The sequence below is a fragment of the Hippoglossus hippoglossus genome, chromosome 16, assembly GCF_009819705.1.
Source record: "Hippoglossus hippoglossus isolate fHipHip1 chromosome 16, fHipHip1.pri, whole genome shotgun sequence".
Taxonomy (NCBI): Eukaryota; Metazoa; Chordata; class Actinopteri; order Pleuronectiformes; family Pleuronectidae; genus Hippoglossus; species Hippoglossus hippoglossus.
Window position 1 is genome coordinate 11,017,482 of NC_047166.1, and position 56,328 is coordinate 11,073,809.

At 43.4% G+C, this 56,328-nt stretch overlaps 1 protein-coding gene across 1 annotated transcript; it reads left to right on the forward strand.

Annotated features, from left to right (window-relative positions):
- The first annotated feature begins 16,053 nt into the window (after positions 1 to 16,053).
- On the forward strand, positions 16,054 to 48,630 carry si:dkey-246i14.3 (ephrin-A4). The gene is made up of 5 exons (XM_034611815.1): positions 16,054 to 16,627; positions 35,940 to 36,238; positions 40,415 to 40,483; positions 46,132 to 46,158; positions 46,856 to 48,630. Exons 1-5 carry the CDS (start codon positions 16,509 to 16,511, stop codon positions 46,936 to 46,938), a joined length of 597 nt encoding a protein of 198 aa, XP_034467706.1. The 5' UTR covers positions 16,054 to 16,508; the 3' UTR covers positions 46,939 to 48,630.
- Positions 48,631 to 56,328: the final 7,698 nt, after the last annotated feature.

The window sequence follows — 56,328 nt, forward strand, 5'->3', positions numbered from 1 at the left end:
TGCCACTTGGCTTGGATGTATGACTCACTCAGAGTCGCCATGTATTTCTGGCGATGTCGCTGCCACTTCTGGAGCCCGCTGATGAAATTAATGAGCAGGGCGGCTAAATGGGGCGTCACAATACACAGCGCTGGAGACTCACAGGGGTGGGCGAGCCTTTGCACCGGCCGAGGAGCTGCAAGAGAGACAGAGAAGAAGAAGAGAAAACAAGAGGACTGCCGAGTTTTCTCAAGGTGAGTCAGGAAGGGAGGGAGCAGATGGAGAGATGCATCAGATAGCAGGAGAAAGCACTGAGAAGAAAAGGATGGAGAGAAAGGAAGGGGGAGTAAAGGCGAGTGGAAGGGAGGGAAGGAGAGATAGTGAGTGAGTAAAAGCAGGTCTGGTCCAGGTGGGGTTCACACAGTCAGTATGTTATTTTAGGAGGGAGAGAGAGAGGGAGGGAAGGAGGGTGAGAGAAAGCGATGGATGGAGGGAGGGGAAGATGAATGTAGTTAATTAAGATGAGCAGGCGGAGGAGACAGTGTGGAATTACACAAACACTAATTAGAGTCTTCGTTAGGGGGCACAAAATGAGAGCAGCGCATCCATCATCTCAACCCTCCATCCCTCTTTTCTTCCTCCTTCTACACCTCTATTCTGTGCCGCCCTTACGTTCACGTGGCAACCATATTTCCTCTCGTGGTCCTCCTCGCTGCCCCCGCCACCTCCAACTCCTCCTCTGCCACTCTTCTTCTTCCCACACCTTCTCTCCACCTGCTTCATTTTCTCCATTGATCATATATCAGCAGTTAGGTGCAATTTAACATCTGGAATCATAATCGCCCTGGACATTCTTCCTCTCTTTCTCTCCTTTCACTTTGATGTCTCTTCTTTGTTTTCACATCATTCCTTCTTTTTTTTTTAATCACTGCTCCAGGAAGTATTTTTATTTCCCTCTCCCACTTCCCCCTGTTACATGCTGACAAACACACACACTCACACACATATTAAATGTACTATGTCAGCACTATTTTTATTGTCAGTCCTGCCGCTCCTCTTTTACTTCTCCTACATACAGTAAACACAGCACTGCAAAGCACTTACCTCTTCCCATCACACTTTCCCTCCCTTTGTCTCTCTTTTTAGCACCACTCTCTTTATCATTTCACTGTCCTCCTCTGGCTCATCCCTCATTCTCGGCTCAAACCGAGGAGCAGCTCTGCCTCTCATTGTAGTCGCCTGCGTCCCTCTCACCTCACGAGGCCGCGGGGAATAATGAGGGATAAGGTTGGATGGAGCTCAGGGTGGTCCGTGCCAGTTCTCCTATTCTAGCACTTGATTACACAATATAACACCATGTAGTCACAATACAACTGATTGCAATTATGTACTTAAATGAGTTGAGTATTTACAGACTTTACATGTCCTAGCCGATTATCTGCACATTTGTTTTGATCACGTACGTGCTCACACCGAGTTGCTTCCTCTCACGGAGCTGTGGGTTCCAGTATTTAGTAAACAATTTCCATATGGTATAAATAAATCAACATATAGACATTAAACTTGCAGGAAGCAATCACAATGATCATTTATTGAACTTATTTCTATGTTATCAAAACACGTTTCACATTTTCACCTCATCAGTTTTTCAGTTGAGGTGTCTGATTATATTAAACCTATTTTTATCATAATTTATTCTCACACTTTTTTTTGCCATATAATGAATTTTGGAGTTGAGAAACAGTCGAGGAATAAAATGCAAAAAAAAAGGTTCCAGGCCAGATGTTGCATATCAAAATGTATTTCTTTTAAAAAATGTTTTTCTTTCTTTTCTCTCTATGATCTTGTCACAGACGATCGATTTCAAAGATCCTATCCAGGCACAATTTAAGACATAAAAATACTAATTGCACGTCTGATGCAAGTCCAATCCTTAAAGGATAAGCAGTATAGATAATGGATGGAAATATTAAAGTCCATTCTCAATGTTTAATATGTGCACTGAAGGGTTCAAGTTTCCATAATAAACATGTAAGTTGCAGACGAGACCATGACTGACCTTCTAAAGTTGTGACATTGCGACCTCCTTCAGCTGACCTATAGGAAAACCGCCTTGTATTGTCAAACTCTGCGCACGCACGCACACACACACACACACACACACACACAGATGAAATAACAACAAGCAAAACCAAATATTTGTGTGATTTTGCTGCATTGTCCCATAGAGCAGAGTCCACAGTGACAAGCTGCTGCTGGTGATTTGTATGTATGAAGATCTCATTATATCGAGTAGAGGGACAGACACAAACACACACTCACATTATTCAGCACAATGCTGTCATGACTCAACAAGGGATCTGAATTGGAGCCAGAGAAGCTTTTTGGTGTTTTACTAAAGTTATTGTCTGCATTTGTTTAGCGAATAGCAGTGGTGAGCTAATACCAGTCAACACAGCACGACCAAATATAAATATTGTAAAATGTTGTTCAGCAACCTTGTTTCTTCTCTTCGGGGCTCCCTGAGTGAACATTTATTATTTACTTCTCGCTCCCTGACCTCTGACCCAGACCTGGACTTGGACCTGGAGCGTCTTGCTTCAGGGTCACAGACAGACAGGGGGAGACAGACAGGAGGACTGCCAACCGTCTCGTGTCAAAGGTCACAGCACGCTCGCTGCTTGAGCCTACTAACAAGCTGCTGTCCACCTGGCCATCATGTCCAGGCGACTCCCATGAACACCCAGGGCATGGCAATGCAGCAGGTACACCTTTAACACAAAACACCTACACACAGATTATCCATGTAGACTGGTGCGAAACCTGTGGCACTGTGACGTAATACAAGCCAAATGTAAATTCATGATATGGCAAGATGAACTTTATTGATCCCACGCTGGGGAAATTCACTGCATCATCATGCATAATAGTTTTCTAGCCATGTTAGTGCTATGGAAGACTGCTGATCCACCACGTTAAATATCTCAACAACTTTTGGATGGATTGTCATCAAATTCTGTGTTGACATCCATGGTCCCCAGAGGATGAAGCCTACTTACTCTGGTGAACCCCACTTTTCCTCTAGCGCCACCACAGGGTCACCATTTTAGTTTTTTGACGGATGGATTACTCTAAAATTTGCTGCAGACATAAACAGTTCCCAGATGATGATTTGTAATAACTTGAATCCTCTGACCTTACAGATAACTAGCGCCATCATCGGGTTTATGAACAAAACTAAGAATGCAAATAAGAGCATTCCCATCAGCCTTGGTTGTACTTATTAGTGCTAATTAGCGGGTGTTAGCATGCTAATAGTGAACATGTTAAACAAACCCGCTAAACACGAGTAGGGTAACATTGTTATTTGCATTCTGCTGTGAGATTTTAGCTCAAAGCACCACTGTGCCTAATTACAAAGCCACTAGCATAGCGGCAGATCCTTAGTCTTGTTTCTAAAAGGCTTATAACATATTTGCATTAGTGTGATGATAAATGTGAATTACAGTGTTAGGCCATCTGAAGGCCCAGTCACTGCAACAGATCATGTTGTAAAACTAAAACCTTGTTTCTATGCCCTTCAAGGCTATTTACTTTATGATTCCATCTTGGCTCCATCTTGGAGTCAAAACATTTCTCCAACTGTCCACAGTCAGCAAGGCCTCTTTTGCAATAGCACATCACCCAGTAAGACCTGCACCCTGAGCATCACCTTGTCATCAGTAACCACTGTGGTACATTGATAATTCCTCCTGGCCAGCACAACGGCAGCATGCAAATTTACTGTGAAACGCACCGTGGTGTGTCCCATCCCTGCACCTCCTGTAATCCCTGCAGGTGAGAGGGAGAGAGGCAGAAATGGATTCTTGAGTATTTGATTGAGCAGCGCACAAGATGAATAATTGATATGTAGGTTCTCCATGCCAATGAATAAATACGCACAGATGCACAAACACCAACTGTCTTACAGACCATGCTTTCACCACTCTCTCAGGCTAAACTAATCCTCCAGGAAATGTAATACGTGATTCAATTAGTAGCAGCGTATCGTGGCAGCTACCTTCTGTGTGTGACATGGCAGCGTGTGTGTGTGTGTTGAAGTACAGAGCAGAACTAAGTCCGTACTTAATGTAAATCCATTTATTTATATATGGTGCTTCCCCACATCTGTTTCAGATCCTTGACCGTGAAGACTCAAATATGTTTATGATGAGGACAGTAGAACGGATATACATGTGGTAAAATGTAACTTTGGAGGCAAACAAGTTAATAGAGATTCTGAAAATATTGAATCAAACTGTGTGATTTTGCTTTGGAATAGGCAGAAAGTACAAGCTCACGAATCGACAGTACGGCAAACAAGAGCCTAAGCGCGCAGTCTCGAGCTAATGTTCCCTCCAAATGATCTCTGTTTGCTTCTCCATTATTCATCATCTTGTTTTCATGCACTCAGTTTCTTTCTCTCCTCCCTCTTACAACAGCAGGATGATGCCACTGTCTTTTAAATCCATTTCGAAAGGGTCAACTCCCGCCTCAGACCCTGGAGTTGAAACCAAGGGCAAGAAACGTTCACAGAAAAAAAAACTGAAAATAAGCAATAGACGTTTCCTTTAGATTTGAATTGCTCTGTATTTCAAAAATACTGATTACTCCTTTTTACTGACTGAAAAAGATTCATAATAACATTTCTCTTTGAGTTTACAATCGTTTATAGGTACAGGTGGTATACTTTTTACTGATATACCTTTGATTAGTCACCGAATTGAGTGTTTCGTTCTACTTAAGACAGTATTTCAGATCATTTAATCATCACTATAATCATATATCAGGTACAAGTTGGGAGCAGGAATCATTTTTTTGTTATTAAATAAGACAAACTGTCAAATCTGTGAGTCTTGGATCCATCCATGATACACTGTTTGGATCACTTGCTTTCTCACAACCGTGCCTTAAATTAGCTCTCAGCTGGGTGATTCCTAAACTCTATTTTTTTATATTATCAAGTCAGATCTTCACTGTAAAAACAAATAAAAGACTTTTAAAACACGGCCCTCCGTGGACGCTTGTTAAATATTACATAATTACTCTCCGATTTGGCAAATAACAATTGCTTTCTTCTTTAAATGCACATGGTGAAACTGAGCCCATCTCATGGTCCAGTGGGGGAAAAGATGGAGGAGAGAAATCAACGGTGTTATTGCTCCATCTCTCTTTCACGCTCCCCGAATCTCTCTATTACCCTGCAAGTCTCCTGAATCGCTAAAAGTGCACACACAAGCACAGTGTCCATATGTGAAAACTACAGAATATACAGCACGTGGAAGGGAATAATGAGTATGTGTGTGTGCATTTCACTGTGTATTTGTGTGTCTCTGAGTTATGATTGATGTCTCTCTTCTCACATTAGGCATTTAAAGACGAATGGGGTAGAGGAAGGGAGCCTGGGATGAAGGAGGGAAGAAAAAACAGCCACTTAAGAGGGTCTGAACCATTTAACCACTTAACCTCGGAGCCCTCTCAATGTCACGCTCAAACTGCCTCCCCTGTCTGCTCTGCACTGCCCCTGTCTCAAACCCAGAGTCTCTTTATGGCCACGATCGTCATTGATTAAGTCAATTATTGCCACAAAGTGTCGTACAAGGTTAAGAATGTGCACTGAGGAGAATTTGATTTGAAATGTATGTAAAGACAACCCTTGTACACTAGGTGGTATATTAATCACTGTATACTCCTTAAAATTGAGATGTAACTAATATTATTAATTAATTTCAATGCCAACTTTATCTATATAGCACATTTAAAACAACTTGGTCGACCAAAGTGCTTTACAAATATTTTTTGACCTATTTTTTAGATTAAACAATAGATCCCCAAAAATATATACATATCATGTTTGTTATGTGCGCATAACAATTGTTGATCCAGAATAATCCAGAATAAGAGGCAGATTTTTATATATATAGAGTAGCATCCCATCAAGTCCATGTTTTCAGCCCTGGTGCATGAATGTCTTGTTCCAGTAGTTCACTTCTCATGAGGTTGCCATGGTTCCCCAACACCTCACACACACCTTGTTGACTGGGCGATGTCTGAGCTGGTGAGTAGCCACACCCTGACCAGGAGTCAAACCCAAGCCTTCTGTACCAAAGTCAGTGATGTGATGAGCGAAGTTGTGCATCAAATTTGTTGATGAAAGTTTAAAAATCAGAAAGAAGTGGCAGTTTTTTATTTATTTTTTTGCTGATTCAATGACAAGGTCACTCTCTCCCTCGAGTCAATATTGGATTTTGTTGTGGGTTGAGAATGAGTCAGACCCTTTGCATTTGAGTTTTATTTTGGTGAAGAAGGTTTCTCTCACCTCTCCATGCAGGCTGCAGTGGAGAACCCTGCACCAAGAACCTGCATTTCTACCAGTTGTTGCTGCAAATCCCAGGATTATAATAAATAAATATAATTCTGACGGGGTTCTGAGTTTGTACGTCAGCAAGTGACAAATGTAGGTGTACAAAGAACTGTGAGCATGGATACTGGAAACACCAGATTGGAGGGTTATGCAGAGTCTGTGTAATAATAATCTCATCATCATCATCATCATCATCATCATCATCATCATCATCACATCTGACACCTCCCACAGTTTTTTAACATCCACTCTTTCATCAACTCTTCGACTCCACCCTTCACATTATTTGGAGCTGAAGTCCTATTGGCCACAACCTGTAAAAATATTTACCTTGGCCTTGACAGTGAGTCACTCAGTGACTGACTGGTGAGTGACGGTGAATTAACCCTGATTGGCCGGCCTGTCTGCCTGTAATCAAAGTGGATGAGTTGAGGTCAGGCTTCAGACCCCCGGATGAGACTCATTACTTTACTCTCTACTTTCCTCTCATCCCTTACATCAATTTATTATATTGCGTCTCCTCTCCCTTTCTCCCAAGCCTTCTGCTCGTCAAATCCCACTCCTCGACTTGTACATTTTCTATTTTTCATTTCCACGTTCTCTCTCTCTCTCTCTCTCTCTCCTTTTCTGTCTCTCTCCTCTCTTTCTCCCTCTCTCTCCCCTGGATATTTAGTTTGATTTATTGCCTCTAGTTGGAAAGGTTGGCGTTTTAATAACTCAGCTCCTCCTCACGCCGAACGCAGAGAGAGGGAGAATGTGCGAGAAGAAGAACTTTCGTAAGCACAAAATAAACGTGCGGACAGACAGTGAGGCTTTTCTCTAGTGCTTGTCTCCGCCGTACTCTCCTGCTCTTTCATGTCTTTGGGTTCCTCTCACCGTTCAGGATAGCGAGGATATAAAAGCTAAATGTGCAGCCAAAATGGATTTCAATTTAAGCTCCTCTCTGATCTGTGGAGAGAAAAATATACATATCCACATGCACCCGGCAGCTTGTAATGGACCGAGGATGAGAAACCCGACAAGCACATACAAAACAGCCAGATGGTCTGTTTGAGGAAGAGGGAATCGTGGGAGAAAAAAGACTTTACCTACTTTAACTAGACGTTCAGTGATGAAAGAGGGATGCACAGTGATAAAAAAAAGCAGAGTTAGAGATGTGGAAATCAACAGAGAGAGAGAGAGGAAGACGAGGCTGGAAAAGTAGCTAATGGGCCGGTGGAGAGTAAAAGAGAGGATGAGTGAGGCAGAGAGAGTGAGAGACGGACTGGGAGGTTTCTAGCACCAAACGGGGCCTTTATTTAGATGGCGATTATTCACATTGGTCATTAGAGAACCATATCACTTTCCCTCATTTACTGAAAGACAGCGAGGGAGAGGGGGGGGGGGGGGAACGAGAGGGTAATCATTAGAAGATATCACTTTCACCCATCTTCTGATGAGGGGAAGAGCGGCACAGCAGACACAGTCTGAGAATCCACATCCTCAAGCAATAAAACAATAACTAGCGATTAATAATTCAAATCACAAAGCAGCAGCAGCCGTATCGACACGTGGGCGCTGGGAAACCTGTCAACAGAATCTTGATCCCCTCCTTCATTTAGCTTTCTGCGTGTGTGCATCAGAGGTGAATCTATGTGATCAGGGTAATTATATAGTCTTAGCTATAGGCTGGGAACATTGTTTGTTCTTTTACAAGATAAATTAAGTTAAAGTGTGTGTAGAGTTAATTACAGGGCATAAAGTGGGATTATTGGAAAACACGTGTGCGTTTCCCCATCTAATTAAATGTTTGCAGGTATTCATTGTACAGCTGTCAAATGTTGTGATGTAAGAACAGCAGAGAGGAGGCGTTTTAATGACACACTGATCCACAGTCGCACATTAAACACACACACACACACACTCGATTCCGCAGTAATAATTTAAAGGAAAAATTGTTGATGGGAAAAAATTCATTGACAGGGGGAGAGAGAAAAAAACCCTGCATTTTTATCTACAGCCTATAATTTGAAGTGGTCCGGCCTGTTTCAATGTTTCCTAAGGGAACAATTAACTTGCTTTTAGTTCCTACCACATGAGCTTGTCTGCCAAATCCCCCATCAGATCACTGCCCACAAAAACACACACTGACAGTCAGAGATTACAGACACAAAGACACAAACACTGCTCTCAGTGAATAAAGCTACGAGCACGAAATGAGTGACTGCACAGAGGTTGAAAGAAAAACACAAATGTAGGTTTGTTTGTGTGGCTCTCGCGTCTGACAGCTTTGATTCTCCTACAAGCTTGGAACCGCTTAAATGTAGATATTATGACTTTACATCAAGGTGTCACTGTCACCATTTTGGCTTCTCTGTATTGATATCTAAAGCACGCATTTATAAAACACACAAAAAGACCCGTCTGGGCTTGTATCTGTTGGCCTCTCCTGTCTAAAGGACACATGCAGCTAAAAAAAGACGGATATTCTTCTACTTTCTGTTCTCTTTCATTCGGAGCCACATGACTGAGCAGGAACTTTGATGGGGTTCAAACCGGAATGTGTTGTAACGGGACAGACCCTTAGTTTTTGACACTACTCCTCTTTGACTATATTTAAATGGAAATTTGTTGTTGGCACTGAACAGAATTGTTCTGAGACGCCGGAGCATGAACTGAAGACGCTGCGAGTCACAACAGCGAAGTGTCTTGGCAGTAAATACATCAAGACATAACCTTCAGTGCACTTTTTGGCAGAACATCACGCTGCATGTGCAGAAACCCATAGCCTCGTTCATCTCAAAGTTAATTTTGCTACAGAGAGTTCACTTGGTCCATCTGGGGCGGAGAGGGGGAGTGGAGGGAGAAGCGACGCAGCAGTTGGGACAGAGAGGGAGAGGGGAGGATAAATTGTGGAGGTGTTCGGGGCAGAGGATGACTGTTGGCTGGCACGCAGACAGGATGGAGAGAACGCGGACAGAGAGGCAGAGGGAAAGTGACTGCAGCGAGCGGGCCCTGGTGAATGGAGGGAACAGAAGGAGAGATGAATATGCAGAGCGGGCCGCGTGTCCTCATCTTGCTTCCATCTGACTCTACTAATCATCCACAAACGCCGTGAGAGGACAGGAGGGGGAGGACAGGGGAGACAGAAAGTAGGTGACTGGGAGGAAAGTGGAACTATATAGAAACAGAGCATGAGAGGGATATATGATGAAGAGGAGAAGTGGAGACCACTTGACATTTTGTGATACAAGTTGAAAGATAACAGTTGAGTTAAGGTACAAATATTTAAATATACTTTTTGATACTTCCCATTGATACTTTTTGATACTTCCCATACCCCCATATGAAAAGTTTCTCTATTTATATTAGCATAAGAGTCAACAGTGCAATAATATCCTTTTCCAACATGCTGGTATCGTGCATGCTGACTCACTTGCTCTCCGTCAACAGTTTATATTGAACACTTGATTAGAACCATAGACAGTGTCTAAAGATGGACGACACGTTTCCACGACCATCATCCTGTGCATTTGGAGCCAGAGTCTGCGCACGACCAATCGTGAGTCAGTCTCAGCTGTCAATCATAACATTTGAACCAATTTGTACAGCAAATCAAATTATTAATAACAAAATAAAAAAGGAAAACACTTGAACACACATCAGTGGCATAAGATCTACCTAAAATGACCGAAACAAAAATAAGTTTGGTTTTGGTTTGGTTCTTGTCTCATCCACTAACATGGAGGAGGCCCGGGTGGTGATCCAGACACTTTGGGCTTCGCTTTTGTGGCGCTGTCATGTCGTCCATCTTTATATACAGTGTATGATTAGGACTGAGCCATAGTTATTTGTAATACTATAGTGAATTTCATACTGATGGTGTGAAGATAGTATCTTAAGGCCTTATTGTGTATGATGAACATATTCTGTCAATAAAAGTACATCTACAACTCTATGTATCAAACCCTGACCTATATGCATTGGTGCATCACTTGTCAACCAGACTGCAAACCTGTGTAAACTCAGATGTAAAATATTACTCTTTGGGTTAGTTGTTTGCTTTGCTTTTATATTTTTATCCTGCTATATGAATTTGTTCTGCACAGTGAATGAATATGCTGAGGGTCAAGTTCTTTTTATGTCACAATATTCTTGGGCTGTAAAAGTTGATTCTGATTCTGGTCCTTGATTACATCCCAAAATGACAGAATTAGGATTTAAAGTGAGACTAAGTCATTTTAGAAAGATGTTATTGCCCAATCTTTCTCTTCACCTGGTCTGGTATATGACCAGTAGCTAATGGTGACGAATGTAGGAGCCCTGTAGTAGAATATTATTAGTATTACTAAGTCATTCCACTTAAGACCCATTTCTACTCGTGCTACTCCCCCACCCATTTTTAACCTTTACCTTTATCCTGACAGTTAAATATTCTGACTTAAGGTAGCTGTCAGACTGCCAAGAACAGAAACTGTGCAAGCATTTGACGTCAGCCTCTGGTACAGCTTGCTGGCAGTTTAATGGACATATTTCCATTAGACAAACAGCTGGATTTCCGCCTGTATTGAACATATATTGCAAGAGAACATCGAGAGAATGAGCTGCTTTGAAAAGGGGAACGAACAAGCAGTGAAAAGAAAATTACCTGTGGAGAAATAAAAAAAAGCACATTGGAGACTGTATCTGTGATGATGAGGAGTAAGAGGAGACGCAATCTGACTGCTCGCATCACTGATTGTTGTATTCAGTCGGGGCCACTTGCACAGTCAATAATAATGGAAAGCACATGACATACGAGTACAATAAGACACCATGCCTTGTTTATCTGCTCAGATGCAGTACATGGCAACAATAGCCCCAACTACTGCATTGAAAATCTATCCAACATACTCAATCTTCATCTCTTTCTTTGCAAGGAGCAACTATTATTCACCAAAAGAAGGGGAAGTGACGCTGCCAACGACAAAAGAGAGAAATGAAATGAAGGAAGATGACCATCGATACACAAGGGTGTGAGAGAAGAGTAAACAACGAAAGACAGGTGGAGCTGAGGAAAAAAAAAAAGAGCGCGGGGAAGGCAAAGGGGGCTTCAGGGGGAAGCATGAAAGAGTGGCAAAAAGCATTCAATAAACACGTCTCTATAGTAACCAAGATGTAATTTGCTTGGTGAGAAAGAGAGAGCGATGGAGATTGCGGGAGAGTGATGGAGAGAGGGGAATAGAAAAGCATTTACCATCACTGCTTGAGTCCAGAGCTGTAATTACGGAAGTGAGACGCAGCGAGAGAGAGGGGGAGGGAAAAAAGAGCGGAGGTACACACACAAGAAAGGAGCTGCACACAGTGTACTTTTACAAAAGGGAAAAGGTGAGAATGAGAAACTCATACAAGTAAAGTGACGACCTCATGTAGTGGGCATGCAGAAGCAAAGCAGGGGAGGAGAGCGGCTCCAGAAAGAGCACAATGACAAACATAAAGTGGAGGAGAAAGTTGTGAATAGGGGCTAATTTTGTAAATGTCTGTTCATAAAAATCATTGTGGATGGAAAAAACAAGTAAATCCTGACTGGTCTGATTAGGTCCAGATGGATCTTAATGTTGCAGAGAGAGAAACGGACGGATGTGAACAGATGAACGAGAGCATGTGGAACGGAGTAAAAGTGAGTGAGAGGAATGAGTGACACGCAAAGACGAGATGTGTTATGGGAGGAAGCAGCGCTCAGATGACGAGTGATAGACAGGCCAAGATGTGTGTGTGTGTGTGTGTGTGTGTGTGTGTGTGTGTGTGTGTGTGTGTTTGTGAAACATGCAGGCATATGGCCGATCAAAATAGTAAGAGACCACAAATAGCAGGATTACAGAGTAGATGGAGAACGGGGCCAGTCCCAGTGTGTGTGTGTGTGTGTGTGTGTGTGTGTGTGTGTGTGTGTGTGTGTGTGTGTGTGTGTGTGTGTGTGTGTGTGTGTGTGTGTGTGTGTGTGTGTACAAGAGTTGATTACAGCTCTGGCGAGTGGCTCGGTGTCAGCCTGTATATGTGGAGATAACAGGATTAAGAGGCTACTGACACTACTGTACAAAAGCAATGGAGAGGAGAAGAAGTGATGAGAAGTGATGAGAGGAGAGGAGAGGCGAGGAGAGGAGGGGAGAGGAGGAAACAGCAGGAAAACAACAGTAAGGAAAACATTCCGTTGGTTCCCAATATTAAATAATGGGTCAGACACTGATGCAATAGAACCTACATGTTAGAGATACTGGGTATATGTGCCAGGGATTATTGTTTTGGTGGCCCTTACACCTCATATTGCCCGTTCCCTTAATTTGTAACCCGTGCACGTGCCGACCAGATACTTCCTTCATCCCATAACACAAACAATAGATATAAAATATAGATTAGTGACAGAAATCAATTCTTCCTTTCAACATGTTACCGAAAACTGGATTGAATCAATACAGAGTTGTTTTTAATGGATCTAAAAATCCTTCTTTTTCCCAGTCAGGCTCTTACAGTATGAGGCTCTCTCATGAACATGCAATCATCTGCGAAAGTTACAACAGTTTGGGTCATTTCAGGAGAGATTATACCCACACAGCCTCAACGAAGGAAGGAAAAATAGTTGTTGTATTATAATTTATTCAATTTATAAACTGGAAGATTTCATACCTCCACCGAGCCGCTGCAGTCCCCTCATGAAACCACATTTAAATTCACAGGATTCAGATTTTTATTTGGATCAACTTGCACACACTCATCGATATCAGTCCCCCACATCTGCTTGATTTTCCATCCATGAATTATTCTCTGAGAAATCAAGGAAAATTTTGGTTAAAGAAAGTTGAAAAAAAAAGTCCTGGATGCACTCCCTGATCCAGATCCACGCTGAAATTTAATGACTTCTTTCCTGACCCATTCTGCGTCTTCCAAGTTTCGTGGTGATCCATTTCGTAGTTTTTGCATCATCTTGTTTACAAACAAACAAACAAACAAACAAACAAACAAACAGACATTATGTGAAAACATAACATCTTAATACTTTCAGATCCTTTCCCACCAGACCTAAAACTACCTGCACATTTAGTCGCAAAGCTATAGAGGAACAGTTTATGTAAATCGTGATGTAATTTAGTGCAGATTTCCTCTGATGTGACTATAACAGAGAATGTTTACTGAGATAAAATGTGCCAGGAGACGGTGGAGGGGGAAAAAAAACATATTCGACCAGTAATGAGAGGATCAATGAGAGCAAAGATTAGCACGGATGATGGATAGAGAGTGAGGAACAAAGAGGGAAAAGATTCTGGAACGAGGGCTGATGATGATGAATAGCTGACACGCGGGAGCTGAAACTAATATTAAGGAGAAAACAGGAAGGAAAGAGAGATAGAGAGAGAGAGAGAGGAGGTTTCGAGGCAGAGGAAGACAAGGAGAGGAAAGTTGTTGCTGGGATTTCTTTTTCTGCCTGTTTAGTTTAAAACGACCATTAGTACGTGCAGAATTCATCAGCTGCGCAATAAACCGGGCTTTTAAATTAGTGCATCTTAACTGTAGCGCTCAGTGGGGGCTTCCAGGAGGCAAATGAAAACACTTTTCTCTGCAGTTTTCTCCAAGTCAGGGGGGGGGGAAGTGGTCAATCTCAAATAGCGTGCGACAGAACAGTTAGCTCCGGGGCCACTGAATATTTAAACTGTTCTCAACACATTGCCAAATTGAAAGTTAGAATAAAATGAATTTTCACAAAGCTTTATTAACCTCTGGCTCTCCAACAAACTTTGTTAGCGACTGTCTGGTCCCGTTGATCAATCAAAATGAGAGAGCGAGCGAGTCCCCCCGCAGAGGGAGTTACTCCACGTTTGCTGAGGGAGCGCTAGCACACCAGGGACAAATTAGCCACACAGGAGCACCGCGGCATCATGGGAAATTAATGATCGGGACCTCCAGGAAGTGAGCTAATGAGTCCTAGTACCGCACACATGTGTGGACTGTGAACCGCACATACACACTCATGCATTAGGCAGGATAAAAGATGGGGCAAGCAAGAGGAAGAGGAGGAGGAAGAGGAGGGTGGGGGTCCTTCAGAGAGGAAATAACCAGATGTGCATGTTGCAGCAGTTAATAACACAAAGCTATCAGTGTGACTTTGTCTGAATGAGCGATAGTGCTGGTGCAACAGCGGAGTTAGTTATCTCACACACACACATACACACACACACACACACTTAAGAGAATAAGATAATTAGAGAGGACCACCAGTGGCTTTCTCTCATGGAGGCGTAGTGATTACTGTCACTACACCCTCCCCTGGGGCCGCTGACAACAACCACTGAATTAATACTTATCAACACACACACGCACACACACACACACACACAGACATACACAAGTGTGGCTGAACTAAATGTGGATCTTTCAGACTACAGTCAGAGGTGCTGTGTTTCCCTGTTTGATTATCTTGTGTGTTGGTGTAACCGATGGTGTCTAGCGTTGTGTGTGTTGTGTTATGATGAAAGGAGTTGCACCATGAATGCCGTGTTCAGGCAGTCAACTCTAGCTGCACCGCTCTAATCATGTGACATCACACACGCCATTTCAATTTGGCGGTCTATTTAAACTACTCTCATCCCTCCCTTTGTTTGTGTACATAAGTTGACTCCCTACACAAATTAAACAACAAACTACACAATAACTTAAAGATAGTAAGTAAACAATTAGAGTGAGGCAAAAATGTGGACATATATAAACAAAAAGTCACGTACCTCTCCTGTAGAGTACAACAGCAAAAATTGGAGAGGTGAAGTCACACTTTTAGAAGTGAGCAGAGGGGTACAGAAACTTCTCAAACGATCCACGTGTTGACTACGGAGGCTTAGACATGTCAGGTAATAGGTTAAACTGATGTTTGTGGGAGTATAACATTAAATATTACAAATGTATGGTGGCCCTAAAGTGCAAAACACAACAGCAAATAAGAAAAAAACACAAGGGCAAATAAGAAAAACAACAAAACTCAACAAATTACAAAACACGACGACATTAACTTCTAATGGAAAAATGTGGCTGCTATTGACAAGACTCGTCGCTGATTGGATGGACTCGCTGTCCATGTGTTTTGTGATTTGCTGTTGTGTTTTCTTATTTGCCCTTGTGTTTTGTGACTTGTTGTGATTTGCACTTGCAGGGCCAGCGCACTGATGTATAATGGACTCTGTTATCATGTTGTTAACATATTCCTTCTGTATAACTGTCATTAATAATTAACAATTTGGCCATATAATAATTCTCGGAGCTACACTGTAAGTATGACGTGTAGGGGCAGGAGGTGGGTGTAGGAGGTGATGAAGTGGGAATATTCTCTGTCCCTGACGGGGCTCTGTAAGTTGTGTGTTGGAGCCTGTTGCATGGAATCACTTTACAGCCCTCAGCTCCAGACCAGTGATCTAAGAGGGGCAGAGAGAGGGTCTTTCCTGACCTTTCCTGAATAACTGGATCAGTGACAGACTTGTCTCCTCACACCAGTCGGCGCACCTCCCAAACATTTAACCGTGCACTACAATAACACACACGTACACACACACGTACACACACACACATATCACCACACCCATGTCAAGGGATTGGTCCAAAGTTCCCCCTGGCACCGCCCTCAGCCCAGAGGACCCGCCCTCCTGGCGCTGTGCAATCTGTCGCTGCCAGTTTCCATTTACAATCTGACCCACTGCTGCAGTGCGCGGCTCAGCCTCACCTTTAAACTCACCTTTAAACCTCAGTTTACAGTGTGGGACTTTGCAGGGGGAACATCAGCTCATGGGCATCATGCAGAACAATGGATAAACTCTGGAGAACTTCTCCCAGTGGAGGTGCACACCTTCAACTCTGCAGCCTGTGACTGTTTAAACCTTTTAAAAAGCTACTGCACTCACTTGTATTCATGATGCGAGGCTGCAGCAGCAGATGACAGAAGTTTGGAGCCGGTTCCCGAGTTAGTGAAGCCGCTGAGAGGAAGTTGTTCACCGGGTGTCTCCTCCTCCTCCTCCTGCTGCTCCTGCTCGGTTCTTCTCCTCACCTGAGGCGCGCACCACTCCCAGCCAGGCAGCCAGGCCCCGGCAGACACCGCTTCTCTCCGCGGGCCCCCCCTCCCTCAGCGGCGGTCAGGATGGCCCCCGTGACACCGGGAGCTCTGGCCACCTGGAAAGCCACGGTTTTACTCCTCCACCTCCTCTCAGCCGCGGTGGCCAAACGACATGTCGTGTACTGGAACTCCACCAACACCAGGTGAGGAAGCCCTCCCCAGAAAGGAGCAGTTTCTCTGAGCTCCTGCTCGCTTCGGGCCACGAATCAAGGATTAGTAGTGAAATAGAGAAAAGTGGTTCAGTGTCACGACTTTGCATGAAACTGAAACTGGTCCGAACTTGTGCTGTTGCACAATAATTGCTAATGGCTCAGGCTCCTGTGAAGAATCTGTGCTATGCAGCAGATCACGTCCTTGTGTGCAGGAGCAGGTTTGATCACCTAAAACCTGCCCTGAGCCAAAAGTGATCCCACATGTTTCTCCTTTTAGATAAAGAAGCTTGATCTCTGGGGCCTCCTCGTCTCATTTGAGGAGAGAGAGGCCTCCTGCAGGTGATCCTCTTGGCTCATAATAGCCACACTCTAACCACTGTCTTTTGGCGTTTAGTGATTATGCTACTTAAGGGAAAGCAGAAGTATGGGCTTCTTCTTAAGTGTACTGAATGGTGCCCTAGATAACATTCTGAGGACACAGGTGTATATTAAAGTGAGTATGTTGGTGTGTGTGTGTTTGTGTTTTTGTGTGTAGTGTGTTTATTGGGACCATTAGCAGGCCAGAGCCAGGCTCACCTGCTGATCCAGGTGTTCCAGTCTGGCTAATTGAGGGGTTGAGGTGGGAGGCCTGCAGGGCGAGTCGGGCCTGATGCCCAGAATAACACGTCCCCAGACCACCTCTCTCTTGACCTGCACATTTACAAACTCCCGCCACAAGGCCTGATTTCCCCCAAACTCCTTCACATGAGTGTGCCCATTACTTGATAGCCACCGAGACCCCTTTGTCAGTCACAGCGTTGTCTTTTTTTCTACATTTCTGGTTGCGCGAAATGTGACAGAAGTATGAAGCCCAGGATTTATAATTTCCCAAAGGGCTTTTTTGTCGGATCTGCAGGACTTTCCTGTACTAGAGTCAGCTGAGGTTATATCCAGTGTGTCCAGCTGGGTAAAACCCAGTCTTGTAATTGGGATCCTACAGAAATGCGGTGTGGCGAGGATTAGGAAGCATCTTCTTGTTCCCCAGAGATTCAGGGATGAATGGTCGCACAGCCTGTGGCAGGGCCACACAGTCGAGTGCAACACCACACAATCACAATGCCATCAGCATCACGGTGGAGGGTAACCCACTGTGGCAGAGAATCACTCTCATCAGCAACACCACCCAATCACAAAGCTATCAGTGGAGCCGTGATGCTGCAGCCGCTCCAGAATCCCCTGGGTTTACCACCAGGACTCACTTTTTCCTCCTCTCCTCTCCTCACCTCTCTTCTCCTCTCTCATTCATTACCTCCCTTGTTACATCCCACTCACCTTTTCATTTTTTATTTTTGCTCTGCACTCCTCCTTCACCCGTTTATCTCTCACGACTCCCTCCTGCCCAGTGATGGATATTGGCGGTGGGATTAGTTGAGCTTCATTCATTTTCCCATACCATATTTTCTATTAGCTGCCTGCCAGCCAGCCAGGTTGTCCTGAGGCCTGTAAATGTAGCCTGGCGAGGGTGAAGGAGCACAGGGACAGGAGAGAGAGAGCTGTGCCTCTGTTGGCATGAGGCTGCAAGGCCTGGTCCAGGGCTGGAGTCCAGGCTCTGGGCGCAGAAGGCACATTATTCAACCAAATAACCACTTTTGGCTTTTTGGTTATTTGTCCACAATGTTGTAGTTGAAATCAAACCATTATTATTTACGATATAACTCCCTTCTTTAAGCAGCTTTCGTCATTAGTTCTATACAAACGAAGGATCAGCTGAATCCCTCAGCTTCACTGAGCACTTTATCATCTTTCAGCGCATTGTTTTGATTTAACAGCCAACGCAACTGTTCCGACTCAGTTTCACTTTTTACATCAGCAAAATAGCTCTGACTAACTAGGGCTGGGTGATTATAGCCAAAAATGTATCAGTAGAAAAATGTCAATATTAGTCGATATCGATAATTTTCACAATAAATGTCAGTTCTTTTAGGTTTAAAGACAGAATTTTACTTCTGAGTGAAGGTTGTGGTTTCAACTGTTCTTATGGGCAGAGAATGACAAAATATTTTATAAATCTGAAGTAGAACATAAAAACCGCTATACATCCACTCTGCGTGAGCAAAGCATGAGCCATATATGGTTATATATTGAACTTTTGTGATATTGCTATTTTTTTAATTATATTGTGATAATTATTGATATCCTTTTATCGCTCAGCTCTTTGACTAACCTGGCCAGCATCAAGCTGCAGACATTAAAACTGAATAAGTATTAGATATATATATATTTTTTGAACCAGCTTAAGAACCAGATATTTCCTTCAGGCATTGATGGAGTAAACTAAATAATTCGAATATAATAAGTATCAGTGCTGTGTTCCTAAAAATCAATTAATTTAAGTAAGTTTAAAGAAATCACATCGTAGATTTAATGGAACACGTTGAAAGGATGTTGTTGTTGTTCTGGCCTTTGTGCCCCTTCTCATTGGTTCAACCCTCGTTGTAAATGTTGCCGATAAAGCTTTCAACACCTAGAAGCTAAAGAACCGTGCAGAACAGTTTAATCCTGCCTAAATGATTCCTGCCATCAGGTGAAGAGAAGCAACGACCGCCGCTGCATGAAAGCCTGAGCTCGTTTATATACAGTATAGATCGAACACAACTGTAGCTGGTGAGCAAACAGGCTCTTATTTAATACGGGTGACAGGAGACATTCTCTGGCCGTCACCTTTCCTTCGACATCTAGATTTATGGTTTTAATGAAGCAGGGGCAGTGAAGTGGAGACTGAAGGGTCTCGTTGCTCTGGTCTTTGATGGCTAATATGGCTGTAACAAAGGCTCAGTGAAACACTTTAACTGGCGCACATTTAGCACCCTCCAGATTGAAAAATGGAGCTCTGAAATGGATGTGATAGACCTGACTGCAGGGTCAGCGTCGGGCGCCGTGGAATCAGATGCCCCGGCCTCTCTCATTGTGGGGCTCAAGTGGTTCGACTGCCCTCTTTTATGATTTTATGGAAGGAGTTTATGATCGCTTTCATTTTACAACCGCGCCTCTCCCTCCCCCTCTCTCTCTCTCTGAGCAATAGATCCTTATTAGATGAGAAATTCTTTTTTACTTCCTAGAGCAGTTAAAGGTTAGTAAAATATCATAACCTCAGCTTGGTTTACTGGTGTATTCAGCCCCCTCGCGTGTGCTTTGAAACCTATTGGAGCGAGTAGGTCGAGCAGCCGTCTCGCTGATTCAACAGTGTCTGCGCCCTGTGCCACATCCATCCTCATAGATTTACTCAGAATGTGTCAGGAAGTTTACTCAGAGAAACTTTGCATACGAGCTGCCTTTTAGCTTTAACAAGAATAAATATCACTCATACCTGAACCTTCAATAAGCTTCTCCATTTCTCTGTCCTCTGATGGACCCTTGTTCTTGGCTCCTCGACACCTTTACCTTTTTGTTTTTATCCGTCATGGCAGGAGTTGAGCTTGTTGCAACAGTTTCCCTGGATCGCTGCTCAAACTTGAATCTCCAAATCTTTGTGTTCTCTTCTCCCAATGTCTTTCTTTCCAGAGCAGTGGATTTGTGGGGTTTTAACTGGAGATAACAGTATTTTACCATATGTGCACAGTAGGAATATTATAACCAATGTTTCTTAACATGTATCCCCTGTTGCTTGTACTTGAACTCACTCTTCAAGTCTGGACACGGACCTTAAAGCATTTTAAAACAACATCAGACCCCCTCCTCTGCGTCTCTCACTCTCTATTCTTGCACTCTGTCTTTATCTCGCTCTCCCGCTCCGACAGAGGTCGAGCTCAGGAGCCAGTGGAGCATGTTTAAACGGTGCGTGCAGCAGATGAATATTTGTATTGGTTTTCTGTATCTTTATTGAAAGCAGCCCTCATAAGTCTTCCGTGTAATCTCCGCTCTGTTTATGCACCATTTCTCTCCGTGCGTGCTCACCGATGATCCCGTTTAAATACCAGAGTAAATCACATTCTGCATACCATACCTTCACACATGCAGACACATGCACGCACACATCCGGCTTGTGCAAGCAGACACCCCCAGTATACAGTAAAGTGAAATCAGACACTGCCCATAATTGTGTCTTGTCAGGGGAGATGATGGCACATTAAGACTGATTTCTGTTTTAATTTTTTTTTTCTTTTTTCTTAATTCTGCACCCACAGGTCTGACTGTCTATTTCTGCTCCGTCGTGTGTGTGCATGCAAATGAGTGCGTTTCTCGCAGTGGCTGCTATCTCTTCTCTCTGTGTCTGTTTCTATACTAATCTCTGTCTTCCCCTGGTAAATGATTAACATGGAGAACCTGGCTGAACTATAATCAACAAACCCACAGTGAGGTAATTACCACTTTATTCCCTGTCCTGCTAACAAAGCAGCCCCCCCCCCCCCTCACTCTCTATCTCTCACAGGTTCCCTCTCTACTCATCTGTCATCAGGCTGTATCAGTGTCTCTCTCTCTCTCTCCCCTCGTCTGTCTTTCTGTGTCAATGCTTATTGTCTCTGCCGTGGTCCGTGTTAGAGAGATGTGTTTGTGAGTGTGTTTGTGAGTGTGTTTGCGCACCTTATCGCTCTTTGTAAATGTGCTTTCTCTGTTTGTCGGTGGTATTGAGCATATTATCTGGAGGTAAACTGCGGATGAGTTAAGTTTGTGTACACTTCAGCTTCTTCATCTCTGTCAGAAAACAATGCGGGGCAGTGATTTTAGTGATTTGTATGCCTGTGAATTGACATTCGGTGGCATTGTTGTCTGCTGAAGTTTGCTTCAGTGGAACAATGGCTGTTTCAGAAGAGTGTGTGCTTGCGTGTGTGTGTGTGTGTGTGTGTGCACCTTAGGTTTATATTTTGCATAAAAGGAAAGTCTTTGTTTCCGTGAGAAAAGATGGTGTGATAAATTTCAGTTCTGGAAAAACAAAGCATAAAAAAGTAGCAGGTTACCAGGCTCTATTCAAATACTTTATTTATTGTTTCTACTACTTTCTTTCAACTTGCAGAAAGTAATGCAAGTCCTCACTTCCGGCCAGCGGTGTGCGGCTGTGGGAATATTTACCAACCGCTGTGCCGTCCTCTCGACTAAATAGGTCATTGTTTTGTTTCCACTTGCTAGTTGAATTTAGGTGTGACTGAAGTGTTGGAGAGAACAGGCATGTTATTGCCTTTGGATGCTTGGTTTTTTTGAAGGTGCGGCGTGCTGATAGAGTATTGTGCAACTGTTCCTTTTGCTCTAAAGTGTCACATGGCCTCATTTTAAGAATAATTTCCAGAGAAACTACACAGAAATGGGTTACGAGTAACTGACACTGCTTCCTGCTTTTTTTTATATGTATACATGTGTTTATTGCAATATTAAAACAACATAGAAAAGCTTTGCAATTGAAGTGAAAGCCAAATACATTCACACACACACAGGAAGACATAAGCGCACGGTCTAGAAAATGAGGTTTGGGCAGAGGCCTGGACGTCTGTATTAAAATGGATCAGATAGTCACAGTGCAGCTTGGAGCCGTCGCAGTAGACATGGTGTACAGGCATGAAAGGACGGCCACTCTCTCCTCCTGGTCAGGATATTTAGTAAATCGATACCAATTTAACACCCAGATATTATCGCCGGCTTCTCGCATTATCGCCAGACTGCATATGGGCCCATCTCTTTCCCAATTTCTCACCCCACGCTGCGCTGTCTCTCTGTGTACACACATACATCAATATTAGGCTGCATTAAGCTGTAATAAGTTGCATTGTATGAATGTCTCCAAGTGAGGTGGAACAGCTGTGGAATGAAATGAGGTTCGACATCGTCTGCAGCTCTGGCTGGCACGGCACAGGCATGGCTTTGGCACAAAATGGCTGCTGTGCTGCCGTACGTGTGGGAAGAGGTTATGGTGGTTAAGGGCCGTTGGTGAGCGCCGGCTGGGAGCGCATTCATTCATCCATCCATTCATGCGTCCGTCCATGGCACAACAATGAGCTGGCATTGTTGTAGGTGTCAGGCCAACTGTGTATTTCTCTGACACACAAAACAGCAATTAAACTGTGTGTGCGTGAGAAGATATGAACGGAAAATGTGGGAAACGCTGTCAACGCGAGCTTGACCAAAACACCGTCTGCTTGTTGTTGAGCCAACATGTGCATTTTAGCCACAGACAGACAGACACTCTCACGTACATAAAGAGCTCACACAATGCTCTTCCTCTCGGCTCAGAAATCTTGCCAAGAGGCGACCAGGGAATTTCCTGTGACAGAAATTGAATTAGTATTGACCCAGACAGAGCAAAAGGACGTATAGCAGGAACCTGGATTATTGTACCGTACAAGGTCCTCGCTGCCAGGAGGACACTGAGACGTGTTTGCCATCATAGCTCAAAGTCCTCAAAGGTGCTTAAGGACAGTCACCTCAAAGTTCTTTTCTTGAATTGCCTCTGTCTTCTCACGAATAATGTTCGCTGTAAAACAGTTTCTGCAGTTTTATTTCCTGATGTTATATATATATATATATATATATATATATATATATATATATATATATATATATATATATATATATATATATATATATATATATATATATATATATATATAGAACTTCAGCAGAATTTTGTGCAATGATTGTTTTCCTCTGACATGATGACTCTTGTTGTCGTCACCTGTCGAGAGGGCGCTCTTGGGAATGCTGTTTGTGTTCATCTAGGTGTTGGTGCTCGATTTGAACAACTATTTTGTTTTTATTAAAGAAAACCCTCTTAGCCATAAATCTTTTAAAAATCTAGAAAGCGTCAGACCTTGGTATAGTGCATCTCGTGTGCAGTAGATGGACCCAGTTAGATCAGTAGGTTGAGAGCGATACAAACCTACATGTCCATGTTTGTCAAGTGTTTAATTTCCACTTCAAGTGAGTGCAGTTTGTCTCTGGATCAAACTTAAGACTCAGTAGGCTCCACTGTTCTTTTTGGGTAATTGTTCATGTCACAAAGCGTCCTGTATAAAACTAAAGAGATGTGATTTTAGGTGACATTTCTTAAAACCTGAAGAAATATTATAAATGTGCATGACGTACCTTCATAATCCTGCCATGGAAAGACATGATGGAGGATACGCAGGTACTCAAGCTTTTAAATTATATTACTCAAATCCACTCACAGAAGGAAATGGAGCAATTCTCTAGAGTTAAGGGAATACGCTGCATTTTTACTAATGTTTGACATTTGTAAGTCACTCTTTTATTTACCAATGCCTAAAGATGTCTCCTGTTGTCTCCATTTTAAATGGATCTATACTGTCCATGCCATGTACAAGCTGCAGTACAGTTGGTCTGAAGTGTGTGAATCCAGAAGCCATATGTCCGAACTTGATGTTCTTACAAACCGGAGAGAAAAGTGCAGCTCCTCTACACTTAATCTCCAAGAAACATTTTGATAAAAAATACTTAACGGGGTGTGGGCATGTGTGTTTAGAGGGAGTTTACCTCAGTGTATTGCACCTTTTCTTTTTTCTTTTTTTTTGTATAAACAATTCTGCTTATCAGTATGACCTTCTCATTGCTGTAACATACAGAGCTTCTAGTTCTCAGTTTCCTGTTCCTAAAAACACCTTTTATCCCATACTTTGTGATTCCCAGACATGACAAATGTTTCACCATGTAGATCTTTTGAATCCGCTGTATGATTTCTGGAGTCTTGGTGGAACAAAAAAAACTAATATTATTTTGGCAATTGCCTCCCAGATGTATGGCAGCACATCCCCCAATGATGTGAAACACACTCTTCTCAGCTTTTTTTTTTAGCACACACACGCACCACATATGAATACACACACACTCCATGCCTGCTTCTTTTTCTAGTCGGCCCCCAGAGATGGTAAAAACATTAGACCTGCAGTGGAGGGAGTGAGGGATGGAGAATGCATTGAGGAGCGGCTGGTAGGGAAAGAGTCAACAGATTTCAACTCCCAAAACAGCTCGGAAAGACCCCTGGGGATGGAGGGATGAGGTGAGAGGGAGAGAGGGATAGGGGGAAGAAAGGATGTCAGCAGGTATTACTATCACTGTCACAAGCAGGCGTGATGAGTAGACCCTCCCCTTAGCCCCTCCCTTTGTACCCCCACACACACACACACACACACACACACACACCCACACTCTGTGACGCATGATCTTACACAGGTGTGGTACAGATATCCACACACATACTACTAATAGTACCATTGCCCTGGCTGCATACATTACACACACACAGCACTCCAGGAAGTATGTATGACCCCATCGTTTAAAGCTGGCACTGCTTTCTTTCAAAACATGAATGGAATGTGGTATCAGATGCTTATTTAAACATGCCAGTGCTCAGATTGTAGATGATAGTCTGTGTGTACGCCAGCAGATTTGGTTGTTATTTTTGCAGCAATAACCAGGACCACATGATTTTGGGGTGTGCAGTAAATGCAGACACAGCTTGATCTCCTGGTTCTCTTGACTGCTATTTTTTTTTCTTACTTTCTTCTCAGATTCAGTTTTTTGATCAGCCTGCAGTTGTGCAGCTACAGTGAGTGGTATCTGTAAGCGTATAGCGACTGCAGGAGCAGGTCCCACACTCACTAGAGGCCCCTACTGGGCTGCTTTTTGGCTTGACCGCAAAAGTAAACCATAAGTTTTCTGTATTTCTGCAGTCTTATCAACACTCAAAGCTCTTTAGAGGTATTCATGCATACATTCATTTATGAAGCACTTTTTCTATTGCACACCATCCATACAATGTTGGCAGGAGCAATTTGGGGCTCAGTATCTTGCCAATGGACTCTTCGGAAAGCACTGGAGGAGCCAGGGATTGAACCACGACCCTCTGGTCAGTGCACAATCCTCTCTACCTCCTGAGACTGCTCATAGTGGATATATATCCCTGGCTGACACTAACTGAGTGAAGTAAAGCCCAATTCATGCTTCTGCATCAAATCTACAAGTTATTTGACAGTGCACCTGCCTGTCGCTGCCTATCAACCATTCATCAGCCGATGCACGTAGAGCGCCACATGCTGGCAACCTGTTTTCTTTTTCTCTCCTTTTTAAAACAAGCTTGTCTGACAAATTGGCTTCACTCTACGTTTTTATAGACATTGTCTCCCTCGGCACAATAAGTGACAATTAGCGTTTATGGATGTGACCGTAAAGAATATCAGCTCTTTTATAGCGATTCATTTCAAATGACTGTCAGAGGGGCCCCTCAAGAATGCTCTGCCCCCTCTGTACTGAGAGGCTAGTTGTGCCCCTGGTCATATAAATTCAGCCTCTATAGTGATTTGTGTCCACCTTTTGTCACAGAATGATGCTTGTTAGTGATTTTACATGATCACTTTTGTCATCTAATGTTGCTTTGACAGAATTCTGCCATGTTTAACTGCAGAGTAGTGCGTTAAATATTGTACATGGCGTATAAACTTTCCATAGGGAAAACTTTCTTCTTTGTCAATCAGTTCAAATCTTCCATCAACTCTCCGCCTTTATGTTTATTGACATTTCTTGAGTCATTTTGAAACCAATGTCGCTCAGTCACTGTCCAAACGCGTGTTTTGTTATATTTGTCAGAATTGATCAGATGGTTGTAATTCACCGTCTGTGGAGCATCAGGAGTAGTGGTTGTATTTTGTGCTGAATGGGAAAAGGTGAAATAGCCTTGTCCCAAATCTCCATAGCTCTGGCCTTGTAGCAGCAGAACTCATGAATCTCATTGCTCTCCCATTCAGGTGGAAATGGAGTTCTTCTACGCGGCGCACTCCTTCAAACACTGGCGCAGATGCTCCCTGTTTGTGATTGTGGAATTAATCTGTGCTTTTCTAAAATACACCCAGTGACAAAAGCATCATCATTGAAGTCAGAAAATCCCTTACTCACTACATTTTCTTTTTTTCTTTTTTTACATTTAAAGAGGTTCCCTGGTTCCTTTCAGAGCAGACAATTATTATTCTGTGCAGTGTTGTTCCTCATCAATGGTAGATAGTGAATAGCTAAACAAGTGGAGGCAGTTTTTGTTGTATTTGCAGCTTTACTTCACAGCTGATTAACACTGCACTTCTTTGTTACTATGAAAACACACACACACATGCTATACCTCCTGTGTGTTAATCTTGTAATTTTTAGGTCATTACTTAAAGTAGAGACCAGTCATCTTTAATCCCAAATTAATCAGTTAATCCCTGCAGTCCAGTGTGGGGCTGTTGTTGGTGCGATGTGAGACCAGAGTCGGCCCCTCTCCTCCTGACCCTCGCCACTTCCTTCCCCTCCACTCCTAAATCCTTCCCCCTCCTTCCCCTCTTATTGTGTATAACCCTTTTATCAGTGTTGTGGAACTTAACTGGCATTTCTAAGAAATTCAGGGGCATCCGGCCATGAGGTGGACCATGCCATTTATTTCTATCAAACAAAATGTCCAAAGCATGAATTTTATTTCACACGGTTGAGCTGATTTACTGAAAGTACTGTAAAGAATTTCTTTTTAAAAAACAGATGTTCAGCAGCCTTGAAGTCAAATGGATATTTAGTTTAGATACTTCAGTAATTTTCTTTCAGGATTTTGTTGATTGGTATTAGACCTCAATGTGACCACCTCTGGTGTGAATTTGTTCATGTGTGTGTGAGGACTGGCAGGGGGGGGCGACTGTGCGTGACTAGAACAGGACAAAGCTGGCTGCCTTGAGGGTGAATAGGGGGGACCTTCCATACCCCTGATGCACAGTGCGATATGAATCTCAACCGTTGTGACAGAGAAAGATGGAGAGGGAGAGGGAAGCACGGATCGCCTGCGAGGGAGAGGCGAAGGGGCCAGTTTAGACTCCTGGGATTCCAAAGCAGTGACCGTGAAAGTGCTTAGATAAACACAGAGAAAGATGGCAGGGGGTGGGAGGGAGGGAAGGTGAGGTGGGTGAAATGGTGTTGGAAAAGGCGATGGAGGGAGGAGAGGACGAGGAGGAGCAGCCACGCTGACAGGGGAAGGAAATGAGACCCGCTGAAGATGGGGTGAAAGAAAGCAGATGGGGACGAAACCAAGTATAGAAGTTTTTTTGAATAAGTTCACTGGGAGTCAGACGGACTGAAAGGGACCCGCTTTACCTCTATTTACTCCTTAACTCACTTTCCTCTCCAATCTCTTCCCCTCCATATTCTCCTTTCCTCTTCCTTCCCACTGTTTAAATAATTCAGGGCTGTTAGCTGTATTAGAGCTGGTTTCCTTGACATGTCTTAACGGTGTGTGTGCGTGTGTGTCACTGAATGATGGACTGAAGGACAGCTCCAGTCCTCCCAACTGGCCATATACTCCACTAATAACCACCAGATAAACACACATGGAGGGAAAGGGTGAGGAAATGCACACCTGGGATGTATAGTGTGGGTGTATGCTGCCCATCCAGCACTGACCTTCAGATCATGGAGAGACGTAAGCAGAACAGAACAGAGAAAGAGATGGTGTCTACAGCATCTGAATTGTGACCCACTTAGCAAATAATGGATTCTCAAAGCCAAGTCTGATTTATTGTTTGAGTGTATTTGCCCTTTTCACTACGGTCAAGAGTCAATATTCGTGTGCTTTTTTTTGAGGGGTGTTTCTCTCGTGTCTTCCGTAACCCACTGATACAGAACTATACTTTACTGCACTCCTGAGACACAGAAAAGTATAGTATCTCAGTATAGTATAAAGTAAGTGAACATAATAGATGAAAGAGGAGGGTAGTAAGCAGGAATACTGTAATAAAGGGATTAAAACATTTTATAATACAACTAAAATGCATTATGTATAGTAGTTAATGGTGTGATGTAAAAGAGGAGACCAACAGTACGCATCCCATGACGAATCCACTTTTGCGCTTTACATCTCTGAAGTGGTAATTTTACGTAAAACTTATATATTTACATAAGATGTTTTTTTGTGATTTGAAGGCGAAACAAAAGCTTTAAGGTAATGAAAACATACGTAGAAGTTGAAACCAGACAACATGAGATTGCAGCAGATTATTATTATATTTATTATATAAATAAACGTGGTTTAATGAATCTGGTTAATTGTTTGTGTGTAAAATGTCAGTAAATTGTGAAAATGTTTCCCAGAGCTCAAGGTGAAATCTTCAAACTGCTTGGTTGATCAAATATCAATAAAAAGCTGGAAATCGGAATGTTAAGAATTTTTTAAAGAAAGTTTGTAATCACAGTTGTTGCAGATAATCAGCTTCTTACTAAACCATTTGATAAGTACCTTTGTCTCAGCTTTTTTTGTACTTTTTTAAATATAATATTTTCCCCAGTCCCCTCCTAACACCACCTGTCTCATTGGCCTGCACCCAATACAACCCTCATTATGTGTAAAGTTAACATTAATCTGTGTTCACTCTCTATTTAGCGACGCTTATTACTCTGGCACCGTCTGCAAAGATGGGGGCTCCAAGCAGCAAAGTTAGTCCATAAACATGAGACGAATGATGTTGACACAGTAAATAAGCTCGACTGCCCCTTTGTTGCAATACACTTTGATAGATTTCATCAGTAGTTTGAATCATTGCTTTTCGTGTCCACCCATCACAGCTGTCTTCCTCCCCGCTCCGTCCGTCCTGTCAGCGTCGAAGCGAGTGAGGTACTGCAGCTATATTCAGGTTTATGCATCCGAGCCTGGCACCTGTACAAATCAGCCCTGTATTTACACTGCGGCTCCATTTAGACTGCAGAAACATGGAGAGCAATCATTACTCTGAGGTTTTAGGCTGTCCGAGAGAGGGATGCGAGAAAAAAAAGACTACTGTAGTGAAGGATGGATGGGTGGGGTGTTGGCTTGGCACCAATCCCAGCACCGGATTGGTTGTTGTCCTGGCAACGGCACGTCTGACCTTATTTACCCCCTCGCACACCCCTTCAGCGTACGCACACCGCGTTCTCGCCCAGGCTCATTTCTTTTGCCGCACACTTTCCCCGTCACTCTTCTCAGCGTGAGAGCAGAAACTCTTCGTCTTCTACTTCTACTACACCCTTTCTCCGCTCGCACTTCGCTTACAAGCACGGCCACCTCCACGCTGAGCAGGTGAGGGAGTCAAATCAGGGCAACGCTTACAGTCGCCGCCGTGCTGGTGGGCGTAGCGAGGCAACATGCGGTGTTTTTTCGGTCAAACGGCGAAAAAATACAAGTGAGCTGTAGACGGCAAGACTCTCGTCCATTTCTGTTTTGGACAGTGATTTCGTAGCTCCTGGAAAAAGTCACTGGAAAGCTTATTTTAGGATCAGACCAGACCACACATGGAGAACTGCTGCGATGCATGACAGAGCTCTGCCACAGAGGGGGATGATGGTTTCCACAGACCTGCAGCCATATCAAAACGGCTCCGATAGATTCGTTTCCATACTGATGGGTCCTGTGCACCAGAATCATGCAATTTCCCCCAGCTCTGACGGCCTTAGCTATACATCCTGTTGTGCTGCTGAGTCCCACAGAACGGAAACACACACACACACACACACACACACACTAACGGAGGACCTAAGCCATAACAGGCAGAAAATAGGGTCTGTCTTTACCTGAGGTTTGGATTCCTTTTAGGGCCTGAAGCAGCAGGTGTGTGTGTGTGTGTTATCTTTATTTAAATTGATGGGGAGTGCGGGTCCGTGAGGCGACCCGCTGATTCACACACTTTGAATCAAGGGTTGAGTGGTGTGTACGCCCTGTGCCTTCTGGTCATTTAATGGAGCCTGCAGGGCAAGAAGGGTGCAACCAATCACTTCATCTCAGTTACACACACATACACCCACAGCTATAGTGGCCGACGCTTATCCACAGAATTCAAGCTGTGTGATGCATTGCATTGTGTATACGTGTGCATCTTCTGTCCGTATGTGGGCAGAAACTTTTGATTTGTCCGATGGCAAAGGCTTTTCTCCAGGAAATTGTGTATCAAGGACGATAAGCCACTCAGACCCTGATGCATATTAATATAATGGGCGAGCTCAGAACTTATATAAACCAAAAAAACTCTTATGTGGAAATGGAAGAAGGGGAAAAAAAGTAGGAGGGAAGTTCATGTAACATCCACGTTTGGTGATTAGGAGTCCTTGAAAAGAAGGATATGGTCTGATGTAGGGTAGAGGTTCACATCCTGCTGACCCTGAATGAAGCCGACTCACACACACTCACACAGACATACCAGGCAGGAAACAGCAGATAGGAGCAACAGCTTGCCCCCCTTTAAGTCGCTCGCTCCTCCCTGAGAAGGAGCCGTTGATCACCGTCCTGGCCACAGTTTGATTACACAAAGAGACGGTGCATCTGTGGAGTTTTCAGAGTGTGGGGTTCAAGGAGGGGAGGGGGGGGGCTGGTGGTAGAGGGATTTCTCCGCCAGCTGGGCATGTGAGGTGGTGGGGGGGCCCCAGATGGTCAGAGGTGGGGGGTGAAGTCCTTGTTTGTGCGCGCCGAGGGGAGTAAGCGCCAGGTTAGACACAACACTGGTGTTTGGGCTCTGGACACAGCGTGCCTCTGTGTGGGCGTGGAGTGGGGCACAGCGAACGTAGGGGACATGGGTGGGGGGGGGCGGTTGTTACCCTGATCCTGCTCTGTTTTTACATCCAGAAAGATCATAGAGGGAACTGGTGAACAGAGAGGTTTGAGCCTCGCAAGTTCCTGTGGTAATGAGTACCTGAAGTCCATTTCCTTTGTTGTATGATTCATTTTCCTGTTTCCCTCTAACCTGAGGAGCAGGAGGGGGGTCACTGCAGAGCTCGAGGAAACAATGCCTTGTCTCGCTGTAGTTTTCTGCCTTGTTCCTTATTTTCTCCTGCTCAGTCTTCAGGGTGTCTTTGTCGGGAACTCCTCTCATACTTTCCCATCAGTTATTCTTCACTGTACGCTGCTGCCCATTAAAAAGTCTGGTTTTATTCACCTGCTCAGATCAGTTTTCCTTTCTGTCTAACCAGTGTTGGAGAACACTTTCTAAAAAATCTGTAGGTGTGCTCTGATGTGAGACGTTTTTTTTGTATTTGTTTGAAGTCTTTTGTAAAGTTCCTTCCTGACACTATTATGCAAAACACTTTTTTTTTTGTGCAGAATCCCAAAATTGTTCAGTTATTTGTAAAATGCTCCCTTGAACAATTTGTTAACTCCGTAAGCAGGATCACTCAAAAACTCCTTTCGGATTCTGAATTTCCATGAAACTTGGTGGAAGGATGGGACATGGGCCGAGAAAGAAGCCATTCAATCTTTGGTGCGGATTTGGATAAAGGGGCAGACGCAGGATATTTTGTTTTCAATTTGTTTAACATTGCATTTTGGACGTTTTTCCTACAAAATAATTCATGGATCTGGATGAAAAATAACAGGCATATTAATGCGACTGGTGTGTGTGGGTGTGGGTGTGGGTGGTGCCGCCGCCTGATTAAATTGAAGAGGTCTGTTCGGCCTTGCAGGAGATATGTGGGCTGCGGATTATCGTTAAATTCAGGAACAGTAAATATCACCTCTCTACCTGAGAAAAATGCCAATCTGGGCTTAAAGAATTGTGCATTTTTTCAATGTAATGAAGTCGCTTTGAATTCACCTCTGAGTGAATCCATTGATTTCAGAAATTATTTTTACATAAACTGATTTTTGAGGTGACTGGATTAAACAAACACTATCGTGACGCCCTGAATACTGAGGTTTGTCTTTATGTTAAACCTGACACTTTTTTTCACTGAGATTAATGACTTCTTATCTGTCGTTGTGTGCTGAAAAAATTGAAATAAACCAAAAATAAATTCACACAATCATTGGCTTATAGAGCCCTTAACATCCTCCCGTGTCACCATGCAGTGTTACTACAGCCCATAGAGGCTGAAGCTGTGTCATGCTATGCCCTGCCAAGGCAGAGCGACCACAGCATGCTGTGCCCAGTCACCATGGTGACCAGAGTTAGTGGTCACCATGCTGTGATCGACCACAGACAAACTGAGACTCCACCGAGCCTTTTCGGCCTCCTGTCGTTGCTACGAGGAAGTAGAAGCCTTTTAATGTGGGCTGGTTAGCATACCATCACAGGCATTAAAGTGTATATTAGAAACCGTTGTGCCCTCAATGTACATGTTCTGAATTCATTGGGGATGCACAGCACAGTGTAAGCATGTTGTTAGCATTTTCATTGTAGTAGAATATTTTATCTCCAGTGTTTGTGTGTGCGTTAAGGGTCCCAGCGTGTTCAGTATGCGTAGTACGCAGCTGCCGTGCGTGATGGAGAATCTGTTCTGTATTCCCGAGGCCGTGTTGTAGGATTGTTGCTCCTTTAATTATTCTCTCATATTAAAGGATCAAAGGTCTCTGCCACAGTCGAGCCCCTGAATTTCATTATAACAGTGCACACACATACTTAAATAGTCTTCTGTATGCATGTACATTTACATGGACACACATGGGGAGGGTATCGGCTGTGCTCACTTTTTTGAATGTGATTTCCTGTGATTATAGAAGGGGGTAAACGCTGGCCTTTTCAAGTTTCCCACTGAAGAACCCAGCGTGTTAGTTTAGGTTCGGCTCCTCAGTGAGAGTTTTCTTTATCAACCAAGAGCTTGCACCAGAACTCAGAAGGGTGTCACTGATCACCCTCTGGCAGGAGGAGCATGTTTTATTCTCAAGTACTTTCATGTCCTGGTGTGTGTGAACATCATGTGTTTGTGTGTATTCATGCCCACACATGCTTAAATGCACATGAATTTGCCTGTGTGTGTTGCTCTGCGTCGTTGCCCTCTCCCTCGCTTTTGCGGCACTGGACCAAACCAGTCCTCTCCTCTGCGTCCAGAGGATTCTCCCACTGATGGCTGGCTGCACCAGCGCTGTGTTCTTTGACACTCACAGCTCCTCGGTGCTCCCACGATGCCCCTGTGCTGTCACCACTCGGCTGCACGGTGGCTGGCAGGAAGGGGAGTGTAATTGGGGCGTATACCCAAGCCTATACCAGGGCCAGAGAGAGGAAAAGGGAGGAAGAAGGGGTAGAGGAGGGGGGGGCTGACAGTTTGACATCAGTGGGGCACGCCGTCTCTGTAATTGCTGGCGTGCATATGGCGCGGGCCGATGTTGGAGGCTTGTGGGAGAAAGAGGGGTTGGAGGAGTCAGAAATAGGAGGGAGAGCACAGACGGGATGCAGCGTCAGAAGAAATAGATGGGGGGGATGAGTTTGTGTCACCAAAAGTGGGGAGAGAAGAGGGATGGGAGAAGGATGGAGTGAGGAGGAATGCAGATTGGGGGGTTGGGTGGTGGAAACATGACCTTAGCCGTGAAGAAGAAGATGGAGGTGAATGACGTGTAGCAGGGGTGCAGCATGTTGACACAGCACACGCCTGTTATTACATACATGCACACACAGCTGGGGCAGCTGTGTGTGTGTGTGTGTGTGTGTGTGTGTGTGTGTGTGTGTGTGTGTGTGTGTGTGTGTGTGTGTGTGTGTGTGTGTGTGTGTGTGTGTGTGTGTGTGTGTGTGTGTGTGTGTGTGTGTGTGTGTGTGTGTGTGTGCCCCCACATGCTTACACTGGCTCATGTGCTATTGTGTTCTCTTAACCAACAATTTAGTGTCTCTGTTTGGCTGTAATTAGTGCACACAGGTAATAGAGGTATCGTACGTGGCCACACACACATTCGCTGGGGGGGATATTGATCACAGGAGTGTGTGTGTGTCCAGAGCAAGGGACCCTGATCGATTGTGTCCTGTCCGGTTGATAGATCACCAATTCTGCACGCTAGCTATTGAGCAGGAAGCAGCTCTGGGGATACCTGCCTCCCGGGTCTCACCTACAACCACATGACTCACTGTTTTTTTCTTATTCTGAAGAAATACAGAACATCACAGGTTCAAAGTTAACATGGATTTCTATTTCAGTTTTATTTATTATTTTGTCGCACCATCCAGCCCCCCCACCCCTCCGACCGTCTCCTGTCATCCCTCCCCTCATTGCTCCATCCATCTTTGAAACCCTCCACTGGAGCATCTCACGGCTCCCGTCACGTCTATCTCTTTCATTTTGGTTTTCATCTCTTCTGTCTCCTCCTTTTTCACTCAATTCTTCCACTCATTGATCCTTTTGGTCTCCTCTCTGTCCGCCGACTTAACTCTAGACTCATTTGCCAACCGCCGCCACCACTGCCACTGCCGCCTCCTCCCCATTCCACGGTCTTTTTCCCTTCCGTGTTCCCCTCCAATGGTTCCCAGCACTCTCTTCCTCTCTCCTCCGCTCTGTCACCCCTCCATAAAGACTCCCACTGACAGACCAGCACCTTCTGCCCAAGCCACATTCGGCCCCTCATTCTTCTCTCCTGCGCTCCAATGTGAAGAAGAGACCAATTAAAGTCGGCTTCCTCTCCTCTTCCACGCCGTCGTTGCCCTCTCTGTGTCTCTCACTCAGACTCTCTGGGGTCGCTAATTAAAACACTTCACTTTCCTTTTTATACTTTTTTCCACCTGTTCATGCGGCGTCTCTCCTCCTCTGACTTCTTTATTCTACCTTTCTTCTTTAACCTGTTTAAACAACTCTCTTTTCATCAGCCTCCCTCTGTCTTTCTCTGGGCCTCGTCTCACTTCGCTCCATCACTCACATTTTTTCCGTCCATTTCTCACAAATTTCTCTCATTTCTTTCCCTGCGTTTTGTCTCGTCATGGTGCTATAATCAATTTACTATCTACGTACCTCTGTCTTTGTCCTACATGTGCCTCCCTGAGTCTTTCTCTCATGCTCCCTTTCTACATATTAGTTTGTACATGGGTAACTCTTTATACTGTAGCTGACAGGAAGTCTAAAGGAGCATACATTATGCAGCCCTTCTGTTCTAATGATGCGGTCTTGTCCAGAGTTGTTGTTATGCCTAAAGCCGGTCAACCTTGACTGAAGACGTGGTTGTGCATGCACACGCACGTCCGCTTTAGTCCGTACACGCCTGTGTGTATATGTGTAGAGGGAGAGAGAAAAGCAGAGCGAGTCGGCTTTATTTTACACTGAATTCCCCTCAGATGTTTTGATTAGCATACAAGGATTTCTATCTGTCTCTAAACACTGTTCCCTTGCCAGTCTGGAAAATGAAATGAACATGTATCATTGTGCATCAAATCCCAAAACATCCTTTAACACTCGCACTCTGCTTTATGACCCTGTGTAATTGTTATATGTAATATTGATGAACTATCAATCTGCTGGAACAATCCACATTCCTCCAGGCGCAAAGGAATTACCTTCTCTGTCTGTCTATGCTTAATCACCAACTCTCTTTTCCCTTCAGTCACGTCTCACTCGATGTAATCGCCACGTGAAATATTAACGACGTTGTCATTCTGCATTCCAGGTTAACGACAGGAGATCTGTCCATCCAGGTGAATCTGAACGACTACCTGGACATCTACTGCCCCCACTTCCCCAACAAGGAAACCCTGGGCCCCAGGCAGCCGGAGACGCTGGCCCTCTACCTGGTGGGAGAGGCAACGTTCCAGGGCTGCGTGGAGACCAAAGGGGCGATCAAGAGATGGGAGTGTAACACCCCCTTTGCTCCATTTGGACCAGTGCGCTTCTCTGAGAAGGTCCAAAGGTTCACACCCTTCTCACTGGGGTTTGAGTTTCTCCCAGGGCACCACTACTACTACAGCTGTAAGTAAAGTATACGTACATACATCATATATATATACCTATATACCTCTGCCAAGGCCAACAAATCCCCTTAAATTCATTCAAGCTGCACCAAACTTGACACCGTCATAGAAATTAGATATTCGATTTTTTTCATCAAGTTCATGTTCAAAGAAATTCCATAATCCAGCTCTGGATTTGCACCAGAGTTTATTGGCTCCATTTCCATACCACATCCTTCTACCAAGTTTTGTGGAAATTCGTCCTGTAATCTTGCTCATAGACAAACAAACAAAAGCATAACCTACTAGGTGGACGTAATATTGACAGTTACAATTTCCTAAAGCTGTAGAAGACACTCTAAATAGCCAACAGACAAATACCCAAATGGTTTCAGTTTCACTCTACCAGATGTTCCACTCACCAACAAATTTTGCAACTCACCGACAAAAGCCCCAGATCAGAGCCGAATCTGCATTCGCCAATCACGATGAGTGATCTCTTCAAAGACGTGATTAGAGAGGCTCGTCAACACAGCACTTCCTCTAGCAGGCGGAATATCGAGACGAAGTGGCGACAACAGCAGCCAATCAGAGCGGACCGCACGTACTAGTTGTGTATGTAGTCTAAAGTTGAACTTGGCAAAAAGGCGAAAAAAAAACTTCATCAATGACTTTAATGGCTTATTAAACAAAAATCAAGCTTTTAAAACAGCTAAACATTTGCTAAATCCTAATCAGTTAATAAACTTATGGATTTATTACAACAGTCCACATTCAAAAAGCACTGAAGTTTATTACTCAACCCTGATCACAGGACCTGTGTGATTCAAACGTGGCTGAGAAAAGTGTTTTTAAGAGTTTTTGTGATAAATGTATTTTTTAGTGAAACAATGATCATTCGCTCCAGGCTCCATATCCTGAGAGCCGAGTAAAGCGGCCCAAAAAGAGAGAAGATGTGTAAATATTTGATGTTTCACTTCATCAGTCTGTGCAAAGACACCGGTGTTAAAGCATGTGACCAGGCAGCCCCAGTCTTTTAAGGGATGAAGCATCTTTAGCCAGTGTTGAGTTCTGGCAAACAGCAGCATATGGATTTAATATTTTTCCATAAATTCACACTGAATTACATCTTAAACCTTTTAGGCTCTTACACAGTTTTAGTGATGCTCTCCTGTTTCTCCAGTACAGCTTCTGTGCTCCGCACTCGTTTATTTCAACCCAGTGGAGGATGAAAAGGGAGGGAGAGGGACAGAAGATGGCTTAGTGGCTGTAAAATCAGTTTACATTTTCTTTTTTCCACTTTCTACAACTCCTGGTGTCAGTCCAACCAAGAGGGGGAGGAGATGAAACAAGGCAGAGAATGAAAGAGTCAAGTGAATGTGCGCTATGGAAGGGTGACAACAAAGAGACAGAGGGGCCGCAAAGTGTAGGAGGAAGAAATGGAGATCAATACGTGACGACAGTGAAGGGGAAGGGGGAAAAAAGGCAGCCAGAGAAGCAGACAGAGGTAGAGAAGCGTGGAGGAGTGACAGAGGGAGAGAAAGAGCAAAAGATGGACACAGTCTGACAGTACAGGAAGGGGAGGGGGGAGAGAGGGATGAGAGAGGCCAGATGAGTGGAATCCACACTGGAGGAAGAAAAGGGAGAGCAACAAAAGCGACGGAGAAAAGGGATGGATGAGACTAAAGGAGAGAAAGAATCTTTACATAAATTACTGTTGCGGTCTGAAGGACAATGGAGCATTGTGAGGGCATGAGAGAGTGGTTCCACACACACACACGCTAACACACACACACACACACACACATGTATATATGTACACATACACACACACACACTGGGCTATTGTGGTTGCTCAGGCCAGTTCACAGAAGCAACAATGGGTGCCCCCCCCTGGTCGGGCCGCATCAGGCTCAGAGCGATTGTGTGTGTTTTGTCCACATCAAAGATAAGGCGTAAAGTTGGTCCAAATGTCTGGCTCTGGGGTCTGTGTGCTGAATGGGCCTGCAGCACTGGAGACACTATAATGGCATTAGCCTGGGAGAACAGTACAATAGTATTAGAAACACTAATGGCATTAGTTGGCACAGTCTGAGCTGGGCTCAGCTCCTCTCACTGGCTCCCACAGACTATGACACTGACAAGCCACTGGGTCTGTGGGTCTCTGACCCACTGCCCAGTGGCTGCTGACCAACGCCCACTGATCTGCATGTCTGGATCACCACAAACAGGAAACACCTTAACATCCTCTGACAGTCAGCTGCTGAACCAAAGAGCGTTCAAAGCACCAAAACCTTTTAGTTTTAGCATTTTAAAATGCCGCAAATAACTAGTCCAATGTTGTCCAAAACCACAATGAAAGTAGATATACAGGTGCACACAACAAACACAAGTTTCCAGGACACACTAAAACCTGATGAAGACACCAGTATTTTGTCCAAGGCTAATGCTGAATCACAAAGGTGATCAGAGTGCAGTGACATTGTCGATGACGACAACGGCCCAACAACGGCAACTTCTCCAGTTCAGGGTTCTGCGTACTGAGTCGAGCTTCACCAACCTTTGGTTACAGGTGAACAGCTCTTTGTGCAGCAGTGGTGGCTTCAGGGTTCCGTGGACTGAGTCCTGCAGCACTTTACAGCTCTGAAAGAAAACTGCTGAATCAATCCCTGTGTGAAAGTCTGAATTCTGAGTTCTGAGTTAATAATCCACTAGTGCCCTCAAAATGCCACAATGGAACAAAAAGCATTCTGCCAATGACTCCAATGACAATACACCTGTCAGTGATGACAGGAAATGACAGTGATTAATAAGCTGAGTGTTTGAAATCTTAATTATCTGCTCAATGTACCGTAAACTACTAATTGTCGATTATACTGGGAGTGGTAACTGAATGAGTGAACAAGGGAGTGATCAAGAGTCTGGGTGTTTTCAATCAATTTTTAATTTCCTTTCTGCTGTGATATTGTTCTGCATACAGTCGTTCTTCATTCTTCTGCAGTGTTAGTTTCCTAAATACAATATACTAAACTTCTCCTTAAGGTAATGATAATGTTTTTATGCCTCTGAGGCTTGTCTGTCTTTCCGTCCGTCTGTCTGTCCCATTCCTGTGGACCTGGTATTTCAAGAATGCCCAAAGGGAATTCCTTCAAACTTGGTACAAAGGTTCAGTTTGACTCCAGGATAAACTCAAGGTGATGGTGTCCTCGCGAAACCCTTTTTTAACTTTGAACGTGTTCTCTTAAGAACACCAGGAGAAAACCGTTTGAAATCTTGAACAAATATTCACTTAAATTCACGAATGAACTAATTCAATTTGGGTGGTAAAAGGTCAAGTTCAAGGTCGTCTCACAAAATATGTTTTTGGCCTCTTGAACATGTTATCTCAAGTCTGCCTTCTGGGAATTATTTTAAATGGGAGCGGTTGTCGCGTGCACTCAAAGATTAGATTTCACGGGTCGAAGGTAAAGGTCATGGTGACCTCATATGAGTCTGAAAAAGATTTATGTTGACTGAAGCTGCCCTGGTTGACAGAGGCATACAACCCCAGGGCAGTAATCCTAGTTCCTCTTATTTTTGTGTGTGTGTGTGTTGAGCTCTTTTGGAAACCGTTAATATTGACTAATGCTGAAGTCCCACCTCTTGAATTGATAGCCAGAAGTGAGACAGACTGTTCGCCATCATATGCTCAGCTTGTGCACTGGGTCCCTGTTGAGTTAGCAGCTGTTTGTGAATTATTCAAATATAAAGCCCTTTAACTGCACTTTCCAGACAGATTTGTTTTGTAAAAGCAATGCTAAACCGACAGGTAATATAGTTGATGTTTTCCCATGTGAGCCGTGATCAGAACTGATATCGGAGCTGTTGCCTGCTTTTATGGCTGCACTCTCAATTGTGTGTTTTATTGTTTTTATTTAGCTGCGTAGATAAGTGTGATGTGTGGCAAGTCTCCGTGACACAGTGAGATGGTGTAATTCTTTATCCTGATATCATGAGGTATTGATGTGGTGAAAACAGGAAAACAACCTCGCTCTTCGGCTCATAATAAGAATTTTTCACAAGTAGCAGAAGAGACTCTAGAGATTTGATGGAAGCACTTCATCCAGCAAATATCTTTTATTTAACACTTTTTGAGTATATTTTATTGGCTTTAAGTTGCTTATCTACACCTTCTCTCTTTTTTTGTTCTTTCCAGCTCTACCCACAGATGAAGGCCCTGTTCTGCCATGTATGAAGTTGCGTGTCACTGTGTGTTGTGAGCCCAGTGAGTACACTCCTCTTTTCATCTGCTCCTCCTTTCATGCTTCTCCTCTGTGCACCAAGAAACTCTCAGCAGCTCAGATCTCTGCTATCAGGACAGTCCAGCATCATGCATAAACCGCGACTTATCACGTTACCCTTCTCTCTTTTTCACAAATTCTGAGGCTCTAATGCTCCATGTTTTTTCTGCATCAACATCACCCGGGGAGGAGGAGTCTTTTAAAAACAACACTCATCTCTCCATTTTTACTTTTTTAACCTAATCAGATTGAATTTTTTAAAAAACATTTGCTTCCCTTTTAAAGTGCAACCCTCTTCTCCTCTCCTCTTTTTTTTTTTTTTTTACCTCCTTGTCCCCCACATTCTCCCACTCTCCATCTCCCTGTCCCAGCGTGAAATTCCCAGAGTTGATCTAATCCAGAGCCCGCCTGGAGTAACGTTAGTCTTCCAGTCCAGTGAGCTGCCTGTTCCGGTTGGGAATGTTGCCCAGTCACTGTGGGAATCCCTGTACAGTTGTTAGTGTGTGTGTGTGTGTGTGAGTGAGCATTTCTATGACAAGTCTTGTGTCTGTGGACCTCCTGCATGAGTCTATGGTTCTTTGCGTGTGTCCTCTGGCAGTTTAATTTGTTCAAGTTTGTGTGTGTGTGTGATTTCCGAGACGTCTGTCCCAGTTCCCATCCCAGTGCTATCTGCAGCGTGCTTGTCATGCTGTCCCAACCTGAACTAACACACTTTGGTTGTGTGTCCCTACGTGTGTGTGTACGAGAAGTAATCACTACGTTCCCACACGCCTTCAATAGCAAATTCCTCCCAATCCCGCCACCTTGATTAAATGTGAGTCAGTTTGGCGTCAAGGAAAAGAAAATATTAAAAACCTGGAATATAAAAAAAGTCAGATCCGTCTCCTGTGGGTTTGTAAATGCCATCACGGTTGCAGTGCGAGACGAGGAGTAATTTGCTCAGTTATTACCAGAGTGAAGGCTGATGACTTTTTTTTTTTTAATATGTTAATTATCCTGCTGTCATTAATTAGAAATACCACAGATAGTTGTGCAGTGTGAAAATGCTAATGTAGTCTTGACCTTCTGACAGTATTCCCACATCAGCGTATCTGAGCCGGAATGAATCAAAATATTTGATATCACGCGGATTATGTATGCTGAGACACACACACACTTGACTTTAAAGCTAAGATCCTTTTACATTAAAAAAAGACTTCTACCTACAAAGACACTCAGACTTCTATCCACTGTTTCCTTTTTCTCTCCCTCTCATCCTGTCCCTTCACCAAAACTAATCCCAACTAAATTTGGGGTTCTCCCTTTCCTCGTCCTCCCCCGTCTGTCTGTCTGTCTCCCCCCTCCCCTCTCATCCTCCCTCACCCCCCTCCACCACTCCAGCCTCCTGTTCTTTCTCTCCACTCTTGTCATTCCTGAAGTGGCACTAATCCTCCCCTTCTCTCTGTCTCCTCAGCTCTAACCTCCCTTCCTCAGTTTTTATGATCTTTCGCTACTGGAGCAAAACTAATCTAGGCACCATCCATGGCGAGTCTCATACACTTCCTCGCCGCCGCCCCCCCCCCCCCCTTTTGACTCCACCCCACCCCCCTCACCTTCCCCCATATCTGTTTTACAGCTATTCACCGACTCTCCCGAGCCGTCCCTGTTTCTACGCTCCATCTCTGTCGCGTACACGCTGCGCGGCGAGTGCGTTGGGACGAGAATATGCGCAGCTGGAGAGGGGAGAGCGACTGAGATGGATGAGAGAGGTGATGAAGGAGAGTTGGAGGGTCTCTCTCTCTCTCTTTCTCTCTCTCTCTCTCTCTCTCTCTCTCTCTCTCTCTCTCTCTCTCTTTGACTGTCCATTAGTGGCAGTTTCCCCACAGCTGTTGTTGTGTTGTTCCCTGTGGTAACACCTCACATACTCCCTGGTTCCTTCCTGCTCAGGTTCCCTTTTATCTGACAGGCAGCATGGCAGCAGGACGCACCGTGCCTGTACGTTCTGTGTGTGTGTGTAAGAGAGAGAGAGAGAGAGGGGAAGGCAGTGGCTCTCGTCCTTCAGCTATATCTCGTCTCTTATCTAAACTTCAAAACGTGCACCTCCCTCCCTTCTTTTCTACCCAAACTAAAAAGTAGTTCCACTTGGGGATGCCCTATTGTCGGTGTTTAAATTAATTACCACTGGGTGCACACACACACACACACACACACACACACACACACACACACACACACACACACACACACACACACACACACACACACACACACACACACACACACACACACACACATACCTGCTTCACACTGGTCTGAAGGACAGAGTGGTGACAGTGCGAGGGCCCGTCAGGTACACTGTCATTGCTCCAAGGTCAGCTACCTCTCTCCGGTCCCTCTGCTTCCTCTCCAGTGTGTGGACGTGTGTGTTTATCACCTTAATTTAACCCAAGAACACGACACACCAGGCAGGACAGTTGCAGTGACACAGGAGGCTCCTAATGACATTCTCTGTGTGTGTGTGTGTGTGATGTTCCTTGTTTTTTATTCTTCCCATCCTGGCTTTTGCTTGGAGTATTGTGAAGCTATTTCTTTTCTTTTTTTAAAAGTTTTTCAGAATAGCGATGTGAGTGAGGATGTGATGTTTATTTGAACTCCACGCTGTCACGAATCATGGCAGAGAACGAGGCTTCGCTGAAAGGTGCTTGAGCCTGTGTTGCGTCAGAAAACAAGGCTCTGAATCGGCAGAGAGCTGCCATGTGAAATCTCCGGCACCCTGCAGCCCCTCTATTGCGTCTTTGACCTGCTCGCTTCGCCTCTTACTCCACACTTACCTTTTTTTTGTTTTTCTTCCTTTTTTTCACTGCAACTTCTCCCCAAAACTCCTCCTGTTGTTTATCCCCCTGTTCTCCTTGTCACTCTGTCTTTCTCTTTTGCTGCCGTCCTACTGCGAGAAACCATTATGGACCAACTCTCCTCCCTCTAATTGATTCCCTTTTTCCCTCCATCTCTCCTCGTTTTTTTTCTTCTCGTTCCCCTGCTGTGAGTAGTCCATTGCTCTCATTTAAGTTTGTAGAGCTTCGCCGTTTTCCCCACTTTGTGTCTCCTTTTTCCTCCTGCAGTTTTTTTAGACATTTCTTTCCTCTCTGCCCTCCTTTACCCCCTCCACTCTCGCCCAAATACCTTTGTACCCTCTGAACCACACACACACACACACACACACACACACACACACACACACACACACACACACACACACACGGACAAAACTTAAACACACACGTGCACATGCACAGTCTGTCCAGCCATGCTCTCTAAGACCAAGAACTCGATAAATTGGACTTTCACCGCTTTTGCCGACTTGCTTTGTTATTGTGTTTTTTCTCTTTTTGCGAATGTTTCTCTTTTAGTCTGGTTAGCAGTCAAGCTTGGTTAGCATTAGCTCCTGTGTGTGTAAAATGGCGGCATGTGAGGAGAGGTGGAATGGTGGAACAGTGTCTGTCTCTGCAGTGGGGCGTTCTGCTGACTGAAGATACACACACACACACACATGCGCGCGCACACACATACACACTCACACACACTTAGCCATAGTTGTGCATGTACAGTTACACAGGCTGCATGTTTCTGACTGCAGTGCAGAAAAAGGCACTGCTCTCACAGTCACGCCACCGCGGACGCCATTTTGTGGTGGAGCTCGCCATGTCCAAAATTAAGATGTTGACACAAATGGGCGTCCTCCGATTTTTGCACAAATGATGAGATCAAAGCCGGATCAAAACACACATATCACACACAGCCGGGTAAACACGAGGCATTTTTCATGCGAATGTTCGCGTTTCGAAAACTGCAGCGTTACACACACACACGCTAAGTGACAGCGCACACTATAGTTTTCCCTCGACTTAAATATAAGTCTGATATTAAAAATATATCTGTGATTGTCTTTTTATACAAGCTTTTTTTTTTTTTAAACATAATAATCGTTCGCTGCATCCAAAATATTTACAATCACAAAAACGTCAAAAAATAAGTTTGAACTTATAAATGTTATATTTATATTAGTTTTTGGAAGTTTTATTAATTTAAAAATATTTTGTGCAGAAAAGCAAAGATTTGACAATTTCTGTGTTCCTGTTTTATCAACACAATTTGAAATTGAAAGAACTTTTATTTAACTTTGGTGATAAAATTGCATTAAAATACATTTTGATATCAGAAATACATATATTATTAAAATTTAACCTCATTGACGTCATTGACATCATTTTTTGTTTTATTTTATACAAGTACAACAGCCGCTCTATTACACATGAAGTGTTTCAGTATTATCTTTTCTGTTTGCTTTGATTTTTTTTTTCCCCCACAAACACGCACACAAACCCTCAGACACACAAACACACACACGCGCGCACACACACTGTGGCCCAGCGAGAGGCCCAGACGCAGCATGCTATTTAATGCTTCGTTAACCCCTCGATGGTCGTTAGCTGTACAAAACCTGGGAGTAATTTAGTGGCTCATGTCTGTCGGAGCGACGTGTTGCTGCAGGGACCTGTAGCTACAAGACAGATATTATAGAGACAAACGCTGTGCTCCTCTGCTAAGCCTCCATTTCATAAATCCTTCGTCTCGGCGCGGCTCTACTGTAACAGATGAGATTGGAGCGTCCCATTTCCTCTCTCGTAATCTCAGTCAATCGCTATGGGATGCGGAGAGGTGGTAGTTTTCTCCGACGTGTGTGTAGGTGCGTGTTTGTGTGTCTGTGTGAGGTTGGCGGTGTTGGAGGTGGGCTCGGGGCTGTAGATCGATTTAATAACAGCTGCGATTGTGCAGCCTCATCCCTGTTTCCTGACCCCTCCGTCCTCTCTCACAGACGCTACACGCCGCCTCTCTTTTCTGAGGAGATTTAAGCATTTCCTCTTTTTTTTTTTCAGCCTCACTATACCTGCATTTTTCTCTCCAGCTCTCCCACTCCTCCGTCCCACCATTCCTCCATCCGTCCCCCATTATTTCCTTTTAGTCCAGCCCCCTGCTGAGAAAGTGACGCCCATACAAAAAAACCCCCCCCCCCCCTCCTATCCCGTCTCTTTCTCTCTCTCCCTCCCTCCCTCCCTCCCTCCCTTCTCTCTCTCTGTCTGACCTTGTTTCAATCTTTCCAACCTTCTTTTTTCTCGCCGTACTTTCTCACTTGAGTCTCCACCACTCTTCCTTTCATCTTCTGTCCACTTCTTGGTTTCGCTCTGTCATTTTGAATTTTCTTGTTTTTCTCCCACCCCCTTTTCTTTTTCATTTCCTATATCCGCTCTTTATAATCTCGATCACTCTTGCTCCCTCTCTCATTTACATAACACTATATTTTCCTGTTGCCATGCTTCTCAAGCTCTTTTTTTATCCGACCTTTAAGAGAATTTGCATGGGGGACATATTTAGGATTGCACAGCCAGTCAGTACTCATTTTTCATGGCGTTAGGCTTTGAGTAATGGTAAATACCTTCCCCTGGTCATTTGTCTGTTTCTTGCTCCTTTTTGTTCCACAAAGCAGTAGCTGTATGGAGAAAGTTAAGCATGCAGAAATGACTAATCAGCAACTTGTTTCTTTGCCTCAACTTTATATAAATCTCTCTCTCTCCCCCTGCTCTCTCTCTCATTACAGCATCAGAGGGTTCGAAACAAACACAAGGTGAGATGCAGCATTTTAAATCCAATTTTATTCTTGAGTTTCGGAAGCTTTAAACGATAAACCTCTTTATCGTCGATTATAGTGAACGAGTCTCATCTGGGTCTCTCGTCTTTTTCTCTGAAGTTCAAATATGCTTTATTTAATTACAGCAAGGGCAGGGATGTGGCACATAATATGCATAAAGAAGAAACACAAACATGCATAAAGCAAATGTTGCCTAATCAGTAACAGAAATAGGTTTAAATGGAAAAACATCCCAAACAGAGAATGTGCACAGCCACTCATTACACCCACATGTGCTTCTTGAACTCATCTTACCAAAACCATGAGCATTAATGCACTGCAATAACAACCTCCTCTCTTCTGGGAAGTTTTTCTACAGTAATTTAGACCGTGGCTGCGGAGATCTTTGATCCCATTCAGCCACAAGACACATCAGTGTGGCTGTCCACAGATGTCGGGCAATAAGATCTGGAGCGCAGTCAGTGCGTCGGATAGGATTGAGGTCAGGGCTGTGCGCAGGCCGGGGCAAGTTAGAAAATGAAGATCCTTCCCCAGACTTTTGAAGATTTCAAAAATATGATGCTCTTAATTTGGAAAACAGCCACAGATCAGAAGAAACTCATGTCCAGTTACTTTATATCAAATACTGTATATCACACACACGTTCTCATGCAAGTTTCCATCTCTCTTTCAGTAACTGCACCTCTGAGTAGTGCTTCCTCTCTGCGGACAGCTCCGCTCCTCCTCATCCTCAGCCTTCACCTGCTGACTACCTGACCCCCTCATCCGTCCTCGCCACCGACCTCGCTCCCGCTCTCCGCAAGGATCAGGAGTCACTACTCAGACGATCAAGTACACAATGCAATCTACGCTCAGACAGCGAATGACACAATGCAATCTACACTAAGCTATTGCAAATGACCAACATTACCTTGTGAGTGTTTGACCTGTGAAATTCCAGGAAGAATCATGATCGGGATTCTTCTTCAGAAACGGGGGCCACAGTGACTCAGGGACTGATTTACCGAATCACTGTGATTCATTTCTTGTTATTTCCTCCTGCCACTTGTTGTGTAAGTAGCAGCTCAGAATAATACACACAGAGCCAGGCCTAGTCATGAGACTCATATCCCAGTCTGCCTCTGCCAGAAGAACAATGAGTCTGTCCGGATGTGTTCCAACAAAGTTCTCTCACTTTTTCATTTCTGTTTCTTATCCTGTTTTTCCTTTTCTACTTAGTTTCTTGTATTTGCTTTTTTTTAATTTTTTTTTTTAAACCTGTCGCCAGTTGAGAATTGGCCCAATAAACACATTCTATTGCACTGAGTGGCTCAGGTTGGAGGTCGATCAGTCAGCTGGTGACTTTCTTTTCTTTCCCGTTATGCTGGATATGGGCAGACACAGATAATTAACTTGTTTAGAACTGCCTAGTTTACATCTGAGAATGTTAAATGTGTTTTAAAGCTTATTAGATTTCTTGGAAAGGGCTTTTTAAGAAGAAATGAGGAATATTCTGGAAAAGTCAGGAAAAGCTCCTGCGCCCCCTACTGGGATCAGACTGGTTTAACTGGAATTGGACTGGGTTGGCACGGAACCCAGAAACTGGACACTAGATCGTGGTGGTATATGGTAATAATGGCACCTGGGACTAAGATTGTTCCTCTCTGGCTGGACCCCCTGTTGTTCTGCCTCCCCAGCCCTCTGTCTGCTCCAGAACAGAGGGGGTTATGGGTAAACGGAGAGAGCATCAGCATGTTGATCTTCACTGAACACACTGCAGACCACTGAGGAGGCCGACCATGTGTGTAGATGTACACACAAGCATTTTGTTCCTTGCTTTGTTTATTGTTTTCACAGGATTCTTGATGTTAGCTTTTACTGTATAGTTAATATATTCTGCACAATAAGATGTATTAACTGTACAAGTCAGTGATTTAGTCAGATCTGATATTTGAACGCAAACATCTGGAAATAATTTCTTTTTTACCTACACAGACAATGATTTATATTCTGGGTATAAATGGATTTACTGGATTCTTGTCAATATGCTCTGCTACAATGTATTTTCCCAACTGAAAGGATTTAACGGTGGAATTTATTAAATTTGGAATGCCATTTAGTTGTTTTTTTAAGAAATGGCGCTAATTGACTGTCATTGATCAAGAAAATATTATAATTAATTCAATATTAATTTACTTAATTTTAAGATTGTAATTGAAGATAATAAATCAGTGTATTTTCATAATGAAATTAAATGAAGCTTATATATTTATATATAAGGTAAAATAATTATTTCCCCACAATATTTGAGTGATTTGAGGTCAGAAAATCTTTAGATTAATTATATAGTTTATTCCCAAAAAAATACTACATTGTTAGCACTTAATATTTTCTTTTTGTCCTCATCACACCAGTCGTGCCGTTGTTTTGTGTTTTTTTTCCAAAATGGGTGATGAAAACCAATGTTTGAAAAATGTTTAATTTCAACGATGTAGAATTTTACAATCATGTACTTGTAGGATTATGATGTTGATTTCTTAATGTGTGTGTGTGTAACGCGTTTCACATTTTCGTGAAAAATGTAGCTTCTTCTGTGAAGAGCCAACCGCAATCTGAGCCTTTTTTTTTTTTACGTGGCACGTCAAAATAAATACGATTGCAATAAAACAATGAGTCGGTCATAATTTAACTGTTGACAGTGACAACACACTCACACAAATAACTTTATTTGTGGAACACACACTTGAGTGTAATACACAGGAGTATGGAGATAAGGAGACTACGGGGACTTGCAATGACCTTGTGGTGTAAGAGGCCATTGTAATGTGAGTAACCTCGTGGAATATTGAGCTGAGTTTTTTATCTACAGGCCGCCTGATAAGACTCAGATAACCAATAGACTGCCGGTATTAATAGACCCTGAACACCAATACACAGACCTTAAAGTGCTTACTGTATTTATTTTTCACCAAACACAGGACCGGAGCTGATTACAGAGCGAGAGGAGGAGGTTTGCGATGTTTGTTTTGTGCTTTAAATATAGAAGTCTATGTCCAAATTAGCTGTAAATGCATTTCCATTTATATAGGCTGTAATGTTGAGCCTCTTGTGAAGCCAGAAAGGCAATTTCCTGGATAATAGAGCTAATTCTCCTATTTCATGGTTTATGATCCCTTCTGATGACCTGTTTGTCACTGTGGAGGCATGTTGTTATGAACTGGCTTTGATTCTGACCTTCATGTATACATTTCCAAAACCCATGTTTTCATTCTTTTCTCCGCCACGGAGGAAGTCAGCGTATAACTCATCGGGGGGGAAAGGACTTTAAATGCAGCAGCAGTCCACTCCCATCTTGTGTGTTGCAACTGTTTGTTCCAGCAACAGCATGAACAACCAAAACACCTTTTAGATGGAACTGTGACAGGGTTTTTTTTACGTTTTATCTTTGATTCCCAACAGGAAATGTTTACCAAAGGTTTTTCTCATGTTCATAACTTCTTCTCTTGTAAAACTTCCACCGAATTAACTCCCCCTTCAAAATACACTTTATAATTATGGACAGATGTTGACAGATTATTTAAATTTAGAAAATCATAAAATTCCCACGTCAAAAGTTTCCTGGGACGACTGTGATCATAAACAATTTCTGGCAAAAACAAAATTAGTTTTAAACTGTCTGACGAAAGAAAGAAAAAAATCCATATTGCATATCCACACTGCAGATCTCTTCTCCACAAATTACACTGTAATTACGCTGCATCAGATTTCAACACAGCAGGTTCTGTAGCCACAAGTTGGCCTGTATTTAATTGCTCCTCTGGATATTTAAGGCTCGGGTTCCTGGTGTTGATTACGTCGTCAGAAATACTAAACTGGCTATTAATAGAAGCAAATGATGTTTTTCTTTTTTGCAGTTTTATCGTAATTTGTGTAAAACAATTTTGTGTATTTTGTTTTTTTAATATTTGTAATGAGAAATATATTTTAACGTGTATTTTACTTGTTAACATGAAGACGTGTTGGTTTCAAATCATTGCAAGGTAGCAGGTTTCTCATCTTGTAGTGTTCAGCAGTAGACATCTCATGACACAATTTTCTCAAGCTCTCCCTTGAATTTAAATTTTTGGCGCATGTTTTTCAGTCTCTCAGTTTATAATCAACATCTTGATCAGAAGAGATTTTCCTGCTGTGAATTCTGACCAGTTAGTGTTTGACATTTTGCAGAATCAGGGTGAAATGAGGTGAATTGAGGCGAGGCAGCTCCCACACTGCAGGAGTTGTCCTTCCTAATGCTTTAAAATTCTTCAAGATGCCACAAGGTCGTTGATAAAAAACATGTGAGAAGATTTTTGAATTCATTTGTTTGTTTTTTTTAAAATCATCATTGTTTGATTGAAGTCACAGCATCCCTTTTAGAAAACGCACTGCTGTCCTCTGGGTAGTGACGTGAAGGCCACGCTGGTTTTCTGTCCTTAGAAGTCGTCATCGGGTTCAGTTGAACAAAAACTAGAGGATGTTGAAAAATATAATGCAGCCAGTTGGAAACTCAACTTTAAATACATTCTTTTAAACCAGATGAATAATTGTTTTTGATTGAATTAGTAAAAAGGTTTCTTTTCTACTTTTTCAATCTAAATACTAATAAAGTTTTCACCGAGATGGTTTTGTAAATGTAGTTGATGACCTTTGTGCAGCAAAATCAGCTCCACTTATTTTTCCAGCTCGGTAATGTAATCTACGGTTGTCAGTTCTGCTCATAAGTGTCCACATCTGCCAACTGCCAAACATCTTTTGGACTGAATTGCAGTTTCAAAACCCTCTGACCTCTCAATCTCCCCAGAATGTAAAATGTTGTGTCTCCGAGCGTGGACAAGCAGAACCTCTGTGAACAGGAATGTTGGGTGTTATTGACTCCTCATGGTAGCGTCTCAGCTCTGTGTGCAGGGATCAGGATCAAGCACCATGTTTCCACCAATCAGCATAATGTCACTTGACATCTCTTGCACACATTGCGTCTACTTTTTCAAAACTTTATAATCAGACACTTTATATATATATATTTCCCACAGAGTGAATATTTGACCCATTACGCAGTGGAGGGTAAAAAACGGACTTAAGATGCTAAGTCTGTGAAGTGGGTTATAACGAGAGGAACGTCTACTTTCCAAGAATATTCTCCTCGAGGTTTTGCTTCACTTGTCTTGCCACAGACAAATTTAAGACCATTTTCAACTTCCCTCAGAACTGATCAATATATATCAGAACGGACATGATTAATACCACACGTTACTTCACAAATATACAGAACTAACCTACTTGTGGATCGAAATTTATAGAAGGAAAAATATAGGCAACTCTATTGAAATAAATGCAGAATTCATTAAAGATGTCCCATCACAACAGAATCAGCTTTGAAGAAATCAGCTTTTCAGAATGCAGTTTTCAGGGCCGGATCCGGGGTCTGGGTCAGGGTGGCACCGGCCCCGAATGAAATCTGATTGGCCCCATGAATTGTCCCTTACCTGTCAGTAGTCTAAACAAAAACATTGAACAAGAAACAATTTTCAAAATCTATTCAACGATGTGTGGCTTTGCTCAAAGCTCCCGAGCTAACACTAAACAAGCAATGACTTTAATGTGCACCTCTCCGAATAAGGAATTGTGCGTGAATGTTGGACATATAATGATAATGGTAAATGATGGTAATGATCAAGAAAAAAAACATAATATCCAGTACGTATCTATAAAAACAGGAAACGGTTGACACGAGTTCGGCCTTCCTGTTAAACACCTCCTGTTTTCCAACACCCTGCACCATGTTGAAGTTATGGCTTTCCAGTGCAAATGAGATCCAGTCGAGTTGAGCTGAAATTGTTCTCATCAGCTTTCAGTTTGCTGGACGCAGCTTCACAGGCCCTTTACATTAAAGCGAGCCCCCCTGTGTGAAAGGCATCTCTAAATGCGTGCCATGTGTGCAGCTACCAGCAGGGGGCCTTGGTTCTATGGACCGGACGGCGAGCTGTGACAAACTCAGGATTATTAGCCTGGCTTTTATTTGAACACACCAGTACCCGACACAAACGAGGTGCAGTCAGTCACACTTTGCATGGCAGCGAGCAGAGCAGCCTCCCTCTTCATCCTCCCTCCCCTCCCACTCCTCTTCGCTCTTACTTTCATCCACTTTTAATGTGAGACACTTTGATACTGAACATCCTATTTCCCGTGTTCTGGTCGGTTGACTGTACATGCAGATGGGTTGGTAATTTGCATAGACCCTTCTCTCCTGATGCCTTCTGACAATAGAGCGTCTATTCATCCTCTGTGTTAAGCACCCCTCCGAGGACACTGGCTGAATTGCTGTCTCATGCTGCTTCAGGTCTCGTTTTACACTGCGGGAACTGCTCAGGAATTGGATTAGGAACATATTCCTTCAGAGGAAAGCATCGCGTTCGCCGGGGCGGGCCCTCGTACGAGCCTCGGAAACGGATAGTTCACTCCGATATCAGGGCTTGTCACATGTTTTTGCACCGAGTCACGCCAAGTGTGACCTTAAGTCGTGCTGAGACCATATCACACACACCGTTAGCTCTGTGGATTCTGTTATGACTTAGTCCCACCTGGGAGATTTGGAGAGAAATGCCGGAGTGTACCGAGAGAGGAGCAAGGAATTATGGGCCCAATGCACAGGAGGAAGCTCTGATCACCCCACTTCTTCTTATTCTCACATCACCTCAAGTGGCTGCTGTGATCTTACTCCCACCACCTGAACCAAACCCGTCTTTGGAGAACCAATTAAGTTTAAATATGCACAGGAGGGAAAAAATAGACTCTTTTTATTCCTGCTTGTTCCACTTGCTCTCAGATGACACAGCAGCTGCTGTATCGGGATTTTAAGAATGTTTTATTCGCAGATTCCAACCAAACCTGTTTCAATCGCAGAGCTGTGCAAAATTTAAGAAGAAATGAATAAATATGCAAACAAGACGGCACAAAAAGTATTTCATTCCAGACAATTTTAGACCCCTGCAAGTCAGTACCCATTTCCTCCCACTATGTCACCCCGGATGTTTCTCTGCCTCTGTCCTTCAGGTCGAAATCAAAACATCGATTTTAAAATTCATGAGAACTGAACAGAAATGCAGAGTTACAGTACAAGGAAAGGCACCGAGGAAGGAAGTGGTGCGATGACGACAGTGGATCGTGATTGGATAAAGCGGTGAAGCCAAAAACAGGCATGAAGGATGAAACAGTCAAGTGAGAGTGATGGAGTGACAAGTGAAGGAGGATGAAGATGAAACTGTTGGAGACAGTGAGACAAGAGTAATAAACTTAAGACAGATATCATGCAATGTCGCTGGATTGACAGCAAATACAGTAACAAAAGAAACCAACACCACTACAGGCACAAAAACTCACTGAAAGGTTCAGATTTAGGTGAAAGGGATCTATTGAATCTAAAATAATACTCGTAATGTTTTCACTACTGTGTTTCATCTAAACTGTACGAATTGTTGTTTTCTTTACCCTCGAATCTGACTTATATTTAAATACTTTATATTTTCGGGAGCAGGTCCTCTCTACGGAGGCCGCCATGTTTTTTACAGTTTTCCCTTTTGAGTTTTCATGACAACTGAAGGCTACCACAGGTTCCTCTTTCATGTTTGGAAGTGGAGGGTGAGGTGAGGGGTCTTCAGCTGTAACATGCAACTTCACCACTAGATGTCACTAAGTTTTACACACTGAACCTTTAAGAACAGAATTATAACAAGGACAATATACTTTAAGTTTAAAAAGTACTCATGATATAGAATATATATCCCTTATAATGTTACTATATTTGTTATACTATAGTGAAATATACATGTATCCAAGGAATAAAAAGCATTTTACTTTTGTAGCCTGTGGACATGAAGCAAGTTTACTACTACTCAAGGGAGTTCAGTCCAGGGATTCCCACCCTCAGGGTCGGCCCTAAAGAGTCAGACGATAAATCTCAGAGCTCCTGCGATGATTAATAGGGTAGAAAAAAAAGGTTCTGCTATAATTTTCTATTCCTTTTTTAAACATTGGGTCATTCTCCCTACCTGTAGGCCTAGAGTGTATAAAGTAAACCTTTGGAAATGCTCTGAAAAGCTATAAACAGGTGAACTGTTAACAGGGGCAGGAAGCCCAACCCTCATTGACGCAGGTGAAAGTTGGTACGTGTGGTCCAGTCCCACTTAAGAACTACTTTAGTACAAAATGCAGAGAACAATAATGCTGTCTATGACATTAAGCTGTCAAAACACACAGAGCATTGCAGTGTATGGTGCTGTGAGGCCGCAGACCAGTCAGAGTGCTTATGTTGACAGCGGCACACCACTGAAAGTACATGCAATGTGTTTTCTTATACATACATCGCATGGATGACTGGGTCCACGTGCGTCATTTACCTGAGGAGGAGACAAACCTGGCATTCATGTGAATTTTACTTCCTCGTATAACAACATTGTTGCAGAACAAGTACATGCTGTCACAGCCAAAAGTATTCCCTGAAGGCTGTGGCCTATTTCAGCAGGATAATGTGCTCTGCCACACGACAGAAATCGTACGAAGAAAAGTAGAACAAGCTTGATTTCTTGCTATTCACTGACTTACATGAGTAGGATTGCAAGCATCATTTATAATTTATAAATCCACGCTTTGCTAGGTAACTAGTTACCAATGTTTTCTTGAAACATTCACTTTCTGCTTTGATTACATGATGTAAAAGTCCAAAAGTGCCTAGAATAATTCCTTTTTGTATATTTTGACATATTTGTATAAAAAAATATTTTGCAAGGAAGACAGATAAAGCATACACATGTCTTCCACCCTATTCGTGAAAAATAATCATAATCTAATGTATGATATTTTCAGGGGCTTTATTGAAATATTTGGCTGCAACCTCTGCTGCACCACGACCTTCTACCTGGTCAGCTGACATGAGTCATCAGACACTTCACAGCGTCCACTCCCTCTTCTGACGTGACGGCAGCTGCAGAGCTCATAACAGAGGCACCACAGGATTCTACATCCTCTCTCAGTGTGTGTGCTTGTCTTATTTGGTTGCTGCACTGGCAGTGTTTCAGGGGCCACAATCAAAAAATGTTGCTTAGGGCCACCAAAATCCTACAGCCGGCCCTGGATTGAGCATCTGTAGGACCCAGTAGGTCCCATCTCACATATTAGAGGGTTTAATACATAATACACTGAAGCACTGTAAGCTTGTTTAGATAAGTGCTATAGATATAAAATTGTATTATTTTAATTTGTATTGCTATTACAATATTATTATTGTTATAGAAGGGGGGAGTTGGACCTATACAATACTATGTGATTATTAACATTGTGGCTGATCAGTATTTAGGCCGATCATGATAATACAGAAACAACATAGGGTAAAAATAACCAAACTTGAAAATTACAATAAACTAATTCGGTTTAAGAATTCAACTAAGAATTCAGAACAGTTTTCCTTTAGTTTGTTAATCTTTTTAACTATGTTAACATCTAAACACTGCATCAGTTCCAGTCCAAGCTGCATATGTATACAGGACAAAGTTTGGTTCACATAAGGGGAGTCTATAGAAATATGATTTTCTACCACACAAATCTCATCATCCCACACAATGTCCCGGTGTGTTCATCTCTCCACCAAAAGACACACCATTACATTTATTCTGTGATTATGAAGCCTCTGTTCATTGCCTCTTTTATTACTGTTATTATTAATAAATCAAGCAGGCAGTGAGGCCCGGACAGGGAAGTTAAAGGGGGGCGTGTGTGTGTACGAGGGGCCCGGGCTGGAGGTGGTAATTGCTGGTGTAACAGTGTGTACAGCCCCGCGGTGGCCTCATAAGCGACCCGCTTTATTAGATCGGCCGGTATCGATCCTCGCTGCGCGGCGTTGACTAATCTGCAGGCGCGGGGCGGGAGAGAGGCAGCGGGTCGATGGGCCTGGATTCAATCATGTCTGGAAACAGAGAAGGTAATTTGTTGTAATCACGGCGGCTAAATGGAAAACGTGAGAACAACGCGCCCGTGAGGTGCGTGGAGAGAACTACAACATCAAGAGTGGAGCCTTTCCAGTAAAAGGCCTGGACACACACACACACACACACACACACACACACACACACACACACA

Excerpts from the sequence above, each read along its gene's own strand:
- si:dkey-246i14.3 (XM_034611815.1), top strand. The coding sequence starts at position 16,509 with ATGGCCCCCGTGACACCGGGAGCTCTGGCCACCTGGAAAGCCACGGTT. Across the intron at positions 36,239-40,414 it reads GCACCACTACTACTACAGCT|CTCTACCCACAGATGAAGGC; the intron begins GTAAGTAAAGTA and ends TGTTCTTTCCAG. Across the intron at positions 40,484-46,131 it reads CACTGTGTGTTGTGAGCCCA|CATCAGAGGGTTCGAAACAA; the intron begins GTGAGTACACTC and ends CTCTCATTACAG.